We start from the raw sequence: 59,796 nt of genomic DNA, 5'->3' as shown, positions 1-59,796 counted from the left end.
TAGATTTAAATAATTGTTGACAGCAAGGATGATAAAAAGAAAGAAAACTTGTCTACAGTGTTTAAATATACATGAAAAAGCTTGAAGTATAATGAAAACTTTCCTCATTTCTTGGGCTTTGGGATGAATCATAATTAATCTTCAGTTTTGAAAAGACACCTTTGCTCCTATTCATGACACAGAGCTCGGTTCTATCGTAACCTCTGCCTGTGACTGTTGTCTACTCATCGTGTCACATTAGCGCCTGTGGCCTTGTTTCATTTCTAAAAGGAAACTCCCTCTCTCTCCTTCTGTCCTGCTCTTTGGACTCACTTGGCTCAGTTTCTTACCAAAGCAGGTCCACAAAAATCAGATGAGAAACTTACTGAACACAAAATAAAACATCGCACACAATGTGAAGAGGTAGTACAGGAAAAAGGCAGCTCCAGTGTTTGCCTTTGAAGCTGCTCCCGGTTTCCTCTCAGCGCTGTTTCCCAGCCAAGCACAACTGGAAAGCACCGCAGCCAGAAATACCGAAATTATAAGAGTGCAGATAGAGCTGCAGCTTCCTCCTTGCTTAACTGAGAGCTGCAGCTCCAGCCCTCAGATCACAATTCAGAAGTATTTACAGGACTGAAACCTGTTTGCAGCTTTTTAAAATATCTTAATCCACAGGCTCGGTGGAGTAGCCTTCTTGTGGTTATAGTCCTAGACTCTCTGTGCTGTAATCCCTGCTGCTGTCACCCAGCTCAGCAGGAAAATCCGTTTGCTGCTGTTTCTGATACTACGGAGCAGGTGACTAAAACCCAATGGAAGACAGAGATTCCAGCTGTATGGGTACTTAATACTGTAAAGATTAATTATTGATGGATTGGTAAAACATAATTTTAAAGATTGTTTTTGAGACTGATTAGAAATTTATGTTTAATATACTGTATAGGCAGCATTTTGAATGGGAAGGAAAATGGTAGATGGTTTCAAACATCCTCACCCTGCAGTTACACCAAAAAGTATAGCATATGCACAAGCCTCTACCTTTGCACATCTACAAACCATAGTACAACACACTTCAATGTTTTTTATTTTTATTTTTTTTCTGGATCATAGTAACGCAAGTAAAATGATAAATGGTTTTTATGAATAAATATCTAAAATAAGTTTGCCGTGTATACAAGCTCCATGCAGCCACAGCTGCAAGTCTTCAGGGTATGTCTCTGCAAGTCTTGCACATCTAAAGACAGAAACGTCTTGTGGTTTTCTTAAAACATAAAAGCCAAATTTCCAATGTGCATGACTTTTCCATGTCTTGGTAGGTTTTTATGGAGTTAAATTTGTCTTTTTATTATTTAATCAAGCAAAAAGTAATTTCAATAAAAAAAAAGCTGTTTGTGAACAAAACTTTTAAAAATGCAATGAAATAAATTACTTCAAAAAAAGTTTACTTCACAGTAAAAAATTACTTCAAAGTAAGGTTTTGTCTACAAAACATGTCAGAAATCGTTGGTTACGAATCTTGGTTTGGTTTTGAACCTCCCATTTTTGGGTTGAAGTTCCCTTTTTTGATTGAACTTGGATTTTGAGTGTTGAGAACATGAACATCCATACCACTCACTGTCTTTGTACCCTGCTCTTTTGTGCATGTCCACTCACTGAAGCCTTGACCTGCAGTGCAATCAGAGGCTGTTGCTTCAGTCAGCACCAACCAATAGGGAAACGTCTTACATAGTTCCTTCCGCAGGATGTTCATGTTCGCAGCACTCAAAATTCGTTGAGTTCATTCAAAAAATGGCAGCTTCAACCAAAAAACGGTAGCTTCAAAATCAAACCTTTGAGATTTGTAACAAAGGATTTTTGACATGTTATGTAGACAAAATTTTACTTTTAAATATAATTTATTTCATTGCATTTTAAAAAGTTTTGATCACAAATATTTTTTTGATTGAAATGACTTTTTGTTTAACGGAATAATAAATAGATAAGTTTCCTTCCATAGGTTTTCTGGATGAAACAATGCTTTGAGAAATGTTCAATGCTTGAGATATTCTTTTACAACCTAACTCTCCACAATGTTCTCCCTGACCTATGTGTGTTCTTTAGTCTTCATGATGCTGTTTGATCTCTAACAAACCTAGGGATCTAACAGAACAGCTGGAATGGCACCAAGGTTAAATCACACATACAGTATCTCACAAATTTCAGCATGTTGGCAATCAATTTTGAGAAGACAGAAAATTGATACTGTTTTCAAGCTGTACACTGACTGCATCACATTGTATCATACTGTCAAATCTCCAGTGTTGTCCCATGAAAAGATATAATAAAATATTTAGAAAAAATGTGAGGGGTGTACTCACTTTTGTAACTAGGTGACTGTAAGAGGAAAGAGGGCTGATTTTGGCAAAACCTTCGGTCTCTAGATGTGCAAAGTTGGTAGTGGAATGACTGTTGTTTCGGCCTACGGAGTGAGCGGGGGTGCATAGTACCTGGCCTTCTTGGCGTCGGGGGTGCTGGATAGTGCCCTTTTCGGGGACTCCATCATTCTGCTGGGGGACTTCAATGCCTACGTGGGAAAAGACATTGACACCTGGAGGGGTATGATTGGAAGGAATAGCCTCCCCAATCTGAACCCTAGTGATGTTTCATTATTGGACTTCTGTGCTAGTCATGGAGTCTTAGGAGGTTTTCAAGGCAGGGGATGGACTAGGACACGCTAGGGGGACTATGTCTTTCAGCTGGAGGAAGTCTCTGGGAGAGGGAAGTCTGCCATCTCAACTGTGTCTGGTGCCCCCGCGACCCGGTTTCCAGATGAAGCGGAAGATGACGAGTACTATTAGTTTTCAGACTTTTATTTTTAAAATGTTATGAAAACTACGTATCTCATGATTATGCACCACTTTGTATTAGTCTATCACATAAAATCCCGAAAACAATTATTTGAAGTTTGAGGTTTTGATGTGATAAAATGTGAAAAGTTCAAGGGATATAAACACTTTAACTAGTTAGGCAACTGGCTGTGCTGGATTTTATTTAGGTGTATCAGAGTAACAAGGGCTGTATATACATTCGCTTTTCAGACTTCTATTTGTAGGAATATTTGAAACCATGTTATTTTCCATCCACTTTACAATAATGCACAACTTTTTTAGAGCAGATACTTTTGCAGGGCACGCTACCAATCATTATAAAAAGTTAACAGCTACTTTCAGCTCAAAGATTATGTATCAGAACAAAATAAAGAATATCCTGGTCCTTACTGTGGCAAAAACACCTTTGCTGGTTTTCTACAACTTAAAAAAATGAGAATCAAGTGGGTGTTAGTCAAACATATTGATTAAATGCATATCATGAAGGATTAGCAGCTCTATTAAAACTGAGGTTTTGAAGATTTTCTGCTCTAAATCATTAGATTTTCATGTAAAACAATAATTATGTTAAAAGATAACTTTTAAAAATCATCAATCTACACAGGGTAAATGTATTTCTAAACAATCTGGAGAGGAGTGGTTGTGGCAGGTGGAAAACATCCAATCAGTTGCCAGTCTGTCCACCTCTCAGAAAACCTGCAGAAACATAAGATTTCCATCTCAGAATGTAGAGGCATCTGTTAGCATGTTCAATGTTGAAGTTCTTCATAATACAAATAAAAAATAAATATAAAAAAAGACATGGTTCTTTTAAGCGAAAACAAAAACAAAAAGCACAAACCTTCACACTGTCAAGTAAAGGGCTAATGATTTGGGGGTTTTTATGTCTTGAATAAGGCAGTTAAACAGAGCCTGAAAAAAAATCCATAAATATTACAAAATATTATAAAAAACCAAGCATAACACTGCTGAACTTTCACAAAGCTGTCCTTTAACAGAGAATCCAAATTTGGCTTCATCTTTCCACCATTATTACAGACCTACTGACTACATCTTCTGAGTAACCTTTATTTTTATTAAAAGTGTTCTGTCCTGAATGCTTTTTTTTATTGGGGAAGTCTTCGATACATTAAGCTGTTATATCTGTAACCCCCCACTTCCAGAGCTAATGGCACAATCCTAACTAAGGGAATTCCCAGCCCAAAGTACAAGAACCTTCTATTTATTAATGTTTGTTCATCATTAAAGACCAAAAAACCTTTTAAAACTACTTCAGAAAAATGCATTCCACTCTTAGCATGACTGACTCTGATTCCCACTCTTAGGAACTGTCTTCATTATGGTTTTTGTCACACTTAAATGTTTCAGACCATCAAACAGATTTTAATTTTGGATAAAGGTCAGTCAGTCATTTTCTACCGCTTATTCCATAGTGGGTCACAGGGGAGCTGGTGCTTATCTCCAGCAATCAATGGGTAAGAGGCAGGGTCCATCCTGGACAGGTCGCTAGCCCATCGCAGGGCAACACATAAACAACCTTGCACACACCTAAGGGCAATTTAGAGTGACCAATAAACCTAACATGCATGTCTTTGGACTGTGGGAGGAAGCTGGAGTACCTGGTGAGAACCCACACATGCACAGGGAGAACATGTAAACTCCATGCAGAAAGACCCCAGCCAGGAATCAAACCTAGGACCTTCTTGTTGCAAGGCAACAGTGCTACCAACTGCACCACCGAGCAGCCCGTAGGATAAAGGTCTCCTATGCAAATGCAAAAAACAATTATCAAATTATTTCATTCATTAAGGCAAGAAAAGCTATCCATACCAAACCCAGGTCTATCTGAGAAAGTAAATGACCCTTTAAACCGCAATGAAGTTAATAAGTTTGCGAGCAGTCCACATCTCAACCACTTATACTTTAACCATTATTCAGTGTACATCAAGTTCTTCCCTCAACTGGACACAAACCCTCTTCCTCCTCTTCATCCCATCACCCTCCTCCCTACTTTATATTCTCGTTCCTCTTTGTACCAGGTTCCATCTGGGGTTCCTAACTAGGCTTGGGAAAATATTTCCTGAGAAGTGCACCTCCTCGCTGAGTCTCCTCCTCCCAATCCTTCATCAGCAAGTCTCTCCAGATGGCCCATAGCTACATCCCATCCATCCATCCATCCATGGAGGTTATTATTGAAATAACAATCTATGAAATAAATATCTAAGGAATTGTCTTCAGTCACTGTGTTTGATTGGCCAAGGAGATGTGTAATGGGTAATACAAGTATCTAAGATGAAGACATGTATTCCCTAAGTCTTCATCTTAAGAGTTTCTAAGAGTCCACCTCTTTCTTCAATAAACCTTTAAACTCATATTGTGTGGTGTGGTACTTGCCAGAGGATAACTAGTTGTGCAACAACTAACATCTGCAGTTTGTGGTTACTTTGAATGAGTCTTTAACAGGAATTTTGTCTAAGTTTCTTTAGCAGAAACATTTTAATTGAGCAGTGTTGGAGGGTTTTTGAGTATGAGCGGCGGGTTAAAGGTCACACTACTATAACTGAATTTGATTTAAGTTCAGGCTTCGACTCGGCCACTTTTTGTGTTTTTTGTAATACAGAGGTGGTCTTGCTACTGTGCTTTGCATCATTGTCCTGCTGAATAACCAAAGTGTACTTTGGCTAAATGTTCTTTACTAATGGTAAAACTTTCTCCTACGGGATTTTCCGGCAGAGAGAAAAATGCAGGATTCCCTCAATTATGGAACGTTGTTTAGGCCAGATGTAATACAGGTCCTTCTCAAAATATTAGCATATTGTGATAATGTTCATTATTTTCCATAATGTCATGATGAAAATTTAACATTCATATATTTTAGATTCATTGCACACTAACTGAAATATTTCAGGTCTTTTATTGTCTTAATACGGATGATTGTGGCATACAGCTCATGAAAACCCAAAATTCCTATCTCACAAAATTAGCATATTTCATCCGACCAATAAAAGAAAAGTATTTTTAATACAAAAAACGTCAACCTTCAAATAATCATGTACAGTTATGCACTCAATACTTGGACGGGAATCCTTTTGCAGAAATGACTGCTTCAATGCGGCGTGGCATGGAGGCAATCAGCCTGTGGCACTGCTGAGGTCTTATGGAGGCCCAGGATGCTTCGATAGCGGCCTTTAGCTCATCCAGAGTGTTGGCTCTTGAGTCTCTCAACGTTCTCTTCACAATATCCCACAGATTCTCTATGGGGTTCAGGTCAGGAGAGTTGGCAGGCCAATTGAGCACAGTGATACCATGGTCAGTAAACCATTTACCAGTGGTTTTGGCACTGTGAGCAGGTGCCAGGTCGTGCTGAAAAATGAAATCTTCATCTCCATAAAGCTTTTCAGCAGATGGAAGCATGAAGTGCTCCAAAATCTCCTGATAGCTAGCTGCATTGACCCTGCCCTTGATAAAACACAGTGGACCAACACCAGCAGCTGACACGGCACCCCAGACCATCACTGACTGTGGGTACTTGACACTGGACTTCTGGCATTTTGGCATTTCCTTCTCCCCAGTCTTCCTCCAGACTCTGGCACCTTGATTTCCGAATGACATGCAGAATTTGCTTTCATCTGAAAAAAGTACTTTGGACCACTGAGCAACAGTCCAGTGCTGCTTCTCTGTAGCCCAGGTCAGGCGCTTCTGCCGCTGTTTCTGGTTCAAAATTGGAATGTGGCACCTGTAGCCCATTTCCTGCACACGCCTGTGCACGGTGGCTCTGGATGTTTCTACTCCAGACTCAGTCCACTGCTTCCGCAGGTCCCCCAAGGTCTGGAATCGGCCCTTCTCCACAATCTTCCTCAGGGTCCGGTCACCTCTTCTCGTTGTGCAGCGTTTTCTGCCACACTTTTTCCTTCCCAGACTTCCCACTGAGGTGCCTTGATACAGCACTCTGGGAACAGCCTATAAAAGACCTGAAATATTTCAGTTAGTGTGCAATGAATCTAAAATATATGAATGTTAAATTTTCATCATGACATTATGGAAAATAATGAACTATATCATAATATGCTAATATTTTGAGAAGGACCTGTATGGTGCACACCTTCCAGAAAGGTCCACTTTTGCCTTATCAGTCCACAGAACATTTTCCCAAAAGTGTTGGGGATCAAGATATTTTTTGGTGATGGGCCTTTATGTTCTTTTTGGTCACCAGTAGTATTGACCCTGGACTCTCTCATGGAGACCATTTTGCCCAGTGTCTTTGTTCTTGTTGAACCTTGAACACTGACCATCACTGAGGAAAGTGAGGTCTGCATTGCTTTAGATGTTTCTCTGCATTGTTTTGTGACCTCCTGGCCTCCCTAGGGATGTTTCAACACTGCTGCATGTTCTCTCCAGTTATGCTTCGCACTTTGGTTCACTGGGGTCCCAAAGTTTTGGAAGAGGCTTTCCTGACTGAAACACGTCAATAACCTTTTTTTAGATGATGTGTTGGTTTTTGAGATTGTTCAGCTGTCAAAGACCTTCCAATTAGTTAGGTTACCTTTATCCAGTAATAAAATTTGAAAATTTTGAGATAATTCGAAACATTTAGGTGTGACAAAAAACGAGAAGAAATCTGTAAGACACCCCCTACACACACACTTGAGGAACATCAGATTACATGATACAACATTGGTCATTTTTAGATGTAACTTTTATTTTTTACAAATAGGAAAATAGCATATTTAATATTTTAAAAAGAAAATACAGAAAAACATGTGTATCTGTGTGTATATATGTGAGTGTGTATACACCTATAAATGTATAAAACTGACAAACACATACACACAGGTTATCTGCAGATACACAGGCGTGAGTGGGATAAAAAGAGAATTTGATAATGATGATTAGGGCACAGGTCTGGATGTAGGTCAGTAGAAGCAGCCTGGGGAGGCTCAGACACAAAAACAGCTCCAGTTCAGACAGATAAACACGTCTGCCCCGTCTGTCTGAATTACAGAGCGAGCTTGTGTTCGCTCTATGAAACCTAGAGTATTCTAAATGGACTTGGATACGAGTATGGCTGCTACATGAACAAGTGCTCTACGTTTGAGCTCATCCAATGTCTACTGAGCTTATGTTAGGACAGCTAGTTTGCAGTAGTAAATGTGTGCTGGTTCTGCACAGATGAGCCAGGTATGTGAAGATGTGTGCAGTCTTTTATTGTGTGTTATTGTGAAGCACTGGTAGGTCGGTAAGCACCAAAGTGTTGAGATCGGAAAACAAATGTTTAACCTTCCATAGAGCACGTTGCTCTTTTTTGGGTTTTACATTTAATTCTTCCGATACATTTCACGTTAGTGCTGATGACAGTTTGTTTCTACAAACACAAGTGCACTTAAAACCTGCAGACTTAGCTTATTGGTCTGTGAATGGGCAGAATAGGACTCATAATCCTAGATTATGAAGTGTCCAACATTTTACACATCGATCACACTACAATCAAGCTCACATCATGGACCAGATATTTCTCAAGGAACACAACTAAATAGCTTAATGCACTGATTCAAAATCATCTGTCAATTAAAAAACCATGTATAAGATCAAGGCAACAAGCTGTACATGTGTTATCTTTGTCCTTTGTCTCATGGTATACATTACACTAAGGTTGCTAGCAGGCATGGGCCAGTACAAGACTGTCATGGTAAAACTAAATAAAAATGCAAATGTTTCATGGTAGTAACACATATATCTGAAAACAATCTATCAAATCACTTTAATTTATTTAAAGCACCTTGCCAGCTGCAGAGAATAAGTGTTTCCTTGACAAGAGCAATGAACAATGCTCCATCAGCTTCCATACCATCACTGTTTCCTTTTTCCCCAACTGGAAATGCTTCCAAGACAGCCAGATTTGTCTTTTCTATTTGTATGAGAAATAAAAAAAAAAAAAACAGCCTTCTTTATGCCAGCTGACTGGCATTGTGGAGCAACAGGTGGGGGCAGGGCAGCACTGAATTACTCTGTGCTCTATAGAGGCAGAGAAAAACACCAGTCACTCCAGCACTTTGGCTATTTTTATTTAAAAGGACTATAAACTATAGGAATGGTGGGATGAAAAAGTTGAGCTGATGTTAAACCTGTCATCCTGAAGGGACTCTGAGTAGAGTTTCTGCTCCTCTGCACTGAAACGAGTCAGTCGGAGGTTTTCCAGGCATGTCCCACTGAGACCTTGAGGCAGACCTAGGACACCATGGAGGGACTGTATCGCTGGGAAGGCGCATGGCAGGGTTGCCATATTGGACCCGTTACCCCCACATACAGGTCCTTCTCAAAATATTAGCATATTGTGAAAAAGTTCATTATTTTCCATAATGTAATGATAAAAATGTAACATTCATACATTTTAGATTCATTGCACACTAACTGAAATATTTCAGGTCTTTTATTGTCTTAATAAGGATGATTTTGGCATACAGCTCATGAAAACCCAAAATTCCTATCTCACAAAATTAGCATATCATTAAAAGGGTCTCTAAACGAGCTATGAACCTAATCATCTGAATCAACGAGTTAACTCTAAACACCTGCAAAAGATTCCTGAGGCCTTTAAAGCTCCCAGCCTGGTTCATCACTCAAAACCCCAATCATGGGTAAGACTGCCGACCTGACTGCTGTCCAGAAGGCCACTATTGACACCCTCAAGCAAGAGGGTAAGACACAGAAAGAAATTTCTGAACGAATAGGCTGTTCCTAGAGTGCTGTATCAAGGCACCTCAGTGGGAAGTCTGTGGGAAGGAAAAAGTGTGGCAGAAAACGCTGCACAACGAGAAGAGGTGACCGGACCCTGAGGAAGATTGTGGAGAAGGGCCGATTCCAGACCTTGGGGGACCTGCGGAAGCAGTGGACTGAGTCTGGAGTAGAAACATCCAGAGCCACCGTGCACAGGCGTGTGCAGGAAATGGGCTACAGGTGCCGCATTCCCCAGGTCAAGCCACTTTTGAACCAGAAACAGCGGCAGAAGCGCCTGACCTGGGCTACAGAGAAGCAGCACTGGACTGTTGCTCAGTGGTCCAAAGTACTTTTTTCGATTAAAAGCAAATTCTGCATGTCATTCGGAAATCAAGGTGCCAGAATCTGGAGGAAGACTGGGGAGAAGGTAATGCCAAAATGCCAGAAGTCCAGTGTCAAGTACCCACAGTCAGTGATGGTCTGGGTTGCCGTGTCAGCTGCTGGTGTTGGTCCACTGTGTTTTATCAAGGGCAGGGTCAATGCAGCTAGCTATCAGAAGATTTTGGAGCACTTCATGCTTCCATCTGCTGAAAAGCTTTATGGAGATGAAGATTTCATTTTTCAGCACGACCTGGCACCTGCTCACAGTGCCAAAACCACTGGTAAATGGTTTACTGACCATGGTATCACTGTGCTCAATTGGCCTGCCAACTCTCCTGACCTGAACCCCATAGAGAATCTGTGGGATATTGTGAAGAGAACATTGAGAGACTCAAGACCCAACACTCTGGATGAGCTAAAGGCCGCTATCGAAGCATCCTGGGCCTCCATAAGACCTCAGCAGTGCCACAGGCTGATTACCTCCATGCCACGCCGCATTGAAGCAGTCATTTCTGCAAAAGGATTCCCGACCAAGTATTGAGTGCATAACTGTACATGATTATTTGAAGGTTGACGTTTTTTGTATTAAAAACACTTTTCTTTTATTGGTCGGATGAAATATGCTAATTTTGTGAGATAGGAATTTTGGGTTTTCATGAGCTGTATGCCAAAATCATCCGTATTAAGACAATAAAAGACCTGAAATATTTCAGTTAGTGTGCAATGAATCTAAAATATATGAATGTTAAATTTTCATCATGACATTATGGAAAATAATGAACTTTATCACAATATGCTAATATTTTGAGAAGGACCTGTACAAGAGGTGGCTAGACAGATGGTATAACCAGATACCTGTAACTGGTCCATGCCTAGTGCTAATCCATGTGATTGGACAGATGTTAGCTGCTTTTTCAGCTATTTAATCTACTAGCTTTTGTTGCTGATGAAAACCAGCACAATAATGGTTACAATAAGTGCTGCTGTAATAAAGTAAGAGCAGTGTTTCATGTCACCATTGCACCATTGAGCCCAATGGTTTTCCGGGCCACAGAAGTCGGCTGCACATTGATCTGCCGGTAACAAGGAGCTTATAAACGGCCATGCATTGAGAGTGTCGTCTCCACTCTCCTGCAGGGCCAGAACAGGGATTTCTGGTTTGGCAACCTCCCTGTTAGGAATCACAGTTAAATAAGAGCAGTCACAAGACAACAACATAACAACGGGGCAAAGAGAGGTATGTGATCATGACAAAAGGCAGCGATAAAGAAATTAGGCATCCAGGTCCAGATAAGGTGGCTCATGATTGGGTGAATGCTTTGAAAGGCCAGCATTGGATGCATAAAATATTAACTTGGGGATTTCTGCACAGATTTAGCAAATTTTGAGCAAAGCCCCAAGCTTGGTACGATTAGATTGTCGCTTAAATGGAAGAGCAGCTCTGCACTACATCTTTGCTAGTCATAGTTTCACCCGGACAGAGTCCTGCTATGCTGTCAAAACATGCATAACCATCCAAACCTTGTGACTGGAATACTTGACAAACTGGGACACAGAAGAGAAAAACATTTAGATGCTTCTTGTGCATGTGAACCCTGAAATGTGGCTTCAATGAAGAGGGACAACTGGCAGATGTAGAGAAGAGAAATTATACAATTACAGATGTTGCCAGTATTGGTTACTGTCCCTATAGCTGCTGGCAGTTCCAGGTACCAGGAGCAGCAGTGTAAGCAGCGTCTGGATCAGGGCCTCTGTAAGACTGTCTCCTGTAATGTTCGAGTAAATGCCAGGAAGTCTTCTTTCGGCGTTGTTTTTCCTGAGGTGGCTGATTGCTCTGTATAAGACGAGCTCCTCAGATGCAATACTCAACAGGAGAACAGCAGGGAGGAAAAGAAAGGAAAGAAACCAACGGGTTGAAACAACAGCCAGCTCTCCGGATTCTTCGGAAAGTTCTGCTTGTAAAAGCACCAAAAAGGTCCTGAGGGAAACCTGAGCCCAGCCCTGGTTTACACCAACTAAAGACGTCACACAGTGGTCCTGATCACCCTGCCGGGCCTGGAGCTGCGGTGGACTTTTGTGTGTTTGGATAAATGGTCGCTGCGAGCAAACTTCTTCTCACATAGAGTGCATTCATACGGTTTGATGCCCGAGTGAGAGCGGCGGTGGCGAGACAGCTCGTCAGATCGAGAGAACCTGGGCACACGAGAGCAGAAGGGCAAGGTTAAGAACAAAAATAATTTTCAGATTTACTTTTAAATGTATTGGAAGAGTATATTATCTCCACTTACAATGGCCTGCAAAAGTATGTATACCACTTAAACCTTGTTCTGGTCCACACAGATTTTAATGTATTTTTATGGGATTTGATGTGATAGACCATACATAAATCAGATCAAAATAGTGAAATAGAAGGGAAACAGCCAAAATTTGAAAACTATATGCTAAGTGGCATGCATTACCATTCAGCACCTGAGTCAATACTTTGTAGAACCACCTGTTGCTCTAATTCAAGCTGCAAGTTTTTGGGAACATCTTGTCCATCCATCTCCACATCAACCCTGACCAGCTCCCCCGTCCGTTTTAAACAAAGCTTCCCAACAGCATGCTGCTTGGCTTGTACGGCAAAAAGTTTAACTGAGCTCTTATCTGACCAGAACACCTGGTTCCAAATGTCTGCTGTGTCCCCAAACATGGGACTGCAAACAGGGCTTTCTTTCAGCATTGGCTTTTGTCTTGCCACTCCTCCATGAAGGGAAGATTAAAATGAACATATATTTATTATATTTTATTATTTAACATTTATTTAACCAGGTGAAGTCCCAATGCAACTGGAATTTTGTTTACTGGAATGATCTGGCCAAGAGAGCAACACAAACTTAATAAAGTTGTTCTGTCAACATATTCTCTCAGCTGAGCTGTGGATGTCTGCTGCTCCTCCAGAGTTACCATTGTACTCTTGTCTGCTCCTTTGATTAAATGCTCCTTGCCCTATATACAAATCTGTTCACTATTTAGCTAGATATTAGGCTAGATCTGTGCATGTTTGACCTTATCTAGAACTTAGGCCAAACATACATAAAACATTGAAAGGAGGTGCACAGTGGTAAGATAAGGCCTTCAACAGAACAGTTCAAATTGTATTCAAATTCAACTTATAAAATCAAACAAATACTGAAGAAAGGTCCCTTTTAAAACTTTTGGTAAAATGTTATCAAGAAAAAAAAAAGTTAATTTCTTGTGAGGAATAAATTAGGACACCCCAACATTTATTCCCCCTTTTGTTATGTACACGTTTCTGGCAAACTAATCATCAGTGTTACCACCTGTAATGAATAGCTTCATTACGTATGCTGGAACACTTAAAATGCTGTTTTGTTGAAAGAACAAATTACACTGTGAAAGAGATTGGAGTATTTTATTCTTAGTTTGTGGCTGTTTTTAGGCAGCTTCTTCTCAGCTGGTACTGATGATGACCTGTCCTGGTAAACAAACATAACCAATGGATAAAATACCAGTATTGTGACCAGTCTTTGGAATGAATTGTTTTCCAGTGTATTGTTAAACAAATGACTTACCTCTGTCTCTTCCTCTGTAGGGTGTTTGGGCTAAAAGATTCCCCAGGGGCCTGAGCACCTTTTAAAGGTTCCGGAAGAGACCATTATAAATTGAAGGGGAGGAGTAAACTGTGTGCATGTTAGTCTTTAGTGTTAATGACTTAAGCCTAGGTAGAGACTTGTTTTGGAGATGTTTAGTAATAATGTTTGTTAAATAAAGTGATGTTTTAGCTATGTTGTATTTATGTTAGTGTATATGTTTGTTTCGCCTGTCATGGTAGGTCTGTTAATGGGAGGAGCTATAAAAGGCTGCCGGTTAACAAACTGATGGTGGCTGTAGCTGTGACCATGTGTGACTTGTGTAACAGGGTCTTGTGCCTGTATGTCTTCAGTGTTGCTGAATAAACACCCAGTGGGCCTGCACCTTTTCTCTGCCTCAAGCCTCCTGCCTTAATCAGCTGCCAAGGGCCATTCTAACACCACCTCTATGAAAGCAGACGTTCAGGAAGTTTGCAGCTCTGAAGGATACATGCGACTGTTAACACAATTCCCAGATGGAAATCAACTGTTGGTGTTCATAAATCTCGAAAGGGTTAAAAGGCAATTTTTAATTATTTTAAGTCAAGCAATTTACAGTTAAAAATATGATTTAAAAAGTAGAAAAGACATTTTGAAAGTTTGAAGACAGCTGCCAATCTTCCCAGGAGTGGATATCCCTGCAAATTCCAAGGGCAGACCATTCAATGCTCAAGTAAACGGAGCAAGAAATTAGAGCTCAATAAAGCCTTTGCATGTAATTGAAATCCATTTGATGGAAGGCTGCACGGTGGTGCAGTTGGTGGCACTGTTGCCTTGCAGCAAGAAGGTCCTGGGTTCGATTCCCGACCGGGGGTCTTTCTGCATGGAGTTTGCATGTTCTCCCCGTGCATGCGTGGGTTCTCACCGGGTACTCCGGCTTCCTCCCACAGTCCAAAGACATGCCTGTTAGGTTAATTGGTCACTCTAAATTGCCCTTAGGTGTATGAATGAGTGTGTGCATGGTTGTTTGTGTGTTGCCCTGCGATGGACTGGCGACTTGTCCAGGATGTACCCTGCCTCTCACCCATAGACTGCTGGAGATAGGTACCAGCTCCCCCGCGACCCACTATGGAATAAGCGGTAGAAAATGACTGACTGACTTGATGGAAGGCAGGACAATATATGGTAAAGACATTGTCACCGCAGTGTCAGTGTATGTAATATCCTAATTCCTCAGCTGCAGCACCTCTTACTTGTGGAGTTCCTCAAGGATTCATCCTAGGGCCAGACTTATTTCCTGATATATGTTGCCCCTAGGGATTGTTTTTAGAATATCTCTCTTTCCACTGCTTTGCTGATGACAGTCAACTCTATCTGCTCATTCATAAAAACTCTTTCAAGCCTGGATGAACTCAAAGTTCTTCCACCTCAACAATAATAAAACAGAAGTTATGGTATTTGGGAGATCAGATCTTTCCACCACCATTCTTGAGCCCCTTCTGTCATACAATCTCTTTTCTGTCAGGAATCTTGGCATATTGTTTGACAGCTCTTTTAAAGTCCCAAAACAAATCATTTTAGCAGTCAAGATGGGCTTTTGTAGCTGCGACTTCTTGCTAAAGGCTTCTATTCTTGCTACGGATTTTGAAAGATTGGTCCATGTTTTTATAACCACTCGTGATTATTGCAGTTCCCCTTATGTCAGTTTAGATCAGTCATTCCTTGACCACTTGCAGCGTGTATAGAATTCTGCTACTCGTCAGTTAACAGGAACTAGAAAACAGGAACACGTAACTCCAGCAGCTTCACTCCACTGGCTTCTTGTTTTTTACAAGATTGATTTTAAATTTTTTTACTAATGGTTTTTGAGGATCTCAATGGTCTAGCTCCATCATATTGTGACGCTCCGATAAAAATACCATACAAACACAAGAACAAGTTGCTCTTAGATGTTCCGAGGTCCAATCAGAAAAGTAGAGGTCTTCGAACCTTCTCTGTTCCAGCCCCAAACTGGAATAATCTACCGATCCATATATGAGCTGCTCAGAATCTCCAGATTTTTAATGTGCTTTAAGAGACCCACCTTGACTCCTTGGCTTTTGAATTGAATACAGCCTGATTTCTTGTTTCTAATTTTAAATTACTTTTATTTCTTTTTAAATGAATTAATTATTTTATTTATGCCTTTTATGTGTTTTTCCCTTTGTTCTTTTTAACTACTATTAACAATTATTTTGTTTTTGCTGTGCAGCAGTTTGGTGCAAGTGTCTTTTTATGTAAATAAAGTTGACACTGACAATATTCATATCACAAAGGGCTACTTGAAGTGCAATATTTGCAGCCTAATACATTCCAGATGCATTTTACATGTATTGATAGATAGTTGGACAGTTTTATGGCGGACCTTTAGCATTGTCTAAAAAGCTAAAGGTCAAAGAGTGATTGAAGCACAGCTGAGAAGGAAAGAAGTAAATAGACATATCTCACAATTGATATCATCATCGTAATATTTACAATTATTAACGCAAGATTTTCTAATGTCATCCAGCCCTAATTTGATCACTGCACAACAATGGAAGGAAGGAAGGAAGGAAAGAAAGAAAGGGAGGGGGGTGGGGGGGGGAAAGAAAGGAAGACTTACACTATGCCAAAAGGCACCTAACATTTTTCCCCCTAGTTTCACAGTAATCAGACCCTTTACCCTGTTTCAGGTAAGTTTGGTTCACCAACACTTTTCAGATTTGCTAAAAGCCTAAAGAGAATTTGGGTTTTTTTTGGTTTTTCAAATTCAGAAGTTTACACATTTTTATATAATAATTAAGGTAGGTAGATTTAATTTTAAAAAGATTTTATCCCATGTCTTCTATTTCATTCTGAACAGGTTAATTTGAGTTGCTATTTTATTGCATTTTGAAGTTAGCTGTGGTGAGTCACAGTAAGCCTCTTGGGGTTTTGTTATCCGACTTACACATTTTCTTTTCGTTTCCTTTTGGATTTGTTGGGATCTGTTGTTGGTTTAAACTGTGCGAATAAAACAATACATCTCCAGGCAACCAAGAAGTTTGTTTCTGATCTTAAAAAATGAACAAACCTAAACTGACAGAGAGAGCAAAGAAAGCATTCATCAGCAAAGCAACCAAGATGACCAGAGTAACTCTCAAAGACTCACATTTCATGTGGGAGAATCTGCTGACAGGACCACGATTCATCATGCACTACACCAACCTAGCCTCTGGAAGAAAAGCACGTATTTGAAGTCCCATCTGCAGGTTGCCACAAGCCACGGAGGACAGAGCCAACCACCCCTCTCCTAAGGGTCACTGCACTTAATGTTTTAGGTAGTGGCACAATCACACTGCATGGATGCTTTTCTTTTTCAGAGACAGGGACTTTGGTAAAGAGTTGATGGGAAAATGACTTCAGACTGGGGCAGAGGTTCACATTCCAACAGCACAACAACCTTGACCATACAGATATCACAAACACAATGGCTTAGATAAAAGCTAATTTATATGTTAGAATGGTCCATTCAAAGTCAGGACTCAAAACCAATTGAAAATCATTCCAAGAATGTAAACCTCCTGTTCCTATGCTCTTCATCCAAGCTGACTGAGTTAGAGCTCTTTTGCAAAGAACAATGGGCATCAATATCAGTCCCTAAATGGGCCTAGCTGGTAGGGTAATATCTAAACAATGAGGGTTTAAATACTTCTGAAATCACCTGAAATACTTTGTTCTGACAATCTTTCTGCCTTTCAACAACCAGGAGAATAATCTTCTAAATGAATGAACAGATCTTATCTGTGTTGGTTCACATACTTCCAGCCGCACTCCGGCCAGCTGCATGTGTAGGGTTTCTCTCCAGTATGCCGGCGGAAGTGTGCCTTCAGATGGCTGCTCTTCGTGTACATCTTCCCACAGCCCGGGTGGGAGCACTTGTGGACCCTCTCAGTGGGCGACACCCTGTTCACCCGGGGGGCCGCTGCTTTTAGGACATCAGTCCCCTGACCTCCTCCCACTGCGGTGATCTCTAGAGTCCTTGTGGTGATAGGCAGAGGTGCAATCTTCACATATTTCTGATCTGCTGATTTGTTATCACTGCTTAGTGGCAACAGGGTGGTGGTGGTAGGTGTGGAGGAAACCTGGGGGGCCACCAAGGTGAGATTTGGAGCTGTAGCACCCTGGACCCCCATGACCAGATGAGTGAGCCAAATGCCACTTTGGGCTGATGGAGGAGACCCTGCAGGCGCCTGAGCCAAAGGTAAATGCTGTAGCTGGAGGACAACTGGAGATCCAAGGAGCATCGGTGGGGTCACAATGGCTGGTGAGGGGTTTGTGTGAGTAGGAGGGGAAAGGTCAGCCTGGTCGGGAGCATTTTTCTCTTTCTCAGGGGTCTCTGGGGAGGAAATGCAAAGGGAAGCACTGACACCTGGCTCACTTTTAGTCTCTGTTGAGGAAGCTGAGGGTACAGAGGATGACGGAGAGTTGATGAAGCTGCACAGCAGAGGAGAGGTTTCCTCTTTAGCACTCATTAGGTCCTCCTTCACTTGCTCCATCTTTTCCTTCAGAAATTCCTCTATGTCCTCCAAAGTGGGAGAGAAAGGTGAAGACGGATGAAAAGAAAATTCCAACAGCTTAGGCTCTTGATAATCCAGTCCTGCATCCTCAGTTGCACCGTGAAAAATCTCCAGACTACCACATTCGTTTTCATCCTCCTTCTCCTCTCTATACTCCCCCTCTTCAGGGCTGAAGCTTTGCAGGATCCCCTGCTGACTGGCCCCAGGGCTATTGCAGAAGCGCATGCAGACCCCATCCTCCTCTGAGAAGGAGAACAGGCTGCTGCTGCTTTCCCTGAATAGCTCAGACTCCACAATCAGTGTTCTGCTGCTGAGGGACACCATTGATCCAGGCCTAGTGCTGTGGGAAGGGGGGAGGGGGGGGAGGGGGGCTGCTGGGACAACCGCCCACAGGTGTCAGAGAAACCTGCAAGGACAGAAGTCACAGAGGAGTTTATTGTTTTGTTGGTTGCACAAACAAGCATTCTTTGAAAAAAATATAAATGAGCTTAGAATGTGGTCTAAAAGTCAGGAGGGGAACAGGTGGAAGAGAGCCTGGAGAGGGGAAGGAAACCTTTGACCCTAATTTACTTCACATCTGCCTTTCATTTTGATTTCAATGTACACAAGTACAAAAACCCACACTATGTACACTATGGCAAAGTAAAGACAGCCATCAATAAGAGATGAAAACATGGGATAACAGCAACATTATTAAAACAAGACATTTCTCCACAGCTGATGATGAGAGAGTAACTGGTGAGGAGGGCTCCAAAAAACCGATTGTGTTCTGCAAGTAACAACTATCACCTGTATTCTCCAATAAGACCAGACTAAGGAGCAGAGCTAAGGTTTTTGTCAAGGTTCTTTATCAAGTCTGACTTAAAACCTTCGGTTGTCTGTTTGAAAACTGAAGAAGAAAAGGGTTTCATTATCAGCATCACAGTAAAGGCTCCCACAGTTGACACCGCAGACATCCGCACGGACTCAATGCGGACGTCCGCTGGACAAGCCTGCACAAAGCTTTATTTTTACGATTGCATAAGCATACTCGGTGTCACACAATAAGCTGCTCGGCGGGACAAAAGTCCCCACATCGAACAGTTTTATATGTGACACTGCTTCGAGCAACCAGCTACGAGAACACGTAGTGTCACAGCCACTCTCTGCGCCGCACTGACAGGCGTATTGCCCTGCTTCGTCCCTAATCTGGTTTAATGGCGTTATATACCACCTTCTTTTGTTTTTCCAAAGCTGAAAGGCAAATTAGTTCTTCCTCCTCATCCAATGACGCCACGGCAGAAACTGTGGGAAATGTTGGACTTTGTCACCAGAAATGTAGGCAATTGGTAGGAGTCCATGCCTCTCACAGTCCGCCTGTCTCTGTCAGAGCCTTTAGTCCCAGCATGCATCACAATCAACAAACGGACAGAATAACCAACAGAAATGCTAAGTTTTGGAATGGCCTAGCAGAGTCCAGAAACACATTTATCAGAAATACTGTGGGGCCAACTGAACAGGGCTTAGGATATGAGATGCCCTTACAATCGGATGGGTTTGGAGATTTTTGCGAGGTAGAGTCGGCAAATATTGCCAAGTCAAGATGTTGAACGCTGATAGACCAATGCTGAAATTAAATCAGAAGTTCCTCAACAAAGTGTTAGTTTAAGGGTGTGTAAACATGTTCAACTAGGTTACCTCAACTTTCCTACATTTCCAGATTTGTACAGGACATGGATCAGATCAAAGTTTTGAAATTGTTTTCTGTAGTAGAACAATTTTACATCACATAAATCTGACATCTTACCTTAGGTGTGAAGGGAGTTTATATCAAGTGTAAACGCTGCTGAAACCTGGGTTATGTTCAGTCCACATGGACAATGTGTTACACTCAGAGGGTTTCTGTTTAACCATGACTGAATAGTGCAGCAGGAGGTTTGGGAAGTTAGTTTTGCCTCGTTGGCAATCCAGACAGGAAGCGTTGAGTTACAGCCACCTACAGCACCTTCTTGTTATGTTTGACAGGTTAACCTGTGAAAAGAATAAGGCTATTCTATTTAACATATCACTTTAAACCCCTGTGGTGTTTAACATATCAATACGTTAATCCAAAACAGACACTATCTTTAACAGTTTTCAGTAAACAGCTGGGGTATGACCCCCTGCTTCCCCACTCCTCACAGCTCAGTATAAACAGCTAGGATTCCAGTGGAAGTGGAAGCTGCTTATGAGCAGGATGGCTGCTGCTGCTGTTGTTGCTGTCAGGCAGCCGGGCACATGTAGCAGCAGGGCCTATATGGAGCTGGGGAAACACGGCCCGCAACGACGCGCCCACAAGCATATGGCAAAAACAACAACCGAGGGAGCGCAAGGAAAACACTTCACAATTCAACCGTGTGAGGAGGAGGAGAAGCCAGCAGCATGCTTGCACAGCAGCGCCTGTGCAGAAATTCACGAGTTTCAAGTTCGCCTGGGTCAAAAAGGGGGGGAACACATAGCTCTATTTATGTTTCTGGTAATCTCCGGGAAAGCCGAGCAGGAGCCTTATGGCCGCCATGATTCAACCTACCGCTTGTTACCGGGAGGAGGCTCGGCAATGCGTCGACCTCTCTCGGACTTTCCGCTGTTTTCTGCTCGCTTCCGTCGTGTTATCGTCGTCGCTCGCTCACATCCCGTCCTTGCCACGGGTCCATGTTGGCATTCCGCTTCCCTACGTCACGTGACCCACTCGCTGCACAACTCGGAGGCATGGGTCCCGTTCCGCGGCCGTGATTGGTTGAGCGCTGTGGAGGCTCGCCTTAAGAGAGTGGCTGTGATTGGCTGCTGTCCGATAAATTCTGACTGCCATGTGTTGATAAAAAAAAGATTGGAAAGCTGAAGACAACAGGCCGAGTAAAAAGATTCATCTGTTGTTTTTGTAGTATTAATGTAGTAAATAAAAATATAACGCTAATGACAACTGAAATGATGTTCCAAGCTAATCTCAGAACAGTTCAACCAAGAAATGAATAAATTAGCTACTAGAGTGTCTCTCACTTTAATTTCACAGTCAACATGAGGCGACTGTTCTGTCTGTCCCAGAAAAGGGGGAACAATCTTTTGACTGATCAAACCTCAAAATGATTAAACAGATTTGGTAGATTACTCTTCACCGAATAGAGCTTCTTTAAAACGCAGTTTGAGATTTATGAAACTTTAAAGGAGCCTTTAAGACTTCCCCATTTACCAATAAAAGCTAAGATTTTCCATAAAACTTTATATTCATTGTTTTAAGTATACGTTGTGCTGTTATAAATGCTTGTTGGTCAGGGTCCCACACCTTTTATAAATAAGCAGCAAGCAAACATGCAAGCAGTGAAATATGTCCCTGGACACATTCAAAGCAGAACGTGTACATAGTAATTACATGATTATAAAATGTACATTTTTAGAAATCTTTTTATTCGCTTTTCGAACAACATATTTTAGGAAAACTATTTGGATTTTAATGACATTGAGGTAAACTCTTTGCTTCTCCATAAAATCAGTGAGAATTGCATTTTTTTCCCCTAAATAATATAATAATATCTATCAACAAAGATATCTTGTAAAACTTTCAAGGGATTTTTTCTGGTCTTCATTTGTTTGTAAAGAAATCACATAAAATGTTTCAATATTTCTTTCATTTATAATAAGACCTCAGAGTTTCATTATCATGCTACATTTTTATGAAGACTGACTGATTCTGACAAGAACAAAAAGAGACTCCATGGTGATGTTAACTCAAAAATACAGAAATGGTGAATTCTCAGTTTTCCCGAAAAATGCTGCAAAAAGCTAATCTAGCTAAAGCTAATCTCATAATTCTCATCAACAAAGTGTCGTAGATCCTGTTATCTTGTGAACTGGATGTAACATTATACCGCTATCATTTACCATTGCTCATAACCTGTCAACACAAACCTACTTTAAAAAATCAGAAATATCCCTTTGTGATGGAGGTATTTGTCAAAGTAACATCATGTCTGCCAAGACACAGGGGCTTCCAAGAGAGAATGGATAACAAGATGGTCTCTATAGATCAGTTCATCTGTCATATCCCAGTATAGAGTTTAAAAGACTTAATTCCAACTGAATATAGAATATTTTTGTTGTTTTGTTTTTTGCCAAAGTTACTGTTATCATAACTCTACATATATGCGAGCCTTGAGGCTGCATTTTCTGTTACTGAGCTCTTCGGCAAATGTTTATTTCTGACACTGGGTTTTATAAAGTCAAGCTGCATGAAGTACATATAGGTGCATGTAACTGATTACACGTTATTTTAGACAATTTAGACAAAAATATAAATAAAAACTATGCTTTCATTAAAATAAAACATTAATCCTCAATAGCAGGTCATCCGTATGTAAATACAGTATGGTCAGAAGTTATTATAGAGACCACTCAAAGCACTTTACACTATAGCCACAACTTTCAGATTGCAAGAATACTCTTCCCACTGAGCCAACAGTCCATCCATCCACTTCCTTTATCTGTTTAATCCGGTTCAGGGCTGCTGGGGTTGGTGGGGCAGAGGACTGTTGCCCATCTCCAGCAGTCAGTGGACAAGGGGTGGGTTACTCCCTGGGCAGCTGGTCAGTGCATCACACAGACAAAGACAGGACAGAAGGTTTTGCTCACTACGTCATACACCTGAAGACAATTTAGAGTGGCCAATTAACACAACATGCATATCTCTATACCTGAGAAAACCAACACATGTATAAAAAGATCATTCAAAAATAACATAGACAAGTCCTAGCAGAGATTTGTGCCTTGTTGGTGTTGAGTTACAGCTGTGTTACACCTGTTCAGCCCCATATGGATGTTTGTTTTACTCTAATTGCTTTCAAACTGATCTGGAATCATCAATATGTCCAGAATTGTAGGAGCAAGGTATACCAGAATTTTAATGATTTTAATTTTAACAACCCCCATGGATGGATGGATGGATGGATTTATCAGATTGCATGTTGAATAGTATCTTCAAACCATAAATACCATGATTCATGTTGAGGTACGGGATGTCAAATTCTAAGAATACGACTGAATGTTCCAACACTAGAAGCCAGACAGTCAAAATCAATCTGATCATTCTGTGCTGCCCTGTAGAGGGCACAAATCTGACCATGTCCTCAATGGTATACACATTTTGTTTATTATAGGAATAATTGAGGGCTATCAAAGAGAGCATCAAAGGTTCAATAAAAAATTTAATAAATTGGTAGGAATCCTTATTTTTGTTGAAAAGCAGTCAGTTTTGGTCCTTTACTTTAGAAAGTGACTTAGTGTAAGTGAGCTGGCTGTGAAAAGAAAAACTAATTTACACACAAGTCTTTAGATGTGTTAATGGTGGTCAATATATTTGACTAAACATATTGATTCATCTTTTGAAGATCTAGACATGTGCAGTTTGCCTGAAGTTATTATATAATATTATATTATATTATATTAATTACAAATCTTTTACAAATGTTGCCTGCTAAAAATGTGTAAAAACATTTAATAAATTCACTATTTACTCCAGTAGCAAAATCCCAAATCTTTAGTTTGTATACATTTATTCAGTGAGGGGAAATCAAATGTAAGGAAACTATAATTTTAGCAATATTGCCAGTGGTACAATTAACACCTGCCGTCCAGTACTTTTTACAACCTCTATTGGCAAATAGGACAGTTACTAGTCTTCTATAACATTTCATACGTTGGAACACACAACATCTCTAGACCGTTTTTTATAGGATTTTGGTTTGGGGACTGAGATGTCTATGAAAGAAGGTTAATTTTGTAACGTCTGAACCTTTTCTGTGTTGATTTTCCCATATGTTATTGGTCATTAACCCACTGAAATATCCAGTGTAGACCCACTGAGTTAACTAGATTTTGATTTACAATGTTCTGATGTTTCAAACAGTTCAAGGTGCCATGGGTGCTAACTAGGTTTCCTGGCCCTTTGGAAGAGAAACAGGGTCACAGCATCACATCTCCTACTTTATTTACAGTAGACATGATCTGCTTTTTCATACATTGCATTCATTCTTTGCTTCAGAGTGACCCCCCAGAGGTTTTGCTGAGCTCCATCTGATTTCCATCTGACCAAACCACAAGGTACCAGTTAAGCCTAGTGGAGTTTATAAACACATGATTACATTTGCTAGCGTAGGAAAGATGAGGCTTTCCCTAACAATCCTCCCACAAACTGATAGGCATGAAGATGGCATCTAATGGTTGTCATGGAGTGTTAGTTACCTTAAGGTGCCACTCTTTGCTGCAGTACAGTGAGCTTTGAAAATATTTTGTTTTACCATCCTGCACATTGCATATGATGGAAAGATAAATATGAATACCCATCCAGCCTAGTGACCTGTCGGTGAAAAACTAGCCTCTGTGTCACATCATATTTATTTCCTAGAGAAACAGAAAGTCATGGGCTACAAATTAGAAGTTCCTAGGAACTCTAATCAGCAAATAAAGCACACACTTAAAAAAAAGGTTTCAGTTATATTTAATTTAAAGTTGTCTCTTAGTAATTTTGTTAATTACAAACATTTCTTGACATCAGATTCTCCCGGGTTAAATAAATATTCCCAAATTAAAGGCTGGATTTTTCGAAACTTTTCTGTGTGTGAAAATAAACCTGAAATATAAGATCAATTTATTTGAAGGCTTTTGTGCATCTTTATCAGAGGTACCGACAAATTTGTCCATGTCTGTACTGCTGTTATAGACCTACTTGGAAAATAGTTAGGGCAAAGCCAACAATCTTTAGGACTATTTATCTCTTCAGGTGTGAACATGTGTACCATATATTCAGGAAATAGCAACATCACATTTTTTTTAATTGTTTACACCATTAGTTTCATATGATCTTTAGAAATATACAGGCACCTTTTAGAAATATCTTCACTAAACAGCACTGAGGTTTTTATTTTTCAGAGGATTGTGTAAAGGGGCCCTCTGGTGGTTCAGCAGAGCCTGAAAAGATCCGACTTACACAAGCAAAATGATACAATCATATTCAAAAAATTTGGACATGTGTTCCAATGAAGATTGTTTGTCAGATTAAGAGTATTTTTGACAATAACAACCTTTAAGTATTTATAAAATATATCTTTCAAAAAGCCCAATTTTTTGCATTTTTATATTGGTATGATGTAATATTCTAATCTTAACTTTGAGCAGAAAATCCTTAATCTATATGTGTTTCACTTAATGGTCCAAGTTACTGAAATAAATTAACTTTTCAACATTATTCAAATTTTTTGAAGGGGTCTGCAGTTTAACCACATGCCTTAAAAATAATAAATAGAACTTTAACATGAGAACAATATGAAACAGAAGAAAACTAATTGACTTTAACTCTGTTTTTAATACTCCACATATACCAGCCTGTTTAAATTCAGATTTTAATACAAACAATTTCACATAATTTTACACTTTATGAAATTGCTTAGCAGTGTTTGCTGACACAATATCAATCAATGAGAATCAAAGAAAGTCAGTCAGTCGGTCAGTCATTTTCTACCGCTTATTCCATAGTGGGTCACGGGGGAGCTGGTGCCTATCTCCAGCAGTCTATGGGCGAGAGGCGGGGTACACACTGGACAGAATCAAAGAAAGTAAGAAAGAAAAAAAAAAGCTTAACAAAATCAAATTACTATCCAAAAAATTTTATACAACCTATTTATTTATTTGAATGTTATTCCTGACATTTTTAGAGATAATTTTTTCATTAGTTACAATTAATTTAATTCAATTACGTTTATGTCTATAGCACCAATTCACAACAAATATCGACTCAAGGTACTTTACAAACCACAAGAAGTGTAAAAAAAAGTTTATTTCTGCCTTAGTCACAAAACATATTTTATATACAGCCATGGCCAAAGGCTTTCACAGTGAAACATATGTTGTGTTTTGTGTCTTAAACATTTGTTTTGGATTTTCTTTATGTTTCTTCAGAATGTTGAGAACAGTTAAATCATTTCAAGTAGTGTAGAAGCATTTATTAACAAATGCATCAAATAAATGTGATGATACCTTCTGTGTTGATGCGTGTACTCGTACTCGTCGTCTTCCGCTTATTTGGGACCAGGTCACGGGGGCAGCAGTCTCAGCAGAGAGACCAAGACTTGACACCCTCCAGCCCCTCTGGGGGAAGGCGTTCCCAGGCCAGCCGAGAGACATAGTCCCTCTAGCGTGTCCAAGGTCGTCCCCAGGCATCCTCCTGGTGTAACGTGCCTAGAACACCTCCCGAAGGAGGCATTCAGGAGTTTCAGAACAGATGCCAGAGCCACCTAGTTGAGTTCCCTCTCGATGTGGAGGGACAGTGGCTCCTCCAGATTGCTGAACTCCTCACCCTATATCTAAAGGAGTGCCCGGCTACCCTGTGGAGGAAATTTATTTCAGTCGCTTGTATCTGGGATGTTGTTCTTTCAGTCATGACCCAAAGTTCATGATCGTAGCTGAGGGTGGGAACGTAGACCAACCATTACATTGATAGCTTCGCCATTCATCTCCATTTTGTCTTCACCATAACAGACCGGTGCAACATATAATGTAACATCTATAATAAATACTTCCAGGGCTGCAAGGATCCATCTGTTGATCTCCTGCTCCATTCTTCCCACACTTGTGAACAAGACCTCGAGATACTTCAACTCCTCCAACTCCTTGAGGTGGGAACTCCTCTCTAAGATGCTAGACATTAACATTTGGACCAAATTCTGGCTAAGGGTTCTTTAAATTATAATATTAAGAGTTGATCGTATTCTACTTCTTTCTGTTTATTTGCCCACTCGTTGAGAACTGATCACAGGGACTTAGTGGGATTACAGGGATAGTTCAGATTCTTCGAAGTGAGGGTCTGTGTAGTTATGAATAAAAAAATTATCTGTACTAGACCGATGTCATATCGCAGTGAGTTGGTAAGAAAGTCAGTAAATCCTCAGAGCTGTAAAGACAAAGACCCTGTTGCAACTAATTTGCAATCTGATATTATAGCAGCACTCTTCATGTGAGTCCATTTTGATGTAAAGCGATGACAGCTGCTGTTTTCATTTTGAGATAACTGTTGCTAACACAAGAAGAACATGATTTTGTCCTTCCTTTAGGTCAATCAATCGTCTAATTAGATTAATATTGTTATTTAAGCTGTTCAGAAGCCACAGTTTTCAACAGAGCATCTGTGTCACCGCTGAAACTTTGACCATGACAGTACACTTATACAGCTCCTGAAGAGACCAGCCGTTTGTCAGAATATTGCCATTTAGGGAGAACAAGAATCCTTTGCTGAGGATATTTTCAGTGTCCTTGCACACACTGTCAGAGAGCACTGACTCGTGAATGTTATGTTTAGAATAACTAAACCCATTAGGTACATCAGACTGCTGAAGAGGGGAAGGTGTTCTAAATTAACTGGTAATTATTCCTGAACTGACTGAAATTCTGGTGAAAACGGATCCTTATGAGCCAAGAACAGCATATGAATGAGAAGGCTGCAGCATAATGCAGCACACAAGGAGTGTCAAGATTCCTGTGTGGTTTCTTAGCAACAGTGAACGGCAGGGTATCACTCCTCACACAGAAGAATATTTTTAAAACTTATTTCACACATGGCCATGTACACCAAGTATGCTTTTGTACTTTACTCTCTGTAAATGGAGTGAGTGTTTAACATCAATTAATTAACACATTCATTAATTTATTAATGTTAAGCCACAATCTATCGCTTCATTAAGTTATATATCTTGGTCCCATAACAAAATCAATACAAGGCTATCAAAGTTGATGCACAGTTACTACAGGGGAACTACTTCAGCTTTAGCGCATCAGAGCTATGTATTCTGTCAATGTGGACTAATGGGAGTGTGTTTATGGTATTTGCTGTGAAAGATCTCAGGCTTCAGTAAGAAGACCAACTAAAAAAATTTCTCCTGTGTTCCCATGTCTTTCATTTAAATCTACTGGTAACTCTTTAGCACAACTAATGAGAACCTAGTCACAATTTGTTTGTTTGTTTGCTGTGTTTAAACACAGCACTCCATTCCACTGAATGAGACAGAGAACAGGACCAAGGGGAGGAGCCCTGTGGAGTACATGTACTGTGCTTTTTTCATATGCACATATGTAGAATGCCATCTTAGCGGTTGACTCTGCCGTAATGTGTGTGATCAGTGCTCATCACTGTAAAGGACAACATGAGTCTGAGTCAAAGAAAGTGGAGAAGCATGTGGAGGTTCTTTTCTGATGACAAATATGGTAACGAAAATTGCCAAGACTCATGTCTGGGTCACCATATAATTAGCATCAGAACTTGATTCAAAAAAAGTGATTAAAAAACTGATCCAAATATTACCTCAAAATTTCTTTTGTGATTATTTCCCTGATAAAAAGACTTTCCCCAGACTGGTATGGGAAGAAACTTGTACCTTCAGAAACTGAATTTGAATTGCTCTGACTGAATCTGTATTTGTGCAATTTGAGATTAAATGCATTGGTTTGAAAACTAATTTCACTAAACTGAAACTGCATTTTATGGTTTGAAACTGAATTCATTTGTTTTTAAAATGTATTTCGTTGTATTAAAAATTCAGTTTGTTTACTTTCACGTTCAAGTCTGTTATTCAATTTCAGTTCCAAAATTCAGTTTTTTCTGTCGAATATTCAGGTCCTTGAGGATAGGCACAGATTAATCAAACGCAGATTCATCAATTTAAGTTTCACATCAGGTTAAACTTCCTTTACGGCATGTTGAGCTGCAGCAGTGCAGCTACATGAACTTGGCGGATGTTAATCACCAGGTCAAATGAGCTTCTATAAGAAGTCATGTAAACAAATGATGGTCAAACAGTAACACTTATGCTACCTGTAGCTGTTAGCTAAACATGCTAGATTAGCATAGTGTGCCGCTGGTGTTGCGTTTCCCGCCCTTACCTCAGTGTAACTTCTGTTTCCTAGCAACCGTGTCAGCGTGAAGCACAGAGCTGTGAAGCCGAACACATGGAAACTGAAGGTTAATAACGCTGTCTCTACTGTAAATAACTACATGGTTTTTATTAACCCTTTTACATATTGCTGATGGCTTATAATGCTGTTTTGTTTTAAATGATATTGTTTTATGATCTTGTTCATTATTCAGCCATTTAAAATGTTGAAAATATTGTTTATGTTCATAGATATAAAAATATAACAGTAGATAAAATACACTGATGATAAATACCATTTGTTTCATTTATTTGTAAAGTTTCAACAACATAAACACTAACATATTAACTTTAGGAACAAAGTTTAGATCAGTTTATTTGCAGAGCATAATAATAATAATAATTATAATAAATAAACCAAACATTAATATTAGATTTCATCTGACTGAATTCTATCTGTTTAACTTCCACCCATTGGGGAAACCCAGCGGGATTTTGAAAACATTGTGCCGGGAGTCAGTTGTTCTCTGGGGGTTCATCGCACCTCAACCACCCGGTCAGCTGACAGCTGGCGAGGCGAGCGGCTGCTGGGGCAGCGGACGAACACATCGGTGCATTTGTATAATTAAGCGATATCTTGATAAACTGATAAGATATTTTAGGTTTACACAACTACATTCTCGTCTAAAAACATTGTAAAAGTTCAGTTGTTTCACAGAATGTGCAATATATCCAATTTTATTTACAACTTTTCTCTCTCCTCCAGCCTTTGCTACTTCCATTTGAACAATCTACTTCCAGGACGTTATCGGCCTACAAATGCGTCCTTCAAAGGATGCAGCCCCTGAATTTGGACCCAGCTACAGTGAATGACATCCGTGAATCAGTAAATCTGTGTTTGATTAATCTCTGGCTTCAGGAACCCGGATGTGTGACACAAAAAACTGAATTTTGGAACTGGAATTGAATTTCAGACCTGAAAGTGAAAGTAATCAAACAGAATTTTCAATACAAAGAAAAGCAATTTTCAATGCAAACAAGTTCAGTTTTAAAAATTATATTCAGTTTCAGTTTAGTGAAATTCATCTTCAAACCAATGCATTTAATTTAAAATTACACAAATACAGATTCAGTCTGAGCAATTCAAATTCAGTTTCTGATGGCATATAGACTGGCTTCTAAGAAATTAATAAATACGAAGGTGAGCAAGCCTTTTGAGCAGCTCTTTGAAAGGAATTGATCCAAGATTCAGCTGCCTTCAAAGAGTCATAAAATCCATCTCTTAACTTCAGTCACATTGAAGTTAATGAAAAAAAACATTGTTCAATTTTAAGTGCAAAAATAAACCATACGAGCAATATCATCATCTTTTTAGTTTAAAGCTTTTTGGGGGGCTTAGAACACCGTCTGAAATCATCTGCCACTATACTGTACTGTGTCTGACAAAGACAACCTGAATAAAGACAAAATGTGTTTTCAAATGATGATTTAATTTATGGAGGGAAAGCGCTGCTTAGACCAACTTGGCCCTATGTGAAAAAGTAATTACCCCCTAAATCAAATTACTAGTTGTTTTACACTTGGTGGCATTTGGGATAACTAGATGACTAGTCTTTGACTTTGCATAAACATAAAAAAAACATACATAAACTGTAACAAACTCCTAAACACTTTAGTAAAAACTATTAGGTATATCATGTAGCAACAGTGGAAAGGAAAACTCCCCTTTAACATCAGGAAACCTCCAGCAGAACCAGGCTTAGTGTGAGCGGCCATCTGCGATGACCGACTGGGGGTGTGAGAGAATTAAAAAAAAATACCTCAGTAGCATTGACCCAGTGGTACTTTCTTTTTTTAGAGGTAAATGGAAGAGAAGGAGAAAAGAATGGAGGAGAGAAAGAAGGATGAAGAGATTACAAGATACCACCCTGCTTGCTTCTACACTTGCAGAAACATACATGATAACAGTTTTTTTTTACCGAGAAGTGGACGGTGCTTATAAAAGCAATATGTAATTAGTGGTAAATGCGGCTCAATATAGAATATTTGTGTATCTGTTAACACCTGAATTTAAACACCTATGGGTCTGAGTGTGAGCGTGCTTGTGTATACATACAAGGTTTCTCCATAAAAATATGGAATAGCCAGTGTGAGGAGCCACAGACATGCCCCCCTGGACCTGGGACAGATACGGAGGAGATCTGAGCCATAGACATCCAAAGGCCCCCCAGACCACAGGAACCCCAGGAGAACCATCGCCAGGACTACCGCATTCCCCACAGAGAAGAGCAGAGGTGAGGGACAGGGGAACCAACCAGCAGCCACAGTGCAGAAGCCCCAGGGAGCTGCAGCGACAAGCCCCCGCCAGCAGCCGTCTACGCCAGAGCAGATCCAGCCATGGACCCAGAGACTCCAGACCCCAGGACATATCACTCCCCAAGCAGAGGCCCAACAGAGCCCAGGGGTCCAGGTCCCGGCAAGCAGCCACCGGGAGTGAGCCGGCACACACCAAAGCACCCAGCCCTGGACACCGAGAACCACAAGTACACCAGCGATAACCCATATTGGTAACCGGCCCCTGGACCCAGGAGGTGGTCCACTTCCCTTCGGGGGTGGAGACAGGCTGACCGCCCCAGCACCAGTGCAGCACCGGAAAGGACCAGAGCATCATGGATGCTGACACCCCACAGGATGAAGCCAAAGTGCTCCACCCCCACTAGGTGATGGAGGTGATTAAAGGAGCCCAGCGAGATTGACCTGATGTGGATGCAGAGGCTGTCTCAAGACTTATATAATCCAACAGAAGGTTTCTATACTGGTTAACGTTAAGAAGGTTTTTATTTTTCCAATTCATGAGGATAGTTTTCTTAGCGATACATAAGGCAGTGAAAACCATGTGAACTAAATTTATCTCTATGGCGACATCATCTAAGTTGCCCAGCAAGCAAACTGAGGGGGAATGTGAAATATTACATTTCAGACGATTTGATAAGTCTTCACATATCAGGCAGCAGAACCTCTGAACAGGTGTACATGACCATAGTGCATTGATGTAATTGTCAGGTATATTCCCTGTGCAGTGTAAGCAAGTATTACATGGTGCAAAACCCATCCTGAACATCTGTTGACCTGTATAGTATACTCTATGAAGGATTTTATATTGTATTAATTGTAAACTGGGGTTACTAGTCATTTTAAAAGTTCTGGAGTTCTGGAACATATCTGAGACCAGAATGTTTGGTCAAAGTTGACTCATAAGTCCACCTTTCATTTCGTAATAGGAAGGCTAAATTTATTGTTTGTTATAGATACATCATCTGCATAAAGACTGATTTATGTTCTATATTTATGCATTTGATTCCTTTAATATCTGTACTTTGCCTTATTGCTGCAGCTAGTGGTTAAAAAAAAAACAAATAATAAGGGGGAAAGTGCCTGGTGCCCCTCTGAAGATAGAAGCTGGAAGATGTGTGGTTATTTGTCCTGATACATGCTGCTGGGGAATTGTATAATATTTTTAACCAGATTATGAAAGAGTTTCCAAAACCAAATTTAGTCAAGGTTGCAAACAAGAATTTCCAGTTAACTCTTCGTTCGTTCATTCGTTCGTTCGTCGTCTTCCGCTTATCCAGGACCGGGTTGCGGGGGCAGCAGACTCAGCAGAGACGCCCAGACGTCCCTCTCCCCAGACACCTCCTCCAGCTCCTCCAGGGGGAGCCCAAAGTGTTCCCAGGCCAGCCGAGAGACATAGTCCCTCCAGCGTGTCCTGGGCCGTCCCCTGGGCCTCCTCCCGGTGGGACGTGCCTGGAACACCTCCCGAGGAAGGCGTCCAGGAGGCATCCGGTATAGATGCCCGAGCCACCTCAACTGGCTCCTCTCGATGTGGAGGAGCAGCGGCTCTACTCCGAGCTCCTCCCGGATGGCCGAGCTCCTCACCCTATCTCTAAGGGAGTGCCCGGCCACCCTACGGAGGAAGCTCATTTCAGCCGCTTGTATCCGTGATCTCGTTCTTTCGGTCATGACCCAAAGTTCATGGCCATAGGTGAGGGTAGGAACGTAGACCGACCAGTAAATTGAGAGCTTTGCTTTTCGACTCAGCTCTCTCTTCACCACAATGGACTGGCACAGCGCCCCCATTACTGTGGCAGCTGCACCGATCCGTCTGTCGATCTCCCGCTCCATTCTTCCCTCACTCGTGAACAAGACCCCGAGATACTTAAACTCCTCCACTTGAGGCAGGAACTCCCCTCCAACCTGAAGAGGACAAGCCTGAAGAGGACAAGCCACCCTTTTCCGGTCGAGTACCATGGCCTCGGACTTGGAGGAGCTGATCCTCATCCCAGCCGCTTCACACTCGGCTGCGAACCGCCACAGCGCATGCTGTAGGTCTTGGCTAGAGGGAGCCAGCAGGACCACGTCATCCGCAAAAAGAAGAGACGAAATCCACTGGTCCCCAAACCAGACCCCCTCCGGCCCTTGGCTGCGTCTAGAAATCCTGTCCATAAAAATTATGAACAGGACCGGTGACAAAGGGCAGCCCTGCCGGAGTCCAACATGCACTGGGAACAGGTCCGACTTTGTGCCGGCAATGCGGACCAAACTCCTGCTCCGCTCGTACAGGGACCGGATGGCCCCTAATAAAGGGCCCCCGATTCCATACTCCTGGAGCACCCCCCACAGGGCATCACGAGGGACACAGTCGAATGCCTTCTCCAGGTCCACAAAACACATGTGAACCGGTTGGGCAAACTCCCATGAACCCTCGAGCACCCTGTAGAGGGTATAGAGCTGGTCCAGTGTTCCACGGCTGGGACGAAAACCACACTGTTCCTCCTGAAGCCGAGGTTCGACTATCGGTCGGACTCTCCTCTCCAATACCCTGGCGTAGGCCTTACCAGGGAGGCTGAGGAGTGTGATCCCCCTGTAGTTGGAACACACCCTCCGGCCCCCCTTCTTATAAAGGGGGACCACCACCCCAGTCTGCCAGTCCAGAGGCACTGTCCCCGACCACCACGCAATGTTGAAGAGGCGTGTCAACCATGACAGCCCTACAACATCCAGACACTTGAGGTACTCAGGGCGGATCTCATCCACCCCCGAAGCCTTGCCACCGCGGAGCTTTTTAACCACCTCGGTGACTTCAGCCTGGGTGATGAAAGAGTCCAACCCCGAGTCCCCAGCCTCTGTTTCCACCACGGAATGCGTGATGGCAGGATTGAGGAGATCCTCGAAGTACTCCTTCCACCGCCCGATAATGTCCTCAGTCGAGGTCAGCAGTCTCCCGCCCCCACTATAAACAGTGTTGGCAAAGCACTGCTTCCCCCTCCTGAGGCGCCGGATGGTTTGCCAGAATCGCTTCGAGGCCAACCGGTAGTCCTTCTCCATGGCCTCACCGAACTCTTCCCAGGCCCGAGTTTTTGCCTCTCATCCAGCAACCCCGACAGGGACGCCAAGAAGGCAGGGTACTCTGCACTACCACTCGGCCCGTAGGCTGAAATGATAGTCAGAGACCTCTCCCCAACCCGAAGGCGCAGGGATACAACCCTCTCATCCACTGGGGTAAACCCCAACACGAGACGGCTGAGCTGGGGGGCAACAAGCAAACCCACACCAGCCTGCCGCCTCTCCCCGTGGGCCACTCCAGAGTAGAAGAGAGTCCAACCCCTCTCAAGGAGATGGGTTCCAGAGCCCACGCTGTGCGTGGAGGTGAGCCCGACTATTTCTAGTCGATATCTCTCGACCTCCCGCACAAGCTCAGGCTCCTTCCCCCCCAGCGAGGTGACATTCCACGTCCCTAGAGCCAGCCTAAGCATCCGGGGATCGGGCCGTTGAGGTCTCCACCTTCGTCCGCCACCCAATCCTCTTTGCACCGGTCCCTCACGGTTCCCCCTGCAGGTGGTGGGCCCACTGGGGGATGGCCTCGCGTCTCTCGTTCGGGCTTGGCCCAGCCGGGTCCCGCGAGGAGCAACCCGGCCACCAGGCGCTCTCCGACGAGTCCCGACCCCAGGCCTGGACCCAGGGTGGGACCCCGGCTCCGCCGTACCGGGCGATGTCACGTGCCTCGATATTGTGTTCTTCATGAGGGGTTGTTGAACCATTCTTTGTCTGACCCATCACCTAGAGCCTGTTTGCCATGGGAGACCCTACCAGGGGCATTTAGGCCCCAGACAACATAGCCTCTGGGATCATTTGAGCACTCAAACCCCTCCCCCACGTTAAGGTGACGGTTCAAGGAGGGGCCAGGCAGTTAACTCTATCAAATGCTTTTGCATTTAGAGATAATATATTGATCTTAATATTTTTACTGTAGGAATAGTCTATTAAATTAAGTAATCTGCATGAATTTGTGGATGAATACCTCCCTTTTATCAAACCAGTTTGGTCAGGATGTATTATGAGAGGAGTTACCTTTTCTAGTCATTTTGCGAGGGCTTTTCAAATTATTTCGAGATCAACATTAATAAGCGATATGGGACGGTAGCTGTTAGGAAATACTGGGTCTTTTCCTGGTTTTAACAGGAGAGTAATGTTGGCAGAATTTATATTTGGCGGAAGTTTGCCATTTTCTTTGGTTTCCTGCAACATTTTTTGCAATATTGGAGCCAAAACATTTCTGAATTCTTTGTAGATCTGTAACTGTGTCTAATACTGTAAAGTTTAAATTTTTGTGAATGAAAATTGCTACTCCTCTTTGCCTAGAGTTAAAGCAGGCAGAAAACAAATTAGGAAACTCGGGAGATTTAAGATCATTTGCAGCTGTGGCGGATTTTTTGAATCTCTTGTAATACGACAATGTTTGCTTGTAGTCTTTTAAGCAAATACATTTTTTTTTTACTTTTTCTCTCTGGCGCTGGCTCCATGCACATTCCATGTGACAAACCTTGGAGTGCCTACAGTTGTGCATGTGTAGCTAAAGTTGGACAGTGCATGTCACCACAGAAACAGATAGGCCCAAGTGAAATCATAATTTGTGCTTGGGGTTGTCTGATATGAAGTCCAGAAGCAGAGATGTAGCAGAGAAAAAGAGAGAGAATTAAGAAGGTGCTGGGGGTAAGAGGGGGTGAGAGATATAAGGTTATGTTAAGAAATATCGTGTGTGTGAGAGTGTGCATGTTTGTGCGTGAAAGAAAGAAAAAATAGTGACAGAGAAGTGCGGTAAGGAGAGTAAATGAGAGGTAGAAGAGAGGAGACAAAAATGAGCAGATACCCAAAAGCCCAGCCTTGCCCCACATCAAACAATGTAAACGTCATGCTGAGCTGTGCTTTACATTAGATTATATTTGCCAATTATCCAACCTCTTATCTAACCAGTGTTACATGTTTTAGATTAACTTGTTGTTGCTCCTAATAAAGCCATGGAGTAATCTCCCGGTCCCTGTCAGAGCAGAGAAGAAAAAAAAAAACAAAAAAAAACACAGAAGCACTGACCCAGTGATAGTTTCTAAGTTATAGAAAGGTAAAAAGTTAAAGGCAGTAGTAATAGTGATGTGACGTTCACGAACAAATCGATTCTTTTGAATGACTCCTTACCTTGAACGATAGTACTCCAGTCTAAGTGAGAGGCGTTCATTGTTTTTTACTACTCTGCTTACTTATAATGCTAAGTTTTCAATTTCATTTAATTTTAAATGATGTTATATTAGGTGATTTAATACGAAAAACGAAAGGGGATAGGTATAAGCATAGAGCATGCATGCTCATTGCTCACATTTGTCTTCATCACTTGCCATGACAGCAGGGGGTGCTGAGCTGCGTGCCACCCAGTGGGAGAGAGGAGGACGAAACAATGAGTGGCGCAACAAAACATCTGAACACTTTATTTGGTTAAAGTTTCCAGTTAAGTGTTGTTTACCATTAGTGCGTTGCATTAATAGTCATATTTAATGCTGCAGTTTGTGATATTTTTATTTTTGCCAAAGCAACTCAAGTGCACATTTTTCTCTTTTATTTTACTACATTTTGCTTTCTTTATTTTGTTTATATATTACATATAGCATTAAAATGCTATTAATGCACACAAATCATATAGTAAAGAACTACATGGATATTTGATATTTATGTTTTGATATTTTATACTTAATTTTATGGAAAATATATACATAAAGAGTTTTTTTGCATGAACATGCTGCGGTTCTATTTTGCACCTTATAAATAATATTACACTTACTTAATACAGATGATTTGGTTGTAAATTGTACCCACACATGCCAGGTTTCCTAAATATTTCTATATTTAAGACTATATTAGGGGGAAAATTGCTTGTTCTTCAAAATATGCATTTTCAAAAATGGATCATTTCTACGGCTATTTTGAATGGGTCTTTGAAGGGAACGGATCCTGAAGATTTGGTTCCCTTTGAAGAGTCATAAGTCCCATTACCAGGTAGTAGCTCCTTTGGTTTCATCGTCTTGGAGAGAAGCACAGCTAAGCAGATAAACTCTAAGCCAGTATAAAAGAGAACAAATACAGTTAGTCACAGTAAAAGCTCTGCCAGTAGCTCGGTCTAGGAGAGACAGAGTTAAACACTGAAAGACAGGGTCAAGTGTATCATCTGTATAAGGTGGGCATTAAGTTGTTAGCAGCAGCACCTTGGCTGATGTCCCCCTCCAGGAAGGTGTCACAGCTAAACACAGAGCAGGTCAAATGTAGCTTCTAGAAAGAGAAAAAACAGAGAAAGAAGGTGGAGTTAAAAGTTGAAATAACAGCAAATAACGCAAATTGGAGAGTAGTATTAGAATGTAGCAGAGTGAGGGAAAGTGGTCATTATGTCCTCCAGCAGCCTAAGCCTATAGCAGCATAACTACAGAGATAGTTCAAGATAGCCTAAGCCACTCTAACTATAAGCTTTATCATAAAGGAAAGTTTTAAGCCTAGACTTAAAAGTAGACAGGGTGTCTGCCTCACGGACTAAAACTGGGAGCTGGTTCCACAGCAGAGGAGCCTGATAACTAAAAGATCTGTCTCCCATTCTACTCCTAGAGACTTTAGGAACCACCAGCACCTGCAGTCTGAGAACAAAGTGCTCTATTAGGAATATATTGAACAATCAGATCTCTGATGTATGATGGAGCTAGATCATTAAGGGCTTTATATGTGAGGAGAATTTTAAATTCTATTCTGGATTTAACAGGGAGCCAATGAAGGGAAGCTAAAATAGGAGAAATATGATCTGTTTTTAATTTTCATCAGAACTCTTGCTGCAGCATTTTGGATCAGCTGAAGGCTGTTAACTGCATTTTGTGGACATCCTGATAGTAAAGAATTACAATAGTCCAGCCTTGAAGTAACAAATGCATGGACTAGTTTTTCAGCATCACTTCTGGACAGGATATTTCTAGTTTAAAAACAAGTCCAGAGGTAAAAAAAAAAGGAAACCAAAAAACCTGTTTAATATGGGATTTAAATGACATGTCCTGGTCAAAAATAACGCCAAGGCTTTTTACTTTATTACCAGAGGTCAATTTATTGTCATGCAAATAAGTGATTGACTAAGCATTTTTGTTTTCAAAGACTCTGGTCCAAAAATGACAATTTCTGTCTTGTTTGAATTTAAAGGCAGAAAATTTAAAGTCTTCCAGTTTTCTACGTCTTCTAACCTACTGGATTTATCAGGTTTATGGATAAATAAAACTGTCATCAGCATAACAGTGGAAATTTATTCCAGCTTGCATCTAAACCATTCCATTGCGGTTTTGGTTGTATGTTCGGGGAAGGTGAACTGCATGGTGAACCTCTGCCCTTGTCTCAAGTCTTTAGAGCAGAGGTCACAGATTAGCGGACCAGGGTCCGGATCCGGACCCACGAGCCGTCCAATCTAGACCCAACCTAATTTTAAACATTTATATATTACTGCATGTTGTCCAACATTGTTTAACTTCACTTGTACTGCATCTCGTGTTAATATGGTATACCCCTGCAGAGCATCTGGCCCTGGGCTGCACGCGATGCAAGTCAGGCAATGAGCTGCTTCAGTCAGGGCTGCTGCTGCTACGCTAACCGCAAAGCATTTTCTCATTTACTGTATAGATATAAACATTTTATTCCTGCCGGCTGCTGCATCTGACAGCTATTTAGGTCAGCGACATTCTGGCCACACTCCAAGCCAACTGGTGGCAGTAATGCACCACATCGTTGTACGCCAACCACCAGAAAATTACAAAGAAGAAGCTACGTAGGTCCTTCAACGCAGGTTTCTAAGTTACAAGCTTGGGAGCTCACGCTTGCTGATAGTACAATGACTTGGTGCACAGATGAATGAGTAAAAAAATGGCTTCATCAAAAATACGTAGACTAAGTAATAAGGGGACTATGAAAATTACACATTTAAAGATGAATGAACAGAAACATATGGTCCCTTACAGCACAACAGTGAGCATAAGAATGTTCACTGTGAGTACAGTGGATTTTCGGAAAACACAAAAAGCCTTTCACTGACTGTGAAATGATCAAAGAGTGCGTGGAAGCTGTAGCAGAAACACTTTAAGATGGAAAATAATTTTGTCTCTTGATTTAAAATGTTCGGACCCCAAAGTGTTTGAATGAGGGAGAGAGTGGACCTCCTCTTATTTTAATTGGGGATCCCTGCTTTAGAGCCTCTAATAGATTTTTTGTTTCATTTATCTTCCTATGAACTGTGACAAGCAACATGTGCTGTTGTAATATGACAAAAAATAAACTGTTTCACCAATTTAAAAAGGTTTACAAGACATTACATGTTTATCCTTTACATTAAGGAGGACATTGCACAAAATCTAACAAACAGAAGGAAAGATTTGGCACAAATGTAGACCGATAACCGCTGTTTTTGTGAGGTTAAATGAGCTAGCACATCTATACCCTGCACCAGAGAGTGAGCTGTAGTGTTACAGACAGTTGCTTAACCATCCACCAGTCAGCCAAAACACAGAATGTGAGTCATTACACAGAGTGCATTCCTCACAAACACATTAGGACATTTATCCCCAATGATTGGAGCTTAATAGGGGTTCTATCTCAAAGAAGTATAAGGCCAGGTGGTTGTACTGTGCAATTTAACAGCATGTAGGGTGAATAGATGTCACAGTGGCCTGATGTTGTGGAAAAAAAAAAACACTTAAAACTGTGCACATATATTTATATTATATTGTAGATATGTTTATACTGTTTAATTTGTATTGTATTGCACCGACTACGCCAAAACAAATTCCTTGTATGTCCAAAAACGTACTTGGCAATAAAGCTTTTCTGATTCTGATTCTGATGTCAGATCCAATGGGCACCTATAGATATGTCAGGGTTGCTGGTAACTTAGTCCTGTGTGAAATATAATTAGCCCCCATTTAAAATGTAAAATAACTGTGAATAAAAATTTTTTTTCTGTTAAATACAACTTATCACACACTATTACTGCTTGTTCTATAAAATCAAGAAATCACTTCAATCAGGAATGGGCTTGAGACATCAAAGTATGGTATATTTGTCCATTGCTAGCTATGCTATTCCAAACTACTGTGCATAGTCTATGCCAGATCCAGGCCTCAACACCAAATACTTTGAGAGATTTATTTTTGCTTACAGTTAAGATCCCAGGACATTGTTAAATAGAGGCCAGAGAGGTGGAGAAAACAAGGAAAACAGTTAATTTTCAGCAGTTCATCACAAGCATTCACATTTCAAGTGCACTCTGTTGGCTGTGTAGGTACACTCATACCTAATGACAGCTCAGACTGGTATTGAACACAGACAAAACTAAGGTCCTCCTGTTTCCTAACAGAAATGAAGTTCCTGCTGTTCTACCCTGTATTTCATCCTCAGATGGTTCCTCTATTGAGCTTGTGTGTTGCAACAAATATTTGGGCATTGTGAGTAATGTTAGCAACTTTTAAAGCTCATGTCGAGATTTCTTTGAAAAACTGAGACTAAAATTAGGTTTCTTCTCTAGAAACAGGTCAAGCTTTTTGTTTAATACAAGGAAACAACTTGCTGCTGCCACCTTCCTGCCTCTTTTAGACTATGGAGACATTTTATATATGAATGCCTCTGGACATGTTTTTGAGTCATAACACTCTGCTTATTACAGTGCTAAGGTATATAACTGGATGTAAATATCTGCACCCATCATTGCACTTTGTACTCTTTAGTTAAATGGTCATCTATTTCCATACGTAGTTTTTTTTTCCATTGGTATAATTATATCTATAAATCAATTCTTGGCTTGTTGTCTTCATATGTCATCCAAACACACCAGTCACAACCCCCGATCCCAGAATATCATTAATCTGTGTTCCCTCTTAGAGAAGACAATCTTCACCTACTATTCACCATTCACACGTAATCATATTCAAAAGGAACTGAAACTGATTTCTCTGGTTGAATATTAGGGTCAAAATGTTGAGAAAAGGGTAGGCTCCTGCTTTTGTTCTTAATCATGGCTTTTTGATGATGTATTAGCTTAAACACGTTGACTATGTATTTTGTACTGTGGTTTAGTGTATAACTTTTAGGATATTATATAATGTTAGAACAGGTCTCTCTCTCTCTCAATGAGATTTATCCTGTATAAATAAAGGTTAAAACAAAATAACTGAAGGGAAAGTCATTGACATCTATCAGTCTAGACAGGGTCATTTCTAAGGTTTTGGAACTCCAGCAAACCATTATCCACAAATGGGAAAAACATGGAACAGAGGTGAACCAAAAGGCATCTTTTGTGTCTATGAGCTTTTGGCTAAGTGTCACATTAAGACATTGCTCCAGTCAATTCAAGCCCACCGGTAACTGTTCTACATGTAAACGCTGCTAACAAATTAAATCTTTTAAATAGCAATTGCTGGTCTGCATCAGAACCAAAGTGCATTTAAATCAAATCATTCCTTCTGAGTGCTAAAGTATTATACATTATTTTGTGGATTTGTCATTAAATTTAAACCTTTTTTTTAAATTAACTTCTAGAATTCCCAAATTCTAAAATCATAGGTAACTGGACTTCTTTTTTTTGTTTCTTTAAGGCGCTTCACCTCCTAAGTGAAATGCTCCTTTAGCAGCATGGATTGGAAAATCCAGGCTTATAGGTCATTGTTAGGACAAATTCCCATGTAGGGCCTATAAGGTCACCTCAGTCACAGACCTACCAGTCATCATGTGTGCCACTGTCACTTCTGAGATGTTTCCTAATCAGACTTTTTACCAACTTAAATGATAAACTGAACACGACTCTATTGTTTCATAACTAGGATCAAATCGGAATGTATGTAATTAACTTTAAATCTGTGTAAATGACTGAACTGACTTATATATTTCTGTGAATAAATGGGATTTGTTTTTTTTATTTTTTTATCAGCGCTATATAAATAAACTGAAGGAAGACAGGTTACTATCATTTCATTTTGATTTGCCTACTTTGATGCTGGATTAAATTTGGAATTAATAAAGTAAATCAAGCAATAGGATGCTGTCTCGAGATCTCCTATTTATAGAACAAAACTGCCCTGGCACATGTAGGCAACCATCAGCTCCACATGGTATGCCTGAAAGGCCACGACAGGACACAAAAAAGAAAGAAAAGAGATGGCAGCAAAGCCAATAAGTTTGATCACTTGTAAGTTAACCAATAAAGTGCCTTGATACATTGTAAATTTCGGCTTTCTCTGTACACTGACATAGTCTTTTTAGTTTATTTCAGGAGTATATCACCATAGTAATGGACGCATTGGGAACACCTCCGAGAAGTGAAAAATGCAAGGGAATCTTTCTTTTCTGAGATCATCAGCAAAAACATTAACAATGCGCGTGCATTATTTGCCACGGTCGACAGGTTAACAAACCCTCCTGTAACTGTAGCATCTGAACTCCACTCTACCAGGGCCTGCAATGAATTTGTTAACTTCTTCACTGAAAAAACCCAAAAGATCAGAGAGGCAGTCAGAACATCCACATCAACTCCAGGACCAATGTTGTCTCCAACTAGAACTGATTTTGACAAAATTTCCCAGTTTCACCAAATAAACTACAAAAACTTAGAAGAAATCGTACAGCATCTAAGCTCTTCTTCCTGCTGTCTCGATGTTTTACCCACAGCTTTCCTTCAGAAAGCTTCGCCTGTAATAACATCTGATTTAACACAAATAATAAACACGTCCCTTTTGTCAGGTGTTTTCCGCCAGGCCCTGAAAACAGCAATTATCCAACCTCTATTAAAAAGAACAACTTGGACAAGCTGCTACTACAGAACTACAGGCCTATATCAAACCTCCCCTTCATCAGTAAGATTATTGAAAAAACTGTGTTTCAACAGTTAAACAACTTCCTAACAACGACCAACCGCTTCGATGTCTTCCAGTCAGGCTTCCTGCTCACCACAGTACAGAGACTGCTCTTGTCAAGGTGTTCAATGACATCCGTATAAATGCAGACTGTGGAAGAACCACGGTGCTGGTATTATTGGACCTTAGTGCAGCATTCGACACTGTTGATCACTCCATTTTATTAGAGCACCTGGAAAACTGGGTCGGCCTTTCTGGTACAGCACTCAACTGGTTTAAATCCTACTTGAAGGACAGGGACTTTTTTGTGTCACTAGGTAACTTTACATTAGAGACACAAAAATCACATGTGGCGTTCCTCAAGGGTCCATCTTAGGGCCCCTCCTATTCAATATCTACATGCTCCCCCTAACTCAGATTTTAATAAACAACAACGTAAGTTATCATAACTATGCAGATGACACACAGCTATACGTTACAATGTCACCAGGTGACCATGAAGCCATTCAAGTGCTGGGTAAATGCTTAGAAGAAATCAATGCATGGATGGGCCTAAATGTTCTTCAGCTGAATCAAAACAAAACTGAAGTAATAATCTTTGGACCACAGGAAGAGCGTTTAAAAGTTAGCACACAGCTTCAGTTAATACAGCTAGAAACCACCAGTCAGGCTGGAAACCTGGGTGTAGTGATGGACTCAGACCTGAACCTTCAGAGGCACATAAAGACAGTAACAAGGTCGCCTTCTATCACCTAAAGAACATCTCCAGGTCTCAGCAGGACCTTGAAAAACTAATTCATGCGTTCATCTTTAGTAGAATTGATTACTGCAACGGTGTCTTCACAGGTCTGCCTAAAAAGTGGATCAGGCAGCTGCAGTTGATCCAGAACGCTGCTGCCCGCGTCCTCACTAGAACTAAGAAAGTGGAGCACATCACCCTGGTTCTAAAGTCCCTACACTGGCTCCCTGTAGCTCAGAGAATAGACTTTAAAATACTTCTGTTAGTCTATAAATCACTGAATGGCTTAGCACCAAAATACATTACAGACTTGTTGTCAGTGGATCAACCACCCAGACCTCTCAGGTCATCTCACTCAAATCTACTCTCCAGAACCAGAACCAAACATGGAGAAGCAGCTTTTAGTTCTTAAGCTCCACTAATCTGGAATAAACTCCCAGAAAACTGTAAAAGTGTTGAAACCGTAAGTTGCTTTAAATCAAGATTAAAAACGTATTTGTTTAGAGCGGCCTTTGACTGGGCCATCTAAACATTATTAGTTTAGTTTTTAGTACAATTTTCCTTTCATTTTCTTATCCATCATTCTATTCCCTTTTTTTTAAAATTACCTCTATTGTTTGATTTTCTGTATCATTGAAATGAATTTTCCTTATGTACAGCGCCTTGAGTGCCTTGTTGCTGAAAAGCGCCAAATAAATAAACTTAACTTAACAGAGAAATTCAACATCGAGAGTGAAGAAAGGGGATTTTTATGCTCTAAATGTCACAGTGTGTCTCTTGGTTCTGTATTTTACATTTTAGTTAGGTGGTTGCTGTCCAGTATGATTAGTCTTTGAGTTCCCGTTCTGGTGTCTTATTTTTTAGGTTATGTTCAGTTTATTGTTTGTGGTTTTGATTCTGTAATTAGTTACGTTTAGTCAGGTGTTTTTTCTGTTACTGTTTGGTTAGTCCTTAAGTCCTCGTTTCTGGGTTCTGTTTCCTAGGTTCTCTTCTGTTGACTGTGTTTGTGTTATTATTATTATTTATAGATCTGTTCCCCCCGTGTTCTGGTCCCTGGGTGTGTTTACAGTTTTGTTCTTCGTCTAGCTCCTCCATATCCTCATTTGTCCCTATCTGGTTCACCTGCTCTCTCTGCTTCCCTGCCTCCTTGTCTCACCTGTTCCCTGTTCCTCTGATTACCTGCCCTATTGTTTCATGTCCACCTTTGTCTGTATTTAAGTTTGCCTTCGTCCTTTGTTCCACACGGTGTCGTTATGTCTCTATGGATTTCATTCTTGGTCCGGATCCTGTTAAGTTCTAGTTTGAAATTGCCTTGTAATCAGGATTATCCTGTCATCCAGCACCTCGCCTGCACGTACAGGTCCTTCTCAAAATATTAGCATATTGTGATAAAGTTCATTATTTTCCATAATGTCATGATGAAAATTTAACATTCATATATTTTAGATTCATTGCACACTAACTGAAATATTTCAGGTCTTTTATTGTCTTAATACGGATGATTTTGGCATACAGCTCATGAAAACCCAAAATTCCTATCTCACAAAATTAGCATATTTCATCCGACCAATAAAAGAAAAGTGTTTTTAATACAAAAAACGTCAACCTTCAAATAATCATGTACAGTTATGCACTCAATACTTGGTCGGGAATCCTTTTGCAGAAATGACTGCTTCAATGCGGCGTGGCATGGAGGCAATCAGCCTGTGGCACTGCTGAGGTCTTATGGAGGCCCAGGATGCTTCGATAGCGGCCTTTAGCTCATCCAGAGTGTTGGGTCTTGAGTCTCTCAACGTTCTCTTCACAATATCCCACAGATTCTCTATGGGGTTCAGGTCAGGAGAGTTGGCAGGCCAATTGAGCACAGTGATACCATGGTCAGTAAACCATTTACCAGTGGTTTTGGCACTGTGAGCAGGTGCCAGGTCGTGCTGAAAAATGAAATCTTCATCTCCATAAAGCTTTTCAGCAGATGGAAGCATGAAGTGCTCCAAAATCTCCTGATAGCTAGCTGCATTGACCCTGCCCTTGATAAAACACAGTGGACCAACACCAGCAGCTGACACGGCACCCCAGACCATCACTGACTGTGGGTACTTGATACTGGACTTCTGGCATTTTGGCATTTCCTTCTCCCCAGTCTTCCTCCAGACTCTGGCACCTTGATTTCCGAATGACATGCAGAATTTGCTTTCATCCGAAAAAAGTACTTTGGACCACTGAGCAACAGTCCAGTGCTGCTTCTCTGTAGCCCAGATCAGGCGCTTCTGCCGCTGTTTCTGGTTCAAAAGTGGCTTGACCTGGGTAATGCGGCACCTGTAGCCCATTTCCTGCACACGCCTGTGCACGGTGGCTCTGGATGTTTCTACTCCAGACTCAGTCCACTGCTTCCGCAGGTCCCCCAAGGTCTGGAATCGGCCCTTCTCCACAATCTTCCTCAGGGTCCGGTCACCTCTTCTCGTTGTGCAGCGTTTTCTGCCACACTTTTTCCTTCCCACAGACTTCCCACTGAGGTGCCTTGATACAGCACTCTGGGAACAGCCTATTCGTTCAGAAATTTATTTCTGTGTCTTACCCTCTTGCTTGAGGGTGTCAATAGTGGCCTTCTGGACAGCAGTCAGGTCGGCAGTCTTACCCATGATTGGAGTTTTGAGTGATGAACCAGGCTGGGAGTTTTAAAGGCCTCAGGAATCTTTTGCAGGTGTTTAGAGTTAACTTGTTGATTCAGATGATTAGGTTCATAGCTCGTTTAGAGACCCTTTTAATGATATGCTAATTTTGTGAGATAGGAATTTTGGGTTTTCATGAGCTGTATGCCAAAATCATCCGTATTAAGACAATAAAAGACCTGAAATATTTCAGTTAGTGTGCAATGAATCTAAAATATATGAATGTTAAATTTTCATCATTACATTATGGAAAATAATGAACTTTATCACAATATGCTAATATTTTGAGAAGGACCTGTAAGTGGACTCTCTTTAAATTAAAGAAAGTGTTTCGAACCCATTCTGCTTTTCTCCGTGCTTGTCTGCTTTTTGGTCCATCACACAAAAATACAACATTATGACACTAAAGTAAAGCAGCAGTGTTTGCATTGTTCTTTACAAACTCAAGCATTTACTGTATAAAATGAAAAATACTTGAATGATTTAGCCTCCCTGTGAATAACTGAACTAATATAAGTATTAGATACTAAAGCTTACTATAAATTTATGGGAAATATTTCTACAGCAGACAGGCTTTAATTACACTACCGGTCAAACATTTTAGATACACTTTCTCACTTAATCGGCCTCTTTATTTTCATGACTATTTAAATTGTAGATTCTCACCAAAGGCAATAAAACTGTAAATGAAAACACATGGAATTAACAAAAAGTGTGAAATAACTCTAAAAATTTTTATATCTTAAATTCTTCCAAATAGCCACCCTTTGCCCTGATGACTGCTTTGCTCTCTTGGTGTTCTCTCCATGAGCTTCATGAGGTGGTCGCCTGAAATGGTTTTCCATAGAGTCTTGAAAGAACTTCCCAGAGGTTCACTAAGAGATGGCCAAAGGTTAATATTTCAGTTATCACAGGAAAGGGAGGCTACTTTAAGAAATCTAAAAAACAAAACATTTAAAGTTATAGAATTTTTCATTGCTACATAATTGCATATATGTTCATTCACTATTTTGAGGACTTAAGTGAGAATCTACATACAATGGTACAATAGTCATAAACATAAAAAAACAAAATATTAAATGAGAAAGGCGTTCTAAAACCGTTGTAATTAATCAAAACAAGAAAGTAGAATGAAGAAAGTAGGAGCGAAAAAAGAAAGAACAACCTTGGAGGGAAGCTAGGAAACAAGAGTGAAAATGAGATATGACATGAGGATTACAGGCGAAGGCTCACAGAAGGGAGGAAAGTAGGAAGAAAAGGGACAGAAGAAGGGAAAGAAAGACAAGAAGGATAGAAAGAAGGGAGGTATTACAGAAGGAATGAAGGACAGAGGTCGTAAAAAAGGATTTGATATTCAAAGGTAAAAATAACTGGATCTTATATTTTGCTGAGAAGCCAATGATTTTACAAAAGTTTCTCCTCTCCAATCAACAATTGAACAAGATTACTCTGTTCTTTGAGGAGTTAAAACCAGCATGTACACCATTTGAATAAGAGGCACTATTTTCCCCAAAGAAAGAAGGACTTCACTAATTTAACTCACACTCCTTTTACATTAACGGTTTCAATCACACACATTCAGCAGTCATGGCTGTTGGTTTTCTGTTATTATATTACACCTACTAGTAATTTGGTTGTCTTGTTCAAATACAATTTCTACCAAAATCAGTGATTGATTGGGTTAGTGCTATTGGGCTGTAATTATAGCAAACAACTATAGTACAGAACCAAATTTAGGGGAATTGTAACAGTAGTTTTCCTTTCAGTTGCTGTTTGCTACAAATCCTAAATGAACTGAGAAATACAATAACATTTTCCTTTTTAATGATTGACAGTGACACCTGAGAAAATACACAGACTAAAAGGATAAATGGTTTTCAAATAAAAGCCTTAAAGTGAAATGTGCATTTGCACTCAGCCCTCCAGTGGAACCATCTGCCTTCAGAAGTCACCTAATTAGTAAATATAGTCAGCCTGTGTTCTCTCAGGTAGGAGAAAGTATCAGATCATTCCACAAATCTGACTTTTATGGAATAATGGCAAGGAGAAGTCCCATTTGAAATATGCCACAGTTCATGTAGTGAACACAGCTTTGGCTAACATGATTTGTGTGCCAGAAAACTAACACTTCATATCACACAAAACAGACATCTCCACTGAAATGTGGTGGTGGTGGCACCTTGCTGTGCTAAGGCTTTTTTGGTCCGAGTTAATGGGATGATAGATGGAGCTAAATCCAGAACAATCCTGGAAAAAAAAAACTGTTGGAGTCTGCGAAAGCCTTGAGACTGCACTGGAGTGGAGGTTCACCTTGGAGCAGGACAATGACCCCAAATATACAACCAGAGCTATAATGAAAAGGTTTGTCTTTAAACAACTCAATGTGTTAAAAGGAACAAGTCAAACTCCGGAGCTAAACCCAATTCAAATTTGTGGAAAATGATTGCTACTTTTGTTCTAATTGACTGAACTTGGGCTGTTTTGCAAAGAATGGACAAATATTTCCATTCTAACCATACCCCAACAGGCTTGCTGTTGTAAATCGGGCAATGGTGGTTCTTTAAAGCATTGACCAAGGGGGATAAATACAAACACAGATACTTTTTCAGATTATTTGTAAAAAAAAAATAATTAGAAAGCAGTTTGTAGTGTACTGCTTTATGTTGGTCTATCACATAAAATACACTAGGTTTTAAGGCTGTAATGTAAAAATTGTTAAAAAAGTTCAATGTAACTTTCCACCATTTAAGGGCTTGGACAAGCTTGCATTTTCAATTTGATGAATTTAAGCTCAGAAGTCCTTGACTCTTTATATTAATCATGATTTTTAAACATTCTTTTAACAAAATTGTTAGATAATACTATTTTATGCTATTAAATGTATACATCTTATGTCTTTAAGTGATTAAATCTTAGTAAATGATTGCTAACATAACACCTATGTTGATATAGTAATTATATCATGAGGGCTGATGCTCATTCAAACATCTCAGACACCATCATCTGCACGGTTACATTCATTCAGAGCTCAAGGTCATGAGACAAGCAGGTAATCTGTATAAAAAGTAGGTTGCCTTTATTAGAAGCTGGGAAACCAAAACATTATTCAACATTGTTGTTAATACTTTTCCTTTAGACCACATGGTTGCTACTGCCAGCATTATTCAACATCATCGCTTCGCACTTTTTCCACAACATGCAAAAAGATTGAAGAGTTCAGTGTTCCTTTTTCCACAAGACTGACAAAAGCTTCACTGCCTGGTCTCTGTAGGAATCACAGATTGGCTTACATTAACATTGCCAGAACAACTCAACGTAGATCAGAAAAAGAAAAAAAAAACAGATCAAAGTTGAAGAGTGGATGAGAGAGAAACAGAACCACAGCCTTATGCCATGTGCCTCCTGTGGGAGAATGGAGGAGCTTGGTTTTAAGCCCTCAGTGTTGCGAACTCTGCAGAGCTCTGAGCATCAGCTTGGAACAAACCTTATCCTGGTTTTTAAACATCCAACAGTGTTAAAATGACTGGACTGTAAGGATTTGGTGCCAATTCAGGACCTGAACATAGAAAAACACTGACCTGCTGTCTCAGGCAGGTAGAAAACAATCTAATGTGCTTCTGAACAAAGGTTCCAGATTCCTGCAAGAACCCAGGACATCTTTCTATCGCAGCCTTAGGACATTCCAAATGAAAAACAGTGTCCCAAAGTTGCAACAGCAAGTTCTTGCGTTTATTTATTTATTTGCTTTGACATCAAACACTGCGTATCGCTAAAAAGGATAATCTCACAAGTGCTGCACCTGATCTACAAATCACAAGTACTGAGATCGTCTATGGCTTTGGATGTTCTGCTGAGTGGACAAATTGGTGACTTGTTTCAAGCCGAGCTTGCTGCTTGTAGCAGAGGCTTAAAACATGAGGACTTGTTACATTCTCAGGCCTTCAGGGATGATATCAGAGCCACTAGTGAAACCAAACCGATTGAAAATTAAGGCGTTGACAGACAAATGAACCCGAACACCAAGCTGCCCAGCTTTAGTCTACGTAGAGCCCCAGAATTTTGGGATTACGAATGTATTCACATGGGAAATACTAATGTGGGCAACGTAAAGAATTGAACATAAACTGACTGGATACCAACAGTAACCACTAAGCTGATGGGGGGAGGAAGGAGTGCAGTAAGGGATGGTTGCTCCAACCATCACACAGAACAGATTAGATAGGGTCAACGGTTTTTCTTTAAAATCAAGATACATTTTATTTCTTTTTCTTAAAAAACAAACATTACAAAAAAATCTGAATAGAGAATTAGAACAATGAACCAACAGGAGAAAAAAAAAAAACATTCTTGTTTTAAACTCTCAAAAGAAAAAACACCTCTTGTTGCATTTCTGAAAACAAAATAGGATGTGGAGGCGCCTGGCACAAGGGCTTGGATGTTAGGATGCTGCAGCCACACAGGGGGCGCTGTTTGAAACTGCGTTAAAAAACAGCTGCATGTAAGAGAAGAAAGAGAAGAAGTAGCTGATGAGCACATGAAGGTGAAATAACAAAGGAGGTGCCAAACAGGTGGACAGATTTTAACATGGATGTTAAAACAGAATAAAAAGAATCACAAGCGTGCTGCTCTGAAAGCTGTGGAGCATGAGGGGACACCTTTAACTACATATGGAATACCTCAGGAAACCATGTGCAGCAGTATCTGAAGGCTGCCTTAAATAAAACAAGGGTCATTTCAACACTCTGCAATGCTAACAGCACGAAGCAGAGAAGAAACTAAGGATGTAAACCTCGGGCGTGTTCATGTGCATGAAGCACAGCGCCTGTACCGGGAAAAAGAAACAGTAAAAGGTTATCCAAGGATGCTAGTAATCATGTCACTGCTCTGCTCTGACGTAGAACGGATGCTCATTAACGCTGAGAATCCTGGGACGCTGTTGTACAGAAGGGGTGGATGCTGAAAACATTGTGGTGCTGGTTCAAACAGGAAGTAAGGGCACAAAGCATAAAGTCTCCAAACCATTGAGCCAGGCCACCAGGAGAAAAGATAACGATAGAAAAAAAAAAAAAAACCAACCTAAATACAGAGCAACAAAAGATAAACATATCAATAAGAGACAGAGAAAGATGTGGAGGATGGGCTTCAAACAGGTACCATCTTCTAGTCTTCTCCAGAGGGCGCCTCCTCTTCTGAGCCATTCTCTTCCTCGTCATCTTCCTCCTCTTCCTCCTCTCCTCCTGCAGATTCCTTCGTTGTCTTGGGGGCGGGGGAAGTCTCCTCCTTCTTCTCAGGTGCCTCGTCCTCTTCGTCATCCAGAGGACTTTCTGGCTCTTCTTCCTCCTCTTCCTCTTTGGGTGAGCTCTTCTCCACGGTCTTGGTGCTGGGGCGTCCCTTGCCCTTTCCTTTCATCGGGCTGGGGGTGACTGCAGGAAAGAAGAACATCCCTCAGAACAACAGGTCACAAGCAGGGGCTGCAGTAAGAGTCCCAGAAAGAACCCCTAAAGCTTTAGAACGTAAAGCATCTAATGTCAGCAAGGTCGCAATAAAATGATGCGAACTGTTGTCACAATAACTGTTCTACAAACTGAGTTAAAGATGAAGAAAAGTTCTGACCATAAACCAGAAGACCAGTTTTTTCTAGCTACCTGTGGCCTTTAGTCGGGGTTTGGGGCTCTTCTTCTCTTTCTTGTCCGGCCGTCCCCGTCGGATGATCTTCTTTCCTTTCTTCTTGGAGCGGCCATAGTCGCTGTCATCATCATCCTCCACCATGAAGTCTTCATCGCTGCCAGACTCGTCAGCTGTGTATAAACAGAGAAAATAAACATTTTACGTAAAACATGATAATGTAGAAAGTTTCACATTTGCAGTTTTTGTTCACTTTTTATTCATTATGATTATCATGTAGGACAATCTGTGGCTGATGAATCTAAGTTTAAAGTCCTGCAGGTGGGTTCTTTTCAGTCGTCACATAAAGCCCACTGAGAAGGAAAATCCTTAGTCCATCTGGACCTGGGCTACAACAGACCATAAGAACATGACCTCCTGGTCTCTCCAACCCTGACCACACCCTCAACCTGGTCAAATAAACAAACTAATGACAACAATTAAACAATAAAAAAAAGAAGAAAAAGGCAGCTCAAATGTTCTTTTTTTATATCAGTGGAGTTAGCAAGACAGATAAAGAGCTGCCGTTTTCTCATCATCTCTACAGATCACCTTTCCAACCTTTGAAAGATGAAAGGACTGATATGATAATATCATCATCCTGCTTAAAATGGAAAGGTTGATGTTCCTGTATGACAAGATGGCGCCGCAGATGGTCGCCTCGGCGTGTTGGTGCGCATTGTTTTGTCTTGTTTTTTGCTTTAAAACGGTCTTCTGTGATGGTACCCGGAGCTCTCTCACCAGAGAAGAACTCATGAACATCAGGGCTACTACACCAGAGGAGTTATTTCCAACATTTCTACCTACTGCTCTGGAATTTTTGGAACTTCTGGTCAAAGGTGCGCTCACCTTTGTTCACGCGGTGAAACGCCGGAAGAGAGGGAAACGGGGTGGGGTGCTGGTACGTCTTCGCCAGCGTGGACTACGAACACCGTTACCTGGAATATTTCTCTCTAACGTGCGCTCACTTCCCAACAAAATGGAGGAACTACAACTGCTGTTGGGGAAAAACAGGGACTTTTATTCATCGGCAGTTTTGTGCTTCACGGAGACGTGGCTGTGTGGATTAATACCGGACTCTGCGCTGCAGCTGGCAGGATTCCAGCTCTACAGAGTGGACAGAGACACGGAACTCTCCGGCAAAGCGAAAGGTGGAGGAATCTGTTTTTACCTCAACAGTGGTTGGTGCAACGACGTGACAGTGATTCAGCAGCACTGTTCTCCAGACCTGGAAGCCTTCATCATAAACTGTAAGCCTTTCTATTCCCCCCGTGAGTTCGCTTCGTTCATCCTGGTCGGTGTTTACATCCCGCCGCAAGCTAACGTGCAGGTCGCACAGCGCATGCTCGCCGACCAGATACTGAGTGTGGAGCGGACCAACCCGGACTCCTTAGTAATCGTCGCTGGTGACTTTAACAAAGGTAATCTGACCCACGAACTTCCCAAATACAGACAGTTTATAAAATGTCCGACCAGAGAGGACAACATTCTGGATCACTGTTACACCACCATCAGAGACGCTTATCACGCCGTCCCACGTGCTGCACTGGGCCAATCCGACCACATCATGGTCCACCTGATTCCTGCATACAGGCAGAAACTAAAGTTCTGCAAACCTGTTGTGAGGACGACAAGGAAGTGGAGCAGTGAGGCTGTGGAGAATCTCCAGGTGTGTTTAGGCTGTACAGACTGGGATGTGTTCAGGACTGCTACCAACAGTCTGGACGAGTACACAGAGGCTGTGACTTCCTACATCAGCTTCTGTGAGGACAGCTGTGTACCATCATGCACCAGGGTGAGTTACAACAACGACAAACCCTGGTTCACTGCTAAACTCAGAAGGTTAAGACTGGATAAGGAAGAGGCCTTCAGGAGTGGAGACAAAGACATATACAGAGAGGCTAAGTACAAGTTTGGCAAGGCAGTGAAAGAGACCAAACGACTGTACTCTGAGAAGCTCCAAAACCAGTTCTCAGCCAACGACTCTGCGTCTGTCTGGAAAGGGCTCAAGCAAATCACCAACTACAAGCCGAAAGCCCCCCACTCCATCAACGACCGACGCCTCGCCAACGACCTGAACGAGTTCTACTGCCGCTTTGAAAGACAAAGGGACAGTCCTGCAACCATCTCCCACGACTCCCCCCAACAGCTGCAGCCACAATCCACCACCCCCACCTGCCCAACCTCAAGAGGGGCCTTGGCACCTCCAACCCCCACCCTGAAGTTCCCCCCCACCAGCCCCCTACCCACGCCGAGGACGGCTCTTTCCATCCAGGAGAGGGACGTCAACAAACTCTTCAGGAGACAAAACCCCCGGAAAGCTGCTGGTCCGGATTCTGTCTCACCAGCCAGCCTGAAGCACTGCGCTGATCAGCTGTCTCCAGTCTTCACAGACATTTTTAACACCTCACTGGAGACATGTCATGTGCCAGCCTGCTTCAAGTCCTCCACCATCGTCCCTGTTCCCAAGAAGCCAAGGACCACAGGGCTTAATGACTTCAGACCCGTCGCCCTGACCTCTGTGGTGATGAAGTCCTTTGAGCGCCTTGTGCTCTCACACCTAAAAGACATCACCGACCCCCTCCTGGACCCCCTGCAGTTTGCCTACAGAGCCAACAGGTCTGTAGATGATGCAGTCAACCTAGCCCTTCACTTCATCCTCCGGCACCTGGACTCCACAGGAACCTATGCCAGGATCCTGTTTGTGGATTTCAGCTCTGCCTTCAACACCATCGTCCCAGTTCTGCTACAGGAGAAGCTCTCCCAGCTGAGTGTGCCCGACTCCACCTGCAGGTGGATCACTGACTTCCTGTCTGACAGGAAGCAGCGCGTGAGGCTGGGGAAGCACGTCTCTGACTCCCTGACCATCAGCACCGGTTCCCCCCAAGGCTGTGTTCTCTCTCCTCTGCTCTTCTCCCTGTACACCAACAGCTGCACCTCCAGTCACCAGTCTGTCAAGCTTCTGAAGTTTGCGGACGACACCACCCTGATCGGACTCATCTCTGATGGTGATGAGTCTGCGTACAGATGGGAGGTGGACCATCTGTTGGACTGGTGCAGCCAGAACAACCTTGAGCTCAATGCTCTAAAGACAGTGGAGATGGTTGTGAACTTCAGGCAGAACCCAGCCCCACCTGCCCCCATCACCCTCTGTGACTCCACAATTGACACTGTGGAATCTTTCCGCTTCCTGGGAACCATCATCTCCCAGGATCTCAAGTGGGAGCCAAACATCAGCTCCCTCATCAAGAAAGCCCAGCAGAGGATGTTCTTCCTGCGGCAGCTGAAGAAATTCAACCTGCCAAAGACCATGATGGTGCACTTCTACACAGCCATCATTGAGTCCATCCTCACCTCCTCCATCACCATCTGGTACGCCGTTGCTACAGCCAAGGATAAGGGCAGGCTGCAGCGTGTCATTCGGTCTGCTGAGAAGGTGATTGGCTGCAGTCTACTGTCACTCCAGGAACTGTACACCTCCAGGACCCTGAAGCGGGCCGGGAAGATTCTGGCTGATCCCTCCCACCCCGGTCACAGACTCTTTGAGACTCTCCCCTCTGGCAGGAGGCTGCGGTCCATCCGGACCAAAACCTCACGCCACAAGAACAGTTTTTTCCCATCTGCCACCAGCCTGGTTAACAAAGCCCGGAAACCACCCTGACACTGTCCCTGTTTTTACTGACAGGACACCTGTAACCTGTAACTCTATGCGTTACATTAACGCTCAGCTTGGACTCCTGCTTTACTTGCACAATGATCACCTGCACTGTTGTATTGCTCTTGCATCTTATACTGCTCTATATTTACTCTCACTCACTTAAAACTGTGCAAATATATTTATATTATATTGTAGATGTGTTTATACTGTTTAATTTGTATTGTATTGCACCGACTACGCCAAAACAAATTCCTTGTATGTCCAAAAATGTACTTGGCAATAAAGCTTTTCTGATTCTGATTCTGATTTCATCCATATTTGCTCTGCTACATGGAAAAATGCCAGCCAGGAAGTCACTAACAGCGTTCACCTAGAGCATCATGGGATTGAGGAACAAGGCGGATGATAAACTTGAATTTGAAGAGACTCAGTTGGATGTTTGGTTACATTTAATAGTCGGTTCCTAATACCTGATGGGCCAAAACTACATCAGCAGGGTTAGTAATTTGGACTTTCAAAATAAAATATACATATACTCTTCAAATTAAAAGTCTCAATATTTTATAGGTTATATTGTGAAGGTATTCTCCAAATGAATAGAACTTAACCAGGACAAAGTGACTGTAATGGGCCTTCAAAATAAAGCTAGCATTGAAAAGAAAAGCTTAAAAACGAGGTGGAGCCGTTTAGGGTCACTGTTGGACGGTTCCCGATTCTCCTCAATTGTTCACCATTTAGAAGGCAAGGACTAAAACCAGCAAAGTAAACCTGTGTTGAACTGGACGCTCTGGGTGGCATATTCAGGATTTTTAAGTTTCCTTTTACTGCTGGCCTAATAGTTGTTGAGCTGCTTTGGTTGTACGTACGATCCATGTAGGGCTCCTCCTGGTCTTCGTGCTCCTCATCCTCACTCCCTCCATCTCCCAACAGGATCTCTCTCTGTTTTGAAACAGCCTTGGACGCAGCCTGCCTCACCGTACGCTTTCGACTCACTTCCTTGTCATCATCGCTGTCATCTGTACACAGAACAAGGGGATTAACTGCCTGTGTTACGATAAATAGTTTCACCAAGGTTTATTTTAGAGTATGAGAGTAAATTCTGGTAACATAGTTTCAAGATAAGATCGTTTACAAGCTGACAGAAAAAGGCAGACATAAAACTCTGGGAATAAACATCAGATGGGAAAGAAATGCACATCAAAAAGCCCCTAAAAACCAAACTAAAAAGTACCTGCAGCCCGTTTTCTCTTTGGGCCCCTCTTGCTGGTCTTCTCCACCTTGGTTTTCTTTGCCTTCTTCCCTCTCTCTTCTTCATAGTCACTGCCTCCATCTTCATCCTCCTCCTCTTCTCCAAAGTCATTGTCTTCCTCCTCACTGCCAAAGTCCTCTGCATCACGACACACAGGGAAGTCAGAGAGCGTGTGTGGATCACTCCAGAATTCCAGAGTTTGTGTCTCATATAAAACACAACAACTTACCCGCTGAATCATTTTTGGATTTGGTGAGCTTTTCATCAGAGTCCTCACTAAGGAAAATAGTAGAAGAAACAAGACATTGTGTTTAATTCCACGAGGAAGGTTGGCCTGGTGTTCATCAGAAATAAAGGTAAAGCAGACTTGGTTGTCTCCTCTTCTTCTCCCCTTGTTGAACTACGGTACCTCTTCTGTGTCTTTGTTTAGACCTCTACCCTCTAAACTGCTGTCTAGCTCTAAGTACTAAGCAACATCCTGGCCCGTCTGTGGTGCAATCCAGAAGTTGCTGTAGGATCTGGTGGCCTTTATCTGCTCCGTATGAAATATTAGAGCACATGGACCTTTGCTGTTTGAAGACTCAACATGGCTGAGTTAGCATCACAATATTCAGAAACATGCTGTGAAAAGGCACAGGGCTCACAGCAGAATTAGATGCTCCCACCAGGGTGCACCGAGTCCTAACCTGTCATCCTGCGAGTTCTTTGAGCGCTTGTGCTTCGGCTCACGAGGGGCTGGGCGCACCTTCTTAGGCTTGTCCTCACTGTACTCCTCATCTACAGGCAAAGAGAAAAGAGGAACATCTTCTTACTCTCTGCCTCCACCTTCAAGCAATAAGACAGTTCTAACATTTAACAAACATGTTTTTCAGACCTGAGATTCACCTCTGAAACCTTTTTTTTTTTAAACTTTTTTTATATTAACTGTAATTATACATATCTACTGTTACACTAATGAAAAACAAATTTATTCAATCAGTTTGCAGGTCTTACATATGAGTGTTGTCCTGATTCCAACAATCCCCAGTGCTGCAAAATTAATTGTAGTGGCAAACTGCTTTATAGTCTTTTATTAATTTGTCAAATAAAAGTTTAGTAAATTGAGTTAGCATGGTGTGCTGTCCTTAAAAAGAAAAAAAAAAAAACAGTACTGTGTATCACCAAAATAAGATTGTACCAACAGTGCCGTGGGGTTTTCATCCTAGTTAATCAAATCATTCATGATTCCAAATGTGGCTTAGTGTGGATGGGTTATAGTCCTTAGAAAACTAAATACTGGAGTTGGAGGTCAGACATTAAGAAAAACCGGAAACTGTGTTGTCCAGTAAAAGTTACCCACTAATGCTGCTGAGTGATAAACATCTGACCAGAAGTACCAGGCTGTGTCTACAACTCTCAGCTCCAACAGAAGCAGCCCTGCATGTCTAAGCTAAAACAAAGATGAACTAAGTTGAATACAACCTAAATCATCTGGATTATTAACTGAGAGACTTTAGAATGTGCACAAGCAGCAACCAAACCAAGAGCTGGTGGGATATTTCAAAGTAGAAAAAAAAAGGGGCCGCAATGTACTGGCAGAAAAGGTTTCGTCTCCAACCACAAATGTTCACCCCACTTAAAGCTGACCACTAGATCACCCAGTACCATCAAATACAAACAGGCACTCCACCACTAAACAACAGAGTCATGAAAACGGCTTGCTGCTCCTATTTAGTGGGAGAAAATTATTTTGTTTGATAGAATAAATTAACAGCTACCACTTTTTTTCAGTTTAAATGTGGCAGAACTTAAATTGCATCTATACAAATTTATAATGTACAATATACACATATATAATAAGAAGGTGCATTTGCAACATCTGTATGCTGTTGTTCTCTACTCTATTAAATGTTCATCAGAGAAACAGCCTGGAGGAAGAAACTGTCTCTGTAGCGGCTGGTTTTAGTGAACAGTGCTCTGTAGCGCCACCTGAAGGTAAAACTCTGAACAGTTTATGTGCAGGGTGTGTGGGGTCTGCAGAGATTTTAGCAGCTCTCTCAGATAAATTCACTTTCATTCACACTGAAACACACCTAAAGTGTTGCTTACCTGCATCGTCAGACTCGTTGAATTGTGAATAGTTCACCACTTTCCTGTTCCTGTGGAGATAAATACACACATTTGATCAGATTACAGAGTACCTTTACAAGCCTCGCCTGATACTAGATTATAAAAACTGGAGTGAAGGAGACTGTTAAAGCGATTGTGTTTCACCTCCAATGATTATGCTGGAAGCAACAAAGAATCTGTGTGAATGTGTGCATTGTGAAAAACGACCAACAGTGGCCAGACAGAGGGTGCTGACCTGGACATTAGACCTCCTGTGGTTTCCAGGACTATTGTGTTTATGAGTATGGATCTAGCCTTAGATTAGATATAATTTAGAAAAATGTCCCACCTGCAATCCACATCATCTTTTCCTAACATCTTCCTTTAGATCACCTGCTAAACATAAAGCAACACACTGGACACCTAGGGCCAGATCTTCAAAAGGTTTGCATGTATAAAACCACAGGCAAACCTGTT

The 59,796-nt window shown here is 41.4% G+C and overlaps 2 protein-coding genes across 4 annotated transcripts in view; both read right to left on the bottom strand.

Annotated features, from left to right (window-relative positions):
- Nucleotides 1-10,656: 10,656 nt before the first annotated feature.
- Nucleotides 10,657-20,821, bottom strand: si:ch211-117k10.3 (Krueppel-like factor 15). Of its 3 annotated transcripts, XM_047346701.1 has the most exons (4): nt 20,636-20,821; nt 19,874-20,097; nt 17,330-18,493; nt 10,657-12,131 (listed from the first exon to the last, which is right to left on the bottom strand). In XM_047346701.1, exons 3-4 carry the CDS (start codon nt 18,409-18,411, stop codon nt 11,963-11,965), a joined length of 1,251 nt encoding a protein of 416 aa, XP_047202657.1. In that variant the 5' UTR covers nt 18,412-18,493; nt 19,874-20,097; nt 20,636-20,821; the 3' UTR covers nt 10,657-11,962. The 3 variants fall into 3 exon arrangements, with proteins under 3 accessions (XP_047202657.1, XP_047202656.1, XP_047202658.1); XM_047346700.1 differs by lacking the exon at nt 19,874-20,097; XM_047346702.1 differs by lacking the exons at nt 10,657-12,131; nt 19,874-20,097 and adding an exon at nt 12,167-13,571.
- Nucleotides 20,822-49,710: 28,889 nt separating this feature from the next.
- nucks1a (nuclear casein kinase and cyclin-dependent kinase substrate 1a) overlaps nt 49,711-59,796 on the bottom strand; it is a 19,232-nt gene continuing 9,146 nt past the window's right edge. The window contains exons 2-8 of the mRNA XM_047348350.1: nt 59,320-59,369; nt 57,918-58,008; nt 57,461-57,507; nt 57,214-57,369; nt 56,849-56,998; nt 52,306-52,458; nt 49,711-52,083 (exon numbers count right to left, since the gene is read on the bottom strand). Coding sequence (XP_047204306.1) covers nt 51,821-52,083; nt 52,306-52,458; nt 56,849-56,998; nt 57,214-57,369; nt 57,461-57,507; nt 57,918-58,008; nt 59,320-59,369 — 910 coding nt within the window. The 3' untranslated portion in view covers nt 49,711-51,820. The remainder of the gene's footprint in view (nt 52,084-52,305; nt 52,459-56,848; nt 56,999-57,213; nt 57,370-57,460; nt 57,508-57,917; nt 58,009-59,319; nt 59,370-59,796) is intronic.

This window comes from Girardinichthys multiradiatus, chromosome 20 (assembly GCF_021462225.1).
Source record: "Girardinichthys multiradiatus isolate DD_20200921_A chromosome 20, DD_fGirMul_XY1, whole genome shotgun sequence".
NCBI classification, from domain to species: domain Eukaryota; kingdom Metazoa; phylum Chordata; class Actinopteri; order Cyprinodontiformes; family Goodeidae; genus Girardinichthys; species Girardinichthys multiradiatus.
Note: the sequence above shows the minus strand (reverse complement) of the source record. Positions and strands in the feature narration are given on the sequence as shown.

What these genes read in the sequence shown, in the direction of transcription:
- si:ch211-117k10.3 (XM_047346701.1), bottom strand. Translation starts at nt 18,411, where the DNA reads ATGGTGTCCCTCAGCAGCAGAACACTGATTGTGGAGTCTGAGCTATTC. An exon ending in TGGCCGGAGTGCGGCTGGAA is followed by an intron (nt 12,132 to 17,329) that starts GTATGTGAACCA and finishes TCGTGTGCCCAG; the next exon opens with GTTCTCTCGATCTGACGAGC.